We start from the raw sequence: 72,089 nt of genomic DNA, 5'->3' as shown, positions 1-72,089 counted from the left end.
ACATTAGCATGGATTTCATAGTTGGGTTACCCCTTACAACTCAACGGTATGATTCTATTTGGGTTATAGTGGATCGTCTGACCAAGACAGCGCACTTCTTGCCTGTTCGTACCACCTACAGAGTCAAGCAATATGCAGAGTTATACCTCGACCGTATCGTTTCCCTGCACGATGTACCCAAGACCATAGTTTCAGACAGAGGAGTTCAGTTTGTGGCACGATTTTGGGAGCAACTACAAGCATCTATGGACACCAATCTCATTCGAAGCTCAACATACCATCCCCAAACCGATGGCCAAACCGAGAGAGTCAACCAAATCCTTGAAGACATGTTAAGAGCTTGTGTCATTCACTATGACAAGAACTGGGACAAGTGCCTGCCCTTAGCAGAGTTCTCCTACAATAACAGCTACCAGGCCAGTTTGAAGATGGCACCGTTTGAGGCCCTGTACGGCCGAAGATGCCGAACACCCTTGAACTGGTCCCAACCAGGAGAAAGACAAGTTTATGGCCCTGACTTAGTGGCAGAAGCCGAAGACAAAGTAAGAGTAATTCAGGCAAATCTCAAGGCTGCCCAATCTCGACAGAAGAGTTACTCTGACCAACGGAGAAGACCCCTGCAGTTCAACCTTGGTGACCGTGTGTACCTTAGAGTCTCCCCAACCAAAGGAGTGCAACGGTTTGGAATAAAGGGCAAGTTAGCTCCCCGTTACATCGGCCCTTATCAGATTGTGGAGATCTGTGGACCCGTCGCTTACAGGATCCAACTCCCAGAGCAGCTGTCAGCCATACATAATGTTTTCCATGTGTCTCAGTTGAAGAAATGTGTCCGAGTTCCAGCAGAAATCCTAGAACAAGAACAGCTTCAAGTAGAACCTGACCTGACCTACACCGAGTACCCAGATCGAGTTCTTGACCAGAAGGAAAGGCACACCCGACGCCACATGGTAAAGATGTACAATATTCTCTGGAGAAATCACACCGAAGACGAAGCAACATGGGAGACGGAAGAATATCTGAACAAGCGTTTTCCAGGTTTTCTATCCCATCAAGGAGGTAAGAACAGCACACCCTTGATCTTGAATCTCGGGACGAGATTCTTTTTAAGGGGGGTAGGCTGTAACGACCGACCCCTAATCTTTCCCAGTTAGGTTTGATCTCAGCCCTTAACCTCCGTCAGTTGTTCTGTTGACCGCACTTAAGTGCTCAGTTTCCGCCAGTTCCAACCCCTGCGATCCGACCCCTGCTGCTTCGTTCCTTTTTCCCGACCCTGGCGAGTTAAGCCATCCGTCGGATCCTGTCAAATCTTCCTCACCCGTCCGATCTTTTCCCCGGTGGACCCGCGAGATCTTTGTCCAGATCCCCCGCATCAGCCGCACTCGAGTTGCATGGCCGCCTTAGAGCCTTCCTGCCGCGTGGCTCGCCTTCTTCGACGCCACCGCTCAGTTTTGTCTCCAGCAAGCGACCGAGTGGGTTCCCGCGCCCTCTTCCCCCAATAGAAGCGGAAGCCCTCTGCACCCCTTTCTGCAGAGCCTCGCTCCCCGCGCCCATCATCACGATACCAGATCTCGGCCCCGAAGACCGATGTCGCCCATCTTTTCCGTCCTTTCCAGCAACAGTTGCGCCGCCCGGTCGTCGCTACACGACGATTCCCCCACCGCCAACCCCGACCGCGGCCGCGACAGTTCCTTTCCCCGCCCTGTCAGACGCCGCCCGACAATCTGTTGTTCCGCGCTCTCCCCCGCGCCGCGTCCGCTTGTTCTCCCACCTGTGCGCCCTTGATCCTAGCGCCGTTTAACCGGTCGCTTCTATCACCTCTTCCACACGGCGACGCCCGCTTTCCGCCAAATCTCAACCACCGGTCTACCCGCGCCTACGCCGCCCTGACGGAGTAGCGCAATGATCGCTGGCGTCACCCCCGGAGTTCTGCTGCACCGCCCGGTTTGCTCAATCGCCGCCACGGCAGAGCACTCCATTGCTTCTCCCCGGCCTTCACGCCGCTTCCCTTCTCTCTCTCTCCGCGACGCTTCCGTTCCTCTGCTCCCGCAGCTATAAAAGGAATGCCCCGTCGCCGGAGTTCCCTCCGCTTTGTTGCCCTTAGTTCCCACTAGCTCCCTGCTCAAGCTCCTAGCGCCATCCGCCCAATCGTGAGAAGTTCTTCTCCCAGTTCCTTCTCAGTTCATCCAAGTCACCCCGCAGCTTGCTCTCTTGTGCTGCGCAAGAGCTCTCTTGCAATCTGCAAGAAGCCCCGCCGCCGGAGCACCGCCAGCCTTAGTTCCTGCTCAAAGCTTTAGTTCCGTGCCCAAGTCTGCCTCTTCCCAACCCCAAGCTTTCCTTTCAGGAAGAAGGTGAGTGCCGACCCTAAGTCCACCTCGACCGACCCCTCCTACCCGCCCGACCCCAGTTCCGTCTCGTCCGACCCTGTCTGTTCGCCGACCTTTGTTCGCCTCGCCCGAGGGTCTGGCTGTGATCTTTTCTTCAACTTAAGGGTGTAAGTGTAAAACGTGGGAACCCTTCAGCGCTTACGTCTGAGGATCCCAGTTATCGCACCCTCTAGTTCAAGGATCAGACCACTCGTTTCTTCCTTACCCTTACCTGTTGATCATCATCCGCTCTCTCCAACCGCCTCCAACTCCTGCTCCTTGTCGCAAGTTTCTGGGCTCAGGAGAGCCAGTGTTGCTGTCAAATCAAAACGTTTAAGCTAACCTTTGCATTGCATCCGTGTAGAGCTGCACCTCGCTGACGGCTTCTACGAGCTGCACCCGGCGCCCGAAGAAGAAGCTGTAGCCGAGTTCCCGCCCATTGAAGTTGAAGCCGCCCCCGAAGTCGAGCAGTTTCCGCCCTCCTTGTTTGCAGGCAAGCCCCGGTTGCATGAAAATCCTACGTGTTTTGCCAGACTTGCACATGCCTTCCGAATAGCATCTTGTGCATTTACGTATAGGAGTTGTGTGAAACCCTAGATGCATGACTTAGTAACCCTTGATATGAACACTAGCTGTTGGACCGAGTAGCTGCATTGCTTAAATAGGAGACGGTAAAAGCCGAGTGAATCTCCTGTCACTCGCGAGTTGTAGGAGTTGCATGTTTACTCTCCTGTTACAACTATAAGGACGATGGACGGGCAGGGTTTGGTAACTCTTTGGTGGTTGGATGGTTGCCCGTCTGTCTATGAAAACTTGCTAAGGCCCGACAGTGGTGGTGTTCGTGATCAAGTGTTTGAAAGTACTAGCCTCATACTTAGTATGGGATGAGGAAGCCTAGTACCTGATTGAACCTAGACGTGAGCGGTCGCCCCATTGTTCTTGGAACGGAGTTTCCCCTGCTGGTTGTCGCACGTGGTGGCAGAGCGTGGTCACAGAACGGCAGAGACCGGGTCTGTGGAACCTTGCACCAAAGGAAATGGGCTCGACACGGGTTAGGGGATCGATGGGGAAGGCCGACACAGGAAGCAACCTCCGGGTGCGCGGATGTCGTGGGGCTAGGTTCACCATGCATGGTTAAAGAACTCGAATCGATTCGTCTGCCTCTCACAGTTTGAGATTACTTGATCGCTATGTCACCCTGAGTAAATGAGGAATCTAATGATGGCAATGTTGTTGTTTCTATCTATACACTTGTTTGGCTCGATGTTTGCTTAGAGTAGGTTGCACAACCTAGACTGGTAGGTAAATATAGAACCGGAGCTAAAACTTGAGAATAGGTTACTTAGCGCTTTTGGCAAATCAAACCCTCAGCCAAGAAGCCTTGCATGTCTAGTTGGACGAGTAGCTGGCTCCTCCCCGGTTAAGTCTTGTTGAGCTTAGTAGCTCAGCCTTGTTGTGGCTCTTGTTTTTCAGGTGAAGTTGCAGTTCCCGACCCCTCCTCTGTTGGTGCTTGGCCGCCCCAGCTCCCGCCGGGCTGGACGGTCGAGTGGGACCCCTCCTCGGACGGCGAGGAGAGGATTCAGTGATGTTCTAGCTGGCCTCGCCCGGACGTCCGACCCCGACGAAGTCTTCCGCTAGTGTTTTCTCTGTTGTTCTTTGTTATGAAACTCTGATGTTAAAATTTTATGGCCGAACTAATTGAGTAAGAATGCTTAAACTCAGTGGACTCATTGTATTCTCTGTAACCGCTCACCTCCGTGTGGGTCTGCCGAACTCGATCCTGTTTTAAGTGGTTAAATCGGACGAAATCCGACGGCACTTCGTGTTAACTCGGTTTAGGCAGTGGCGTCGCATGTTAGGCGGCTTAACCCTGCTTAATCAAGCTAATCTGAGGTGGTTCCGCCACACCTAGTATCTTCGTATGTGAGACGAAAAAGGATTTAATTGGGAGGACTCTAGAATCGGCCACTGTATCAGACTCTCTTTGGCCAAAATGGATAAAAATGAGCCCCTTTTAGTTGCTGCTCATACTTCTGATCCGATGCTTTGAATGCATTTTTGTTTGGTCATGGACCAATGTCCCTATGCCTACTAGATGTCTCTATGCTAACGGGCCTGGACATCACCACTTCAATCGACCCCTTCACTCTGAAGGCCAAACCTTCTTATAAGGTAAAACAGCTGGTATAATCATTGATGAAGAGCATGCTCTTTTCTTGAATATGTGGCTGGAGCGATTTGTATTCTACGGATCCACTGCAAGCCCTATAGCAAATATGTTCGTCATTGCGGAACAGTTATCCCAGAGCCATAAACTTCCTCTTAGAAAAATTCTACTTGGATATGTATATTGTTTGATGCATCACACATCAATCAAACTGTGAGCTGGTGAAACTATCGACACCGAAGGCCCATGGTGGTTTGTCCAACTCTTTCACCGTCCATATCGCCAAGGGCCAGGGAATAAATCTTCTTATATGAACCTTCCCCAATGACTACGCTGAAGGAGAAGAAGAATCCAGACGCTGATGTAAATCTTATGGAGAAGCATCATCCAGTGTAGCCGACTGCTCTCTATCGGCACCAAAAACATCCTAATTTTTCAAACTTTTTTATTGCGGCTTTGGAGAGAACGCCATAACTTGGTGTGCTTACGTATATGTGGATCGGTTTGAATTCCCAAAGGATTCCATCTTTTCAAAGGTTGACACAAAGGAGCCAAGCAAATCAGTCTTTGAATCATCTGCGGTTCCCTATATCCTCCCAGATGGTTTTGCCAATGGCCGATCTCATAAGCCTTCTTATGAGTTTTACCACCCTTCGGCCTTTGCCTACCAGTTTGGATTTGGCCAAGTCCCAATCAACTTATTCTTTGTCGATAAAGTGAAGGCAAGGGACACAGTAACCACCAGTTCGAAATATGATTGCTTGACTGCTTTAACTTTATAACTGCCTCCTTTTGAGTTGAAAAATTGGACTGGCGCCGAAGTGTCATCTGAATCTTATGATCGATGATGGAATGAATGGAAAATTCACTTGATGAACCAGGCAGTAGCATACTACTGCAAAAGGTTTTTTCCCGACTATGCACCATCCGATGGAGAGGTAATCACTTCACACACAATTTTTATCCCCACTTTTTAGTCTGTTATAACACTTCATATCCTTCCAAGAAGGTGATGCTGAAGCTCCTCTCATGATTTTGAGTGGCGATCCGATTGCCTATGCTCCTCCTACACCACGCCCAGTCCTGGGATCTGATACACCCCAAGTCTCTGATTTGCCCAAAGGTTCTTCAATGGGTAAGCATAAGCTACCATCTAAGCATTGAGCAAGAAGAAAAGGAAGACCTTGGCCTCATCAAGCACACCCCCACGGACTGGATCTCCATTGGCTACAATAATACATTGATAATTCATATCTTTTCCTTGTTTTTTCATCCAATTGTTGTTTTCTGCAACTTTTTTTATTTTTTTAAACTAATTTTTTATATTTTTATGCAAACAGGATCACATGAGATGGAACCATAAAAAGTTTCAGCTCAAATAGAGTTAGGATGTGGTCCATAGAAATTCAGACATGCTCTCTGAAAAGCGTGTTGCAACTTTGGAGCTTGAGTACTGTCGGTGTTTTAGATCGGCAACCCGCCTAGGGGGTATCTGTAACACCCGCCATTTTAGTCATCAAAATGACTTTGAAGAGTTGGAAGCAATTCGAGAAGAAAGGAAAAAGAAATTGACCGAAAATCAAATTCGGGTCAAATTTGGCCGAAAATTGAATTTTGAATATGAAATTTAGAAAAATTCGGCAAAAATATAGAATAGAAGTGTAAAGATGATTAGAACTCAAGGGTCAAAAATTTGGAATAATATTTGATCCTAAACACTCAAAAGAAATCAGAGAAGGAAATGAAAAACTACGTTTACTGTTCACCGTACGAAAACGGGAAATCAGAAAAACGGCCTCCGAGTCCATTTTGGAAACTGAATTCTGATAAATTTCTCAAATAAGTAAATCAGGAAAACTATACCATGTTGAAGTATGAACTTTGGACTCCAAAATTATGGTGTTGTTGATCAGGAATAGCAGAGGGAACCATTTCAAATAGAGGCCTAAAGTTGGCACTTTGCCACAATAGGCGGCTTTGCTGGAATTTGGTATTGAGTACATGACTTTAGAATCAATTTCTGGAGAAATTTCCTTAAAAGTAAGCAGATGTTTTTGGACATTAGTGTAATATGGACTATGGAGAAGGTAAATGAATTGTTGTTGTCCAGAGAAAGTGGAAGATTTGACTTCAAATTGGAGCCAAAAGTCAGCAAATGAGCAGATTTCGAGCTCCTTGCTGAAAGTCTGGAAAACATGATGAGTATCTATTTTTGAAACCGAATTCTGCCCAATTTTTCAAGTAAGTGAGCAAAGGCAACTAGACAGAGGTGAAGTATGATCCTTGGACATGTTTAATAAGGTGTTGTTGCTCAGACATAGCTAAAGAATCAAATTTAAATCAAAGCTCAAAGTCAGCACTCTAACTATTTCGGCCAACTCTTGAGCTGCATAAATTCTAAGTCTGAAAACAGTGTTAACTAGCAATGTTTGGAGCAAATTTCAGGAAAATCTAGTGCAAAGGTTATATAGTTTCTTGTGCAAAATGGAATCCTTGCTGGTTATAGAGCACGAATGGGTAGTGGTTGGCCTATATGGAATAAATTTGGGCTACTGAAATTGGTGGCAAAGAAGGGTAAATGACCACATTTTGTGAACTGTCGACACTGAATCATGGAGGTTCAGTTAACAGGAACTGTCGACAGGGACTTGGAGCTCCAAAATCTCGACCTTAGGGTGCTTAATTCGGTTGGAGGCCAATCTATCAAATGGAGTACTTGGATTACTCTACAAGTTTGCTTAAAGGAGTTCTACGAGTTGAGATGGAATATCTTGAGAAATGGAGGGATGAACAGATCGTTTTGAAAAGGAAGAAATAAGAAACACTAAGAACAGAGGCGACAGGCAGAGCCGTGCCGCCGCCGGCTCTCGCGCATGCCGGCCAGCGCGACAGCCACGTTCGCACCCCGCCGCCTACCACGAGTTAAGCTGGGTGTCATGCACGGTGAATTGCGTCGCTATCGCCTCACCCTCATCCAGTTAACCGCCGCCCTGGGTTTTACTGCCGTGCGAGCCGAGCTTGAGCAGCCGTACCGCCGCCGGCCAAATTCACCCACGCCGCCGCCCCTCTTTACAATTCCACCCGCCCAAGGTTCCGTCAACTCCTCCTCAACGCCCACGCTGCTCCGTTTCCCAGCTCCCCGCTGTCAAGCTCCGGTGTGCCACTGTTTTCATCCGCCGACCGCCGTCACCCAATCCACAAGGTGAGCTCCTGAACCGACTGTTTCTTCTCAATTAACGGGCCTAGGGGCGTCCTGCAAGAGTGTGGAAGCCGTAGGGGGAGTTGTGGAAGCCGCTTGCGCTGCCAACATGCGCCGCCATGGCCAACGGTTGGCCAAGCCGCAGCCGCCCGTGGAGGGGCCGACTCGGGCCGCCTCCCGGCGAGCTGGCGGTGGGCGCGGGTGCGCCTGGCCTGGGGCGCCGCCACCCCGTCCCTCTCGGCCGCCGGCGAGCCGCCGTTGGCCGGGGCCGCCCCATTTTCCTCCCGCCGGCGTGCGCCCGGCCTTGGCCAGGGGAAGAAGAAACCCCCTGACCGAGGGGGCCCGCCCATCAGCCGCACAGGAGGGAAGGAAAAGAGGGCCAGCCATAAATTCGAGCCAAGGAAAAGCACCGGCCCAGCTGGCCCGCTAGATGGGAGTAGAAGAGAAAGAAAAGAGAGCCAGCCGTCCGTTTTGGGTCGGGGAAAGGTGCCGGCCCAGCTAGCCCGCGCGGTGTAAAGAAGAAGGGAGAGCCGGTGGGCTGTCCGTTGGGCTGAAAGGAAAATGGGCCGTGCGGCACAGGTGGAAGTGAAGAAAGGGAAAGTGGGCTGGTGGGTAAAAAGAAAGCCGTGGGCCGGATTGAGCAGGCCGATTGTCGGAGAAAGAAAAAGAAAGAGAAGAGATGGGCCGGCCGGGATTGAGAAAGAGGAGAGAAGGGGGAACCGGTCCAAAAAGGAGCTGCCGCAAGAAGGCCCACGCGTGGAAGGTTAAGTTGACGGGCCACTTTTCGGCCCGAGGAAAAGTGCCGGCCGTGGGCCCCACTCGTGAGTGAAGGAGAGAGGGAGGAAGTAGGAGGCCGGATGGGCCCTAGGTGAAAGTGATGGTGGGTAGAAGCAAGCTGAGTGAGAAAAGTTTGGGCCGGGGTTTTGAATAAACCTTAGGTTTTCTTTTATTTGGATAAATAGATTAAATACGGTTTTCACCATTTAATTCACAGGAAATTCTAGAAGTACCCGAAATTAGTGAAACCAATTTTATTAGGATTGTTTTATTTTCCTTTATGCATTAAAATTATTAAACCCTAGGAAAAATAATAAAAATTTAGGTATTTATTTAATTCCTTTTTATTTAAGGTATTTAAATAAATGCTTAAATATTATTAAATGTATAAAACTTGAAAAATGCTTTATTATCCACAAATCATTATTAATTCATAGGAAATAAGTTTTTGAGGTTAGAAAATTATTATAATGCTTTTAAAAATAAAGAAAAAGGTCTAAGATAGGATTAGTAAAGAAAATAAAAATGGTGGGTTAATCTTTTCGAGTTTTTGTGTGTTGGCTTGCAACTTTATCATGATAAATTGTATAGTCCTTGTTGGCTTGCAACTTTATCATGAAGGAAAGCTGTATAGTCTTGTATTTCAAAAGTTTGCATCTCTAATTCTTGCATATACTGAATCGTAGACGTCACGACTCCTGAAGTGGGAATTCATGGGATTCAGCTGGAGATGGACAGCATTCGCGAAATGTGGAGTGCCTCTTTTGATAAAGAAGTTTTCCGAAGAACTAACCTTTGTTGATCCCAGGCAAGCCCCGGTGCATTTATACCTATCTATTTTGGGAGTTATTATTTCATGTGTCCAATTATTGGTTATTTGCTTTATGTATGCACTAAGTCTAGGAGTTGCTTGAAACCTATTCTCGTGTATAATCATACCTTGTTTTAAGGACATCTTTGCCACTTGTTCAAACCTTAGAAGATAACCCAAGTCTAGAAATGCTTAGTTGCTTAAATGCTTGGTTTACCAACCTTAAGGAAAAACTTTGAGTCATACATGTGATATATGGAAGGTTAACTTGGAATTGGGTAGCGGAAAGAAGCTAGAGATGTACTTCTGTCTGCTAGATTAATTTGATTAAGGCCCGATTCGTTGTCTTAACCTTTGATCAAGTGATAAGCATCTGATCACTTACTAGGTATGGGACCAGTAAAGCCCAGTAGGTTAGTAAACTCTCTGATCGGGAATACTTCGTACCTGCACTTGACGTGCTGGAGATTGGTAGGGGCGTAGCCTAAAACTCACATGGTGATCAGGCCAGACGTGGGGTCCCATGTGGGGGTGCGTCCCTGGGTCCGGGTAGTCTTATTCCCAATCATTGGATTTGCTGATCGAAAAGTCGTTACGTACGACCTGTACAGTCGTATATAGCTGGTGATCAGGGTACTCTCCTGCAGGATGTAAATGGATCCGGATCGCCGCAATTCTCAGTTATGAATGCACTTGATCACTGTTGAGCATCGTAGTATAAATTCATGAATGATATACCTTTCTGATAAATGAGTGATGTATGGCTTAAAACACCTTGTGGTTGTATTTACTCTTTTCTCATCATCTAGAATAGTTAGGTAATAACTTAACCCAAATAAAAGATAAAACTAAGGCATCACTGGTAGTAAGCTTTTTGGCAAAAATTGCATTAGCCAAGTACACCAAAAAGCTAGCATACACTTCCAAAGAAAGCTATTATATTGGTTAGTCGGGTAAGACTTGCTGAGTACTTCGTACTCAGGGGATCCCTTGTTGTTATTTTCAGAAAGCCAGCAAGGACCCACCGAAGAGGAAGCTCCGAAGATCTAGGGTATCTTATGAGTCTCATAATACTCTAGAATAAAACTTAGATGTTTATTTTTATTCCGGACTGGTCTATGTTTTAAATTCTTAGAACCACGCTAACCTGCACTATTAAGTTTGTTTCAAACTATGGTTGTAATATATCGTACCTTTGTTATGTCTTTAAAAATGTAATATTTGTTGATATTATCCCATCGCTGATACTATTCTGATGTATGGTGATGAGACACGTCGTGGATCGTTCGAGGAGTCCTAGGGACACTCGACGGACTACCGGACTTATGCTGTTTTAGGTGCGTTTCGGATAATTGCTGTTCCAACAGCAATTAGGCGCACTTAAACCTGCTTAAGTTGGGCGGTTCCGCCACAGTATCCTAGGTGGTCTTTTGTGCGGTGAGTGTCGTTGAGAATCAAGGAGTCAATGGTGATGCAAGGGACACGATTTAGAAGGTTCGGGCCACTAGATCGCGTAATACCCTACGTCCTGTGAGTTGATTCTATTGAACTTAGATGTGTTGAGAGAGTTGTCTTTGAGGGGGTCCCTGCCCGCCCTTATATACTCGGGAGGGTAGGGTTACAAGTTTGAATCCTAGTTGGGTACGATTATAGAGTTCTACTCGGTGTAGACTGAGTAGTTTCCATATGCACACTTAACTAGTCCGAGTGGGATACGCTTTTTGATGCGTAGCCCCCTAGTCTTGATTATGTTCGAGTACGCCCCTTAGTGGGCCGCACAGGGCCTACTCGTGGGCCTGGGATGTATGCCCGACAAGCCCCCGAGTACTTTGTAGTCGAGCGTCACAGTTCTGAGTACTTTGAGACCACCATCCAAGTAGTTCTCAGCAGTGGTTGTAGTGTCTTTAAGTACTTGAGTACTGTCACATGGCTGGAAAGTACTCTTCTTTTCCTTCGAGTTGCTTCTGTCTTGAGAAATTATATGGTAGTGCGATGACAATCGCACTCCATATGGAGTAGCCCCCGAGCCTTAGTTTGAGTCGAAGAGTTAGGCTTAGGATCAATCCTGCATTCTGGCTGTTTCTCTTTCAGTAGTTTGAAAAAGAAAACTTTGTCCAGCGGGTACGGTATCCGCAGCCCCTGAGCACTTAGGCGATTTCTTCGTTGTCAATGAAGTGGTCAAACCCTTTGATTTGAGTAGTTGTTGGATATTATGGCAATAAATCTAGTTTATATCTGACCGTTGCATAAATGACGCTTGGAATTCAAAGGTGATGGAGATATAACAGGAGAGCCCCCTTATGGTTGGGGTTACATTTCTTTTTTAGCAGATCTGTTTTGTCCCTTCCCCCCTTTTTCCTGTTCCTCGTTGCGCCGTCGCAGTTTCCAATGCCGCCAACACCATTTTTGCTTTTTGAGAGAGATCAGAGGTTGACTCCTCTCTTCTTTGTTGTCTCCGAGATTGTATGATGCGCACCAAGAAGATGGGGAAGAAACCCGAGAAGACTCAAGGCCAGGCTACGGCGGCGGGTAAGTTGAGGTCTAAATCCAAGAAGGGGAAGGAGCTAGTGCTGCTGGCGCCGAAGTGCGGTCTGACTAACTAGACTGCACTGCTGCCGCCTGGGATCACCTGGCAGAATTCTATGATGAGGGAGGTGGCTGTTCAAGCTTTGGTTGATGCTAAACTTTTGCAGCCGAGGCTTCAACTCGAGTGGAGGCCTGCCTTTGGCAATGCATGGCAGTTTGAGGAGCATCCAAACGAGATTGTCATGCTTGCGCACTTTGTCGAGAGAGGATTGGCAGTGCCTGCTTCCGACTTCTTCAGAGGTATCCTCTAGTACTATAAGCTTCAGTTGGTTCACTTGAACCCCAATGGTGTGCTTCATATGTCCATCTTTGTACACCTGTGTGAAGTATACCTGGGTGTTCCTCCTAGTCTTGAGCTCTTTAGGAAACTGTTTCGTTGTAAGCCTCAGCCTAGTGCGATTAGGACAGAAGTTTTTGGAGGTGCTGGGTTCCAACTTAGGAACTTGGGTGCTTATCTTGACTACAACTTGACTGACTCGCACGGTGACTGGAAGAGGTGGTGGTTTTATATTGGGAATCATGACCCTCGTTTGCCGGTAGTCACCGGTCATGCCCTGAAGCATGCGGAGAACTGGGCGAGCGAGCCTAAGGATACTCCTGAGATTTCCAACCTACTGAGCCAGATTGCTGAATTGAAGTCATTGGGTTTGACTGGCATTAATGTGGCTGCTAGTTTTCTCAAGAGGAGAGTTCAGCCTTTGCAGTAGCGGGCTCACTTGGGTTCAGAGTACTCGGGCTTTGATGACCCGCGTGTATGTCTCCTGATGATATATCTGATGATGATGTGGAGGCACTGCTAACAAAGTTTTTTAGGAATTATCAGGGAGTGCCGGTTATTCCTGGAGTCCTTCGCCAATTTGACAGTTGGTATGGGCCAGAAGAGGTATGTTCTTTTGCTTGACTTGTATTTTTTGAGATGTTGGGACATCTTTGAGTAACAACTCGTTTGCAGTCCTGAGTTCTCTTCGGCTATCTGGCGCATTCTGAGCAGGAGTTAGTCGTTGATGACTCAGAAGATGAGCCTTCTCCTCCTGCGAAAAAATGGCGAGTAGTTCGGAAGAGGCCTGCTGCGAAGTCTATTTCAACCTCGAGTCTGACCCCTAAGAGGTTGCAGAGTACCAAGGTACGTAGTCATGCATTCATTGGTAACTTTTGGTAGAGTTGTCCTGTAATCCTTTGATGATTTTAGTTGACTGAGAAGGTTGTCGACGTGACCCTTGGTGGTGATGAGGCTACTTCTGATGAGGTAGTCGCTACCGCCAAGGATGATGTAAGTGTTGCGTCTGTTGAAGAATTGCCGGTGGGGGTGCTGCTTGCAGACTCTGGAGCAGCCCCCGAGCCAGCAGTCCCGACCCCATCGGCTACCGAGTTGCCGGTCCCTGACTAGGTAGTTTTAGGTTTGCCTGTTGGGGTGGCGGATGCTGTGAAGGCAGAATCGCCGGTGATCGCCACTAGCTCCTTGTTGTCCAATGTTATCGCTAGTGGTGAGTTTTTTCTAGCTATTTTTGTTAGTCCGAAATTATTGTAGTCTTATCTCTGATTTTTCCAAGACTTGGCAAAAATGTTGTACCCTCGGTTGACCCTGGGGTGCCGAGTACTTGATCGCCCATTGCTGAGAAGAAGCGCGTGCGATTACCGCCACGGCCATCTCGGTAAGTTTTTGAATATTTCTTTGTAACGTATCTTCGAATTCTCTGAAAGGCATGTGATGACTTTGTATTTTGATGCAGGGATGCGGAGGACACTATCCCTGTGGACACAGGAGTGGAGTCTTGTCCTTCGACTACTCTTTCTGCTCCCTTGGTTGATTTGTCCGTTGATGATGTATCCGAGGTTGGCACTAGTCATCTTGGTGCCACCATGTCCATGCTTCAAGAAGTACTCCGCTCGGTGGAGAACCCTGCGGTTCCTTTAGGTTCTGGTGGTGTACCCTCCTCGACGACTATTGGTGGTATTCTGGCTTTAGGTGATGTGGCTAAGGCCAATGAGGCAGGTGCACCAGGTATGTAGTCAAGATACAGGTGTTGTAGTCGTTGTATTGTGTCCTGAAATGACTAATGTGTGTCGTTTCAGGTACAACCTTGGGTGCAGCTCCAGAGCCTGATGTTGTAAAGAATGATGAAGGTCTAGTACTCAAGCTTCCGTCGGAGTCGGAGTTTCGGAGAGCTATCCAGAGCTTTCATGTGTGTTGTCTCTTTTGTCTGACTGTTTTTTACTAAAAGCTTGACGATTTGCTTTTATTTGCAGGATCTATATGACAGAGCTCAAAGGAATGCCCGGGCCCTCCAGGAGCGAAATGATTCTGTGCAGCGGCTAGCGCAATTGGAGCAAGAGTGCATCCGTCTCCCTGAGTCCTTGAAGGTTCATGAGGAGGCTGCGAAGTCTTTTGCCGTTGAGCAGAGGGATCATGAGGTATTGCAAGAGAAGTTGGAGAGCCGCTATAAGTCTTTGAATAAGAAGTATCAAGGTGAGTACTCGTGATTTTTGAGTATTTTCGACTATAGTCGAGGGTTTTTTTTGAACTATTGCCTTGTTGCAGATCTCAAGAGGAAAGAGGCTGTTGCGAGTAGTCAGCTTCTTGATTGGAGGAATGCCCATGACCGAGTAGTTGACGAAGCTGATCATCTCCGCACATCACTAGCTGAAGCTCAGGCTGCATGTGAGCATCAGAGGGACAGGAAGAATCAGAATGGAGCTATACTCGCTATGGCCATGGTGGCTTGTACATATCATGGCCAGACCATAGGAAGACTTCGAGGTGAGCTCCAAGAGTTAACTGATGCTGCGCGGGATGTGGTAAATGTCATTGCTCCTCTTGAGGATGATGCGAAGCCCCGTTCACTAGTCGAGCGGTTGAAGACTGCTCCGTGTAAGGTTGCTGGCCTCTGTAAGGCTATTTGTAAACAAGTCCTTGTGGTGGTCAAGTCTTATTACCCGAGGGCAGATTTAATGACGGCTGGTGATGGTGTGGCTCGGAACCGTACGGAGGATGCTTATGCGCAGTATCTAGAGGAGGCTGAGCCAATTGCTTCGAAGATGTCTGAGTTTGTTTCTTTGGAGGAGCCATAGGCTTGTGTAGCCTTGTAATCTGCTGAGTACTTGAGACAATGTTTTGAATTTTGTTTGAAATGAATGATTGTCAATCCTTGTCATTGGGAGCAAATCCGAGTACTTAGTCGAGTAGTCACGCGATTGTCAAGTACTCTGTCCCTTTATTCTTGGAGGGGGGAGGGGTGCACGGGTGTACTGTACTCTTTTGTCTTTTGTGGCGTGAATGCTTTCACGTGAATGGAGTTAGAGAGCATCTTGACTCATTAGTACTTTGTTGTCACGAGCAAATAGTAACTCCCGAGTGGTTGGTAGTTGTGGCGTTCGGCTATAAATAGACTGCCATGGAGGTCGATCAGGATCAGGCTTGAGTAGTGATGGATTGCTTTCAGTTGCTGTTATTTGATTGTAGAGAGCCTTCAAAGAGTACTCCGGTGCTAGATGATTCCTCGTAGATTAGAGCCACCTTCCCTCCACAGATTCTAGTGCTCGTAGGGATAGCCGCGATGCTAGAAGAATCCTCATAGGAGGGTTTGTCGCATGCCTCATCTTGCAGCTCGTGATCCAGCTAAGTCCGTGCTGGAACTTGCGAGTGATGGGTGATGAGTGCCGCGGTCTTTATCTGGCTCTCTTAGACGTGGAGGTGTGGTATGCAGTGTGGGACGGCTCGCCAAGGCTAGCAAGAGAGTAGCCTTTTTTTTCTCCGTTATGCAGCACTCGGGATTCATCGTTGCCGCTATCAAGGTAGCGGCGGTGTAGGAGTTCCTAGTGTTGTATGGGAGGAGAACCTGGATATGGCTGAGTTTTGCGCAGCTTCGTTGCATGTGGGCCCTTCCCTTTGTAGTAGTCGATAGGCCTGTGTGGCCTTGTGATATTGTAAAAGCCTGAGCCTTAAATGCAGACCGCCAGTAGACAATTGCTTGTAGTCTTTGTTGTGCTGTTATGTTGTATTTTGAGTACCCTTACTCTATTATGAGTAATCGCATATAACTTCAAAATTTTCTGCTTGAATCAGTCTCGAGTAAAAAATTGCTTTGCCCTTTGAAGTTTTGGAACTCGTACTGAGGCTGGGGTGCCTGCTGACCTTTGATAAAGTCTTGTGTTAAGAGTAGAGCATTTGTAGTCGGTAGTCGGGCTGTCGGCTCCCAGTAGTTGAAATTAGTTTGTTTTGAGATGCTTGGGGCGAAGGCTCGAGTACATTTGTCTACTATGGGTAGTAGCGACAGAGATGTTCTATATTCTAGGAATTTGGTACTTGTTCTCCTGAAAGTTCTTGTAGTCTGTAAGATCCGGGCCCTGTGACCTTGGATACGATGTAGGGACCTTCTCATGGTGAATTGAGTTTATGTAGCCCTGACGTGTCCTGGATTCTTTTGAGGACCATGTCGCCTAGGTTGAAGGATCGCTCCTTAGCATTGCAGTCGTGGTATCGTGTTAACCCGTCGAGGTATTTGACTGATTGAACTAATGTTGCGCATCTCGTTTCTTCTAGACTATTCAGATCCGTGCGTCTTGTTTCTTCTACCATTCCTTCGTCGTATTGTTCGACTGGAGGAGACTGACACATGACGTCCGCGGGTAAGATAGCTTCTGAGCCATATACCAGAAAATAGGGGGAGAACCCGATAGTATTGCATGGTTGGGTTCGTAGTCGCCACAGAGCATTAGTTAGCTCTTTGAGCCATTTGCCTCCTTTTGTATTGCCGATATTGTGTAGCCTTTTCTTGAGAGCTTCGAGTATCATGCTGTTGGCACGCTCGACTTGTCCGTTGGCTCGTGGGTGAGCAACTGAGACGTAGCGAACATCAATTCCGCTATTCTCGCAGTATTCCCAGAAGTCGTGGTTGTTGAAGTTGGATCCCAGGTGTGTGATGATTCTATTTGGAAAACCGTAACGGTGTACGATTTCGTCCAAGAAGTCGAGGACTCGATCTGCCTTGGGGCAAGTGACTGGTTTGACCTCGATTCATTTGGTGAATTTGTCGATGGCCACGAGTACTCGGTTGAAACCTCCTAGCGCAGTTGGCAGTGGTCCTATCATGTCTAGCCCCCAGCAAGCGAAAGGCCATGTTGGAGGGATTGTGACTAGTTTGTAGGCAGGGACGTGTTGCTGCTTAGTGAAGAATTGATAGCTTGCCATTTTTGGACTATTTGTTCTGCATCGGCCAACGCATGGGCCAGTAGAAGCCTGCTTGGAAAGCTTTGCCTACGATTGTTCGTGAAGATGCGTGGTTGCCACAGATCCCTTTGTGAATTTCTTCCAGGATTTCTTGGCCGTCTTCTCGGGTGACACATTTCATGAGTACCCCTGATGATGCGCTTTTTCTGTAGAGTTTGTCTCCAACTAGAACGTAATTTTTTCTCGTCGGGAGATTTGCTCAGCTTGACTTCTGTCAGATGTAGTCGATGAAGGGTGTCCTCCAGTTGACTTCTATCATCATGATTTCCAGATTAGTTTCTGTAGTTTTAACCACTGATGGTGTAACTTGTTCTGGTATGGACGGTTTATGGAGTTTGTTTACAAAAATTCCTGCTGGAACTTCTGCACGAGTCGAGCCCATTTTTGATAATACGTCAGTGGTTATGTTGTTGTCACGGATGATATGATGAAATTCCAAGCTTGAGAACTTGTTTTCCAGTTTACGGACTTCTTTGCAGTAGGCGTCCATGTTGTCCTTGTTTCAATCCCATTCGTCATTGACTTGGTTTATAACGACTAGTGAGTCGCCGTATACGAGTAGTCTTTTGATTCCGAGGGAGATTTCAAGACGAAGGTCGTGTAGCAGTGCTTCATACTCAGCTTCGTTGTTTGAGACTTCCCAAAAGATTTGTAGTACGCATTTGAGTTGGTCTCCTTTTGGGGAAATGAGAGTATGCCTGCGCCAGCTCCTTCGAGTTTGAGGGAACTGTCGAAGTACATTACCCAGTGCTCTGGCCTCTCGACTGGTGTTGGCACTTGGTTCTCTATCCATTCAGCCATGAAATTGACCAAAGTCTGAGATTTGATTGCTTTCCTTGGTTTGAAGTCCAAGGATAGGGCTCCGAGCTCTACTGCACATTTGGAAATTCTACCCGTGGCATCTCTACTGTGGAGGATTTCGCCGAGCGGGAAGTCGGTGATGACTGTCGCAGTTTCCGTGAAGTGAGCAGGATTGCGTAGAGCAGCTTCTGTATTGGCGCGTACCAAATTTTGGAGTCGGAGAGTACTTCTCTGACGAAGTACACGGGTCTTTGGACTTTATAAACGTGGCCTGGTTTAGACCGTTCGACTACTACTGTGGTGCTGATGACGTGAGTAGTAGCTGCTATGTATAGGAGCAAGTCCTCGTTTGGAGATGGAGCAATGAGGATTGGTGGTTTTGACAGAAAGTCTTTGAGTTGCGTCAATGCTTTGTCTGCCTCTTCTGTCCATTTAAACTTGTCCTGTCGTTTGAGAAGCTTTAAGAAGGGTAGTACTCGTTCTCCAAGTCTTGAGATGAATCAATTAAGGGCTGCCATGCAGCCCGTGAGTTTCTGCAACATCCTTGATGCTAGCTGGTGCGTGCATATTTGTGATGGCAGATATTTTCTATGGGTTGGCCTCAATGCCGTGATGGCTAATGATGAACCCGAGTAGTTTGCCGGAAGGTACTCCAAAAATGCATTTGGTAGGGTTAAGCTTCCATCGGAAAAGCTCGTAGGCCTGAAAAGATTTCCTCTAAATCGACGATTAGATCCTCCTGATTTCTTTTTTTGACGATTACGTCATCCACGTAAGCTTCTATGTTGCGATGCAATTGCTTTTCGAAGCACATCTATATATCGCGTTGGTAAGTTGCTCACGCATTTTTTAATCCAAATGACACTGTTTTGTAGCAAAAGGCTCCAAATGGAGTGATGAAGGCTGTCTTAGCTTGATCTTCTTCTTTGAGGCTAATGGTAACCCGAGTAATAGTCGAGAAAGCATAGCAAATCGCACCCAGCAGTAGAGTCGACTACTTGGTCGATCCTGGGTAGTCCAAAAGGGTCCTTTGGACAATGTTTGTTGAGGTCCGTGTAATAGACGCACATTCTCCATTCGCTGTTTTTCTTGCGAACGAGTACAGGATTGGCTAGCCAGTCAGAGTGAAAGACTTCTTTGATGAACCCTGCTGCGAGTAGTTTGGCTAGCTCTTTTTCTATTGCTTCTCGTCTATCTTGGGCGAACCTGCAGAGGCGCTGTCGCTTTGGGGTAGCTTTGGGGTCAACATTTAGAGAGTACTCAATCAGTTCCTTGGGCACACCAGGCATGTCAGCTGGTTTCCAGTTGAAGATATCATGGTTAGCCCGAAAAAAACTGATGAGCGCAGTTTCCTATTTAGGGCTAGCCCTATTCCAATCAGAGGTGTCTTAGAAGAGTCGCTGGTCTGGAGATCAACTATTTTGAAGTCTTTCTCATTTGTTGGCTTCACCTTTGCTGAACCCGACTTGTTTTCTGGTATTTCGAGTTCTGTTGGGTGAAGTTTCTTTGAAGCTGAGAAAACTTGTTGCATAGGGTTGGGTGCTTGAGAGGTTGCGGCAATCTCCATGGCTTCGGTGTCACACTCGTAGGATCGCCGTAAATCTCCTCGTACCGTTAGTTCCCCCTTGGGCCTTGGCATTTTGAGTACCAAGTAAACATAGTGTGGTATCGCCATGAACTTAGCCAGAGCTGGTCTCCCGAGTATGGTGTGGTAAGAGGTCTCGAAGTTGGCGACTTCAAATATAATGTACTCGGTTCGGTAGTGTTCCTTGGTTCCGAAAGTAACTGGCAGGACGACTTTTCTTAGTGGTATGGCTGCATTTCCTGGTACGATTCTGTAGAAGGGTGAGTCTGTTGGAGGGAGCATGTCCGTGATGTCAAGACACATTTTCCTTAGTGTTTTGGCGAAAATGACGTTGAGTCCGCTTCCGCCATCGATGAGTACTTTTGTCAGTTTTGAGCCTGCAACGACAGGATCGAGTACTAGGGGAAATTGGCCTGGTTCTGAAAAGTTTGTCCATTGGTCCCTTCTGCTAAAGGTTATGGGTACCTCTGACCAGTGTTGGATCTGTTGGTTCGATGGCCATGATTTCCCTGAGTACCAGTTTACTAGATCGCTTGGATGTGGTACCCGGGATTCCGCCAAAGATGACGTTGACTGTTTTGGAGGCGGTCTGCAAGTCGCCTTCTCTTTCTTCATCTTTATGGACTTTGTTTTTGCCTTTATATTTTTTCTTGTTGTACTCCTCGGGAGGTGGTGGTGCGGACAAATCTTGCATTACTCGGCGCATGCTGTAGCAGTCTATTGCTGAGTGTTTGCTAGTTGGGTGCCATGGGCACTGTTTTTTGAGTAGTTCGGTGAAGCTTGGTCCGTCATCAATTTTGTGGGATCCCTTCTTCCGTGAGTTATTCATGAAAGCAATGGTGTTGTCAGGTTTCCGTTTGCGATTTTGGTTACTCGAAAAGTTGTTTCGAGTATCACTGTGTCGGTTCCTATCCTGGTCATGGTTGTTATTGTCGCGGCCGCGGTTGTGATGAGAGTTTAATCGTTCTCGCTCTTTGTCTTCTTCATCTGCCCATTGTTGCACCATGACTTTGAGATCTTTGATAGTGGTTGGTCGTCGTCTGCCAAAGTCTTGGTATGTTCATCGATCATAGAGGCCATTTTGGAAGCACTCGATGACGTCTGTTTCTGAAATGTCGACTATAGTGGCCTTCTTTTCGAAGAATCTTCGTAAGTAGTCATGTAGTGTTTCGCCTTCTTTCTGTTTTACTTGACTTAGGTCGATCTTGTTGCCTGGTCTAGTCATGGAGCCGGCACAGTTGTTGGTGAAAGCTTTTGTCAAGTCTTCCCAAGAGTCAATTGTTCTGGGCTTGAGTGACTCAAGCCATGTTAGAGGCGCGGGTTCCATGCATATGGGAAAATGGATGACTTTGGTGTCGTTATTGCCTCCGGCTACCTGGACTGCCAACGAGTAACATCAGAGCCATTGAATTGGGTCTTGCTTGCCATCATACTTAGTGATTCCTGTTGGCTTGAATTTTTTGGCTAGTCTTGTCCTCATTACTCGAGTTGTGAAGGCAGGAAAGTGGTTGTAATTGTCGACTTCTCGCTCGCATCGACTATTGATTATTTCCCGTAGGTCACTGAAATTTGATACTTCATGATTTTTCTTGATATGGTGAGGACTTTTTGCGGAATTGGTGCAACTGACCTCTCCAACATCCTTGTGTCATACTAGGGCTTTGCGTTTGCTCAGTCCTTTTCTATGTTGCCTTGGTTGGTTGACTACCTCGTTGTTATTTCATTGTGCTTCGTGGAAACCATTGTTGACTGCAGCACCCCTACTGCCCTCTCGATGAGCTGAATTGCGAGGAACAGATGGGATTGGTGATTCTTTATCGAGTAACTTGTAAGCTTGTTCCGCAAGTTGTGCAATTAGTCCATTGCCTCGCTGCGCAAGTTGAGGTGTCATTTCATTGTCTCTATCTCGAGGTATGAGAGTTGATATAAGGTTGATTGAGGCAATTGCTACGAGTGGAGTGTTGTGCTCTTGAGCTTGTACTGCGTCAAATGCTAATTTCCACGTTTGTGATGGGAATGTTTGTAGCCAGCATCTGTCGGCGTTCAGCCCGAGTACTATTTTGCATCCTTCTTTGGTTTCTTTGATCGGAAGTTTCCTCTTGTGGGGCGTCAGCTGATGACTTGTCCTCTGAGACGTTGTCGAGTTGTGCTATCCGTCGAAGGGTTCTCTGTTGGCTAGTACCCATGTTGTTATTTTGAGTAATGACGAAGACTTCTCTATCTAGGTAGTAGCTTCCAGAGCTTGATGTTGCGATTTCTGTGGAACTTTCCTCGCGGCTTGAAGTGAGTGGGACGCCTTCCTGGTACCGAAGGTTGTCTATGTGAGCGATGAGGTGTGACTCGTAGTCGTGGGTAAGGAGAGATGGTCTCATTTCTGGCCAGTGAATGAATCTGCCTTGTGGTGTTGAAGTTATTACCAGACCTTGGGCTGGTCCTGATAGCGGGATCTCTTGGGCATAGTCCGAGTTGTAGTCACAGTCCTTGTCTTCCCCGTGTTCGAGTTGAGTTCGAGTGAGAAGACCTTGGTAGACTTCGGTTGTATAGCAGAGTCCGTATGGGAACCGTTTTGGAGTCAAAGTCAACTTGTACTAGGATCGACTAGTCCGAAGTGGGGTCAAGTCCGAAGCGTAGTCGAACTCGGTGTTGCTGATTTTGATGTTATGGTTTTTCCTGACCAAATCCTCTGTTTTCGGCTGAGAAAAGCATTCATCGAGAGGTTTCTTCTCCTGGATGTCGATGATTTGGCGCTGAAACGATCCAGCGCCGTCGGTGATGCAGAGCCAGGATCCAAAAATGAAAGTTGTGCCTGCGTCGAAGGTGAAAGCAGGCTTGATAATGATAGGTGCCATTGAACTCGCGCGGAAAAACTCAGCGACCACCCTTACCTGGCGCGCCAGCTGTCGGTGTTTTAGACCGGCAAACTGCCTAGGGGGTACCCTAGGTGGTCTTTTGTGCGGTGGGTGTCGTCGAGAATCAAGGAGTCAATGGTAACGCAAGGGACATGATTTAGATAGGTTCAGACCGCTAGATCGCGTAATACCCTACGTCCTGTGAGTTGATTGTATTGAACTTAGATGTGTTGAGAGAGTTGTCTTTGAGGGGGTCCCTGCCCGCCCTTATATACTCGGGAGGGCAGGGTTACAAGTTTGAATTCTAGTCGTGTACGATTACAGAGTTCTACTCGGTGTAGACCGAGTAGTTTCCATATGCACACTTAACTAGTCCGAGTGGGATAAGCTTCTTGCCGCGTAGCCCCCTAGTATTGATTATGTCCGAGTACACCCCTTAGTGGGCCGCACAGGGCCTACTCGTGGGCCTGGGATGTATGCCCGACAAGTACTCCCACTTCCAAGAAGAATTTGGCAAACCTGAGAATGGCAAATCCTGATGCAAAATTTAATTTCAGCTGCTTTAAAAAAATTGCCTCAATCTGAGTTACCAGCAAGAAGTAATGCCTATTTTAAGAAAGGGGCTCCGAATCAGAGTTTTTGGAAGGCACAACAAGGCACACACATCGGCGGCGGCTAGGGCAAAGCTTCCCTATCCTTCCAACACCAATCACGGTTGAGCAAAGCTTCTCAGCAAGTATCCACGGGCAAAGTGTGGCGGAACCGCCCTAATTAACTTAGCTAAAGCAAAATTGAGTCGCCTGACACGCGATCTTATGCTTTAATCAAGTTAACTAGGCAGTCCGTCGGATTTCCTCCGATAAACCACTACACAGGACTGAGAAAGCGGAGCTCACATGAAGGTAAGTGGTTCTAGAGAATACAACAGATCATCCAACATTAAACCAGTACATTAGTTCTTACAACTCAGGTTTGAAATTCAAACAAGCTTGCGGAGTTCTTGAGCAGCGGAAAAAGAATAAATCAAAGCTAACGCGAGGGTCGGATGTCACAATGAGGCCGACCCTGACATCACCAGTCCCTGTCCTCGCCGTCCGAGGAGGGATCCCACTCGACCATCCACCCAGGAGGGAGCTGGGGAGGCCAAGTGCCACAAGCAGCAAACTCAGGGGCTTCAACATCACCTAAAAAGATTGCCACAACAAGGCTGAGTGACTACGCTCAACAAGACTTAACTGACCGGTGGTACTGATCCACCAACTTCTAGACATGCAAGCTTTCTGGCTGAGGGGTTTGTTTTGCCAAAAGCGACTATAGTAGGTCCTTACTTTTAATATTTTAGCCACAAGTTCTATGTTCAGTTACCAACCTAAGTTAGCAGCTATACTAAACAAGCAAAAGTTCCAAGCAATTTATGACAAGCATTCATATGATCATCACCATCAAGTTCCCTTCTTACTCAGTGTAGCATAGTGATCAAGCAGTCCCAAACTGTGAGAGGCAGACGAATCGATTCAAATTTCTTAACCATGCATGGTGAACCTAATCTCACGACATCCGCGCACCACAAAGGGTCGCTTCCCTTGTCGGCCGTCCCCATCAATCCCTTGACCCGTGTCGGGCCCACTTCTCTTGGTATAAGGCTCCACAGACCCAGCCTCTGCCATTCTATGACTACACTTGTCACCACATGCGGCCGCAAGGGAAACTCTATTCCAGAGACAGTGGATTGAACCGCTCACGTCCTGGTTCAATCAGGTACTAGGCTTCCCCATCCCATACTAGGTATGAGATTAGTACATTCAAACACTTGATCATGAACACTATCTCATCTTGACCTTAGTCCAATTTCAAGTAGACAGACGGGGCAATCCACCGACCACCAAAATAGTTCACAGAGCCCTACCCCGTCCATCATCCTTATAGTTGTAGCAAAAAGGAGAACAAACAACTCCTATAACTCGCGAGTGATAGGAAATCACTCGACTTTTACCGAGTCCTGTTTAAGCATTGCAGCTACTCGGCCTATCACACTAGTGTTTAGATCAAAGGGAACTAAGTCATACATCTATGGTTTCAAATAACTCCTGTAACATAAATGCACAGTCATACAACAGAAGGCATGCGCAAGTTTAGAAAAACTGGTTATGCTCCGGGGCTTGCCTTCGAGCGAGGCAGAAGCAAACTGATCTTCGATGTACTCAGCTTCAGCTCCTGCAGGCGGCGGCTCAGCTACAACTCCATCCTTAGGCACCGGATGCAGCTCGTATGTTCCGTTGGCAAGGTTTAGCTCTACACGAAATGCAAATGCAAGGAGTCAGACACTCAAACGGTTATTTCAACAACACTTGCAAGATTTAGCCCAAAAACTATAGCAAACCTACAGGAAAAGTGTGAAGTCCACTTTATTGGATTCTACTCAGAAAGAGGATTCCATCCCAAGTGATTTCACATTTTTCTAATTTTTCCTCAATTTAAGATGAATTTCTCAAGCTTTCGTTGATTTGGAACAAGATAAAAGAGTCGGGTCGGGAAAAACTTGCGATCTGACCCTTAGACCTAAGGAATAACTATGCCGGGGTCCTCAGATTTAACACAGAGAAGTTCTCGAAATTTTACACAGATACCCTTGGTCAAAAGAAAAAGGCACAACCAAACCCTCAGGCGAGGCGGACAGGGGTTGGGCGAAACAGACAGGGTCGGGCGAGACGGACAGGGGTTGGGCGAGCTGGAAAGGGTTGGCAACTCACCTTTGGTCCTACTGATGAAGTCTTGGGGTCAGGAAAAAGCAAGCTCAGGCGGAACGGCGAAAGGCGTTAAAGTTTCGGGCGGCGGCGAGATCCGGCGGTGCTCCGGCGGCGGTGGTGCTTCTTGTGGACAACAAACAAGCTCTAGCGCTGCGCGGAAGAAGGCGAAGCGGCAGGCGGGGTTGGCAAGGCGCGGTGTTAGGTAGAAGGGGGAGCTCCTCCTAGAGCTCAGGCGGCGGCACTGGCGCGCGAAGCAGAGGAGTGTACAACGGCGAGTGCCATGGAGAAGAACAAGCAAGCAAAGCGGCAAGGGCTGTAGTGGTGGAGGGAACTCCAGTAAGAGGTTGCGGTACCCTTTTTATAGCTGCGTGGAAGAAAACGAGCTTGAGCGGTGTGAGGATAAGATCGAGGGAGAAGAGGAGTGCTCTGTATCAGCGGTGATTGGCCGACGTCTCCATTGGACGAAGAAGCGGAGCTTCGGGGATAGGATTCTTCTGTCATTGGGCAAGGAAGACAGTGCTAGGCAAGCGTGGTTTTGCCGGGCGGAAGGATTGGCGGGGTTGAGCACGTGCCTGGTCACGTTAAACGCAAGATTGGGTGCGGCAGCTCGGCCGGTGTGTGGCATTGGCGTCGCTTGCGAGGGAAAGGAAGACGCGGGCGCCGGTTGGGCGAGCGGGCGAAGGCGCTGCAGGTGAGGTGACAGGGCGAGCGGTGTGATGCGAGCATATGCAGAACTAGCGGCTCTGCTAGGGCACACTACTAGCGAGGCGGGGAAAAGGAGTTGTCATTGCCTGTGCGGCTATTGGTGAAGACGGCAGCGTCGCGGGGCGCGCGCGCGGGCAGCGCGACTGAGGTGAGATGGATGCGCGCGGGAGGTGAGGCGATACCGGCGTGGCAGCGGCCAATCTTCGGTCGCGGCGGCGGGCAGTGCGCCTGGCACGGCCGGCGAGGTCTCGGGCGAGACGAGACGGGGCGGAAAAGTCTGCAGGGCGCTTCTGCACACGATTGGGAAAGAGGCGCACTGATCCATCTTGCCGCGGCCGGCAACTGGGCGAGGCGACACTCGCTGGTGAGGTCACGTCATGTGGTGGCGGCGCTCTAAGCACGGCGCACGCGTGCTCTGGTGCGGATCTAGCTGACGGATCCGCGAGATCCTCTACCGGGTCCATCTTCCAGCCTCTGGTTCTCCCGATTGTCAAACTGCGCCATTTTGACTCCCTTAACAAGAGTTGTAGCACACAAACTAAAGTCCAATTTTTGTAATTGGACCAAGTCCAAAATCGCGGTGGACTTAAAAGATCCAAATCTCCAAAGTTTGGAGGAACACTGGTTTTTGGGACTTAGAGAAAAACGGCGAATTGGCTGGTGTTCAGGGGTCGGGGCTGATTTGAGTTGCAGATTTGGAAAGCTTCGGAGGTGAATTGGTCCAAGGTCCAATTAACAAATTTGTTGTAGGGACTTTGTTCTCCAAATTCTATAAGGGATTTCTTGATGTTCAGCACAACTTTCCAAAGATAAACCTTCCCTAAGGCGCTAGGTTGGGCTGATTTTCCAGACTTAGTCAAAAATGGCTGAAGGAGTCTGAGTCGATCAGATTAGGGAACTTGTCTTAAGATTAAAACTCGGCTGATTTAATCTAGGTCGTTACACAAAGCTTCCCTGGTATGTGCAGCAATAGGTGTCGCCAAATGAATCCAGAAGGATTGCGATGCAAGGTGAAAGGCACAAGGCGGCTTGCAACCTATCTAGGGCTTGCGCGGTGAGAATTCACACAAGGTGGGTAGCGGGGCAAGTCAAGTAATGCAATGGATCGACTTGTTGTATGGATAAAGGTGGATGGGATAGCGGCGGTAACAAAACAACAGCGGGCGATTGAACTACGACAACAAACACACTAAACCAGCAAGAAGACTCAACCACGAACACAAACTCAACAAAGCAAATCTGACACGAAATTATAAATGCTAAAAAAGGAGAGAGGATAGAAGAAAGTGTATGTGTTTTAGGGCTTTTTTTGGACTATAGGTGATGAAAACAAGATGAATCTAAAAGACACATGATAATATACCTCACAGACAACCTGAAATTTTGATACCACTTGATGTAGCACTGGTCCGATCTTCCGATAGGTATGGGTAATTCGATTGGTGGAGAACTTGATGTTGACGATCCAGGTTTCAATCAAATACGATTTGAACCCCTGCAACCACTATAGCGCTACTCCGTTGGTTATCAACCAAGCACAACTCGATTGACCTCACCAAGAAGGCTTTTCCCTGCAAGCAAATCGAAAAACACAAGCAAGAAAGTATAAACACACAATCTGAAATTGCAAATGTATATGAAAAAAATCTAAGTAAGAGGTTTGAGCTCTCAATTTGAAAGGACTAATCGACACGGTCGAGGAGAACAAGAACAGGGGCCTTGGATCATAGTAAAAGGACTTGTCGCACAGTTACAATGAATAAATCTCAGTTTCTCAATAAAAAACTAGAATTAAAAAAACCCGAGTTTCTAAAGCGGCAGCTACTGAGTTTATATCAAAAAGAGCGAGCTAGGGTTGGGGGCAACCAGGGGGGCGCCCACAACATGGGCTTAAGGCCCGACACGATACAAAGCCAACGTGGTCCAAAATTGGTGACACAACACCTTATCGTAGTCACACAGAATGATCCACAATATTTCTGGAGCTAGGTCCAGAACCAAATGAAAGCCTTCATCATCTTCTTTCCAACCATCAAAGAACTCTTCAGTTCGATGTTGTATGAAGGAGATATCGCTGTTTCCGTCTAGGGTGGTCAGCTGAATCCGAACTGAACGCAAAGACTAAGTTGGTGACGACTTGTAACTTGGAGAAGACGAAAGCTTGTGCGTATCCATCATGGTGATATCCTTATAAGTCAGTGTGCATGAAGCTATTATAGGGTGCATCCTTGAGACAAATGGCAACTAACAAAAGTGTTAGTAGACGTATTGGCAAATCATTACAAAAGAAATTTAAAAAATACTGACTATCTGTTAGTTACATATAACAGACTTTTGATACAATGGTGATATGCATTTAGACATTTGTGTGATGTCTGACTCATTGTATTCGTAAGTTTTAATCTTGAAATAAATGTAGTATGGAAATACGTGATTTGTCTAACATTGTATTTGGCTCAGTGCCCGCCTCATAGCACTTGCTCTTGCATGCCTGCAATAGAATGGACATGGATAATAATTATTTGATCAAGTTTTTGCTCTTGCATGCTTGCAGAATTAATGGCTAGAGAAACCATGTATCTACCTTGTGTCAGACTCGTTTGTTTATGTACCACCATAGGAGCTTTTTAGTCACGTTAGTTATTACTTATCGTAACTACTTGATTGGTGAAACAAACTTCATTACAAATTATAAAAAATCATTAGTATGGATAATTAGTAATAATTTCAGTATTAGAATACAAAGGGTGTAAGTACCACATTCTGATATAAGTGCGGTTGTGTAATGGGATCGGGGATGTGACCGTCGGGGAAGGAAGCGCAGGCAGGCCGCGCTTGGGGATTCAGGGGAAACATAATACGTTCATGGTGACGTACCGGCATTTTGTCCTTCAAAATTTTATCAAATACATAATAAAGTTATTGGAGCATAACATACAGTGTATTTAGGAGACATATATGGATAAGGATATGGATATGGATAATTTCATTTAAATTTCAATGCTAAGATGAATGCATCAGAATAATGCCTTCTCCTGCAAGATGACACAACTCAATTGGGAGAGCAGATGCAATGATTATTTCAGTGCTTTACTACCTTCCCAATCAAGCTGTGTCATCATGCAATAGGAATAGTAGGCCAATTCATCATCATCTGCACATTTTTGAAATTTATACAAGTACGTTTTGCTTAAAAATTAGTTCATGCATCAGATTAACGCCTATTTCTGCAAGATTACACAACTCTACTGGAAGAGCAGATGCAATGATTAATTCATTGTTTTACTACCTTTCCAATATAGTTGTGTAATCCTACATTAAAGTTAATATAGGCGCACTTCATCATCATATGCACGTATATCAAATTTATATAAAATATTGCAAAAATTATTTTGTATTAAAACAACTCCAAAGTAAAGCAACAAATACATCCTTTATACTCCAAAATTTAATCCTGCACTATTTTTTCTTATCATAAGGTAACAAATACATCATTTGTCAAAATTTGTACCTTGCTACTTGCTACGTGCGCTCGCTCAGCCGAGGGTGAGAGGTCCTGCCGCTGCCTGGCGTTGCCTTGTGAGCAGCCGTGGCCAGCCATGGCCAAGTGTAGCCGCACCATACATTGCAGTGGCCGGCTTGCAACTCAAGGCCTGCCTGCCGCGCGTGCGCGGCCAGTTAGCTAGCTAGAAAGCTGCTAGCGGCCGCATGCCGGCCGGCCGGAGCTAGCTAGCTAGCTGTCCCGCGCACGCATGTGTCTGCGGCCGTGGGCGGCCACTGCGGCCTAGTGTTGCTATCCCTTTTGCGGCCGCGGGTGGCCAGCCACGGGGAGGATAAGATTTTTATCTTATCCCCTGTGACCCGTCCCTGCACATACTTCTCCAGGGACATACCAGATGCTACAGTAACCCCTCTCATTTCAGGAGCGAGTGACCTTTTCAGTCGCTCATAGAAAAAAATTGGAGCATCCCTACAAATCTTTTTTTAAGTAGTGACTTAGTCTTTGATGACTTCTTGCTTTGTGTTTGAGATATGAAACAAAAGGGTGGAGCCAACCGTACCAGCGTTTATTTGAAAGTTATTAGTCTTAATAGAACCACATATGAACATATATGTATGGATAGGAGGGTCTTATCTTTCTTTTATGGATCCAAGATTTTCTTAGGTAAACTGTTCTCCATATGTACTTAAATGTAAGTGCATATATGAAACTAAAGAACACGTGAATCTGAATATGGTCATTAAAGTTGTCACTACTAGGAGTCTCATCACAGCTGGCCCAAAACCCCCCGTCACCGCCGGTTAGGGGGGTTTGTCGGATAAAGATCGGTGGTCAATGCAAAATTAGCACATGTAGAACCGGTTCAAATGAAATCAAATCTGACCGATGATTATCTAAATCAGTTCTTGAGGAAAATTTCGGAGATGAGATTCACACGTGAATAAAAAAAAACCACCAACTGTAGCAGCTAGCACTGGCGTTTGGAGGGGCTCACTGAAACGATACATACCTGCCTTGAGGGCAGATATAGCACTGGCGTTTGTAGGGGCTCGGAGATGGCGGCAGGGGCGTAGCCGCGTAGGACATAGGTGGGCAGGTGATGGAACAACCTCTCCTTCGCTTAGTGGCCAAGATAAAAGATAAGGCAGCCGTATGGGTGGCGGTAGGTGCTAAGCACCTAGAGTGGTTTCTTGATACCACGTGGTGTAATTGAGTTTACATATGGGCACCTTTTTTCTTTTCCGGGTGCTAGCCGAGTTCCGAGTGTTTTGACCTGTCATTGTTTCTGCCCGTCGGGCATTCCTCTTTATTAATATAGCAGCAGCTCTCCTGCTGACTCGTTTCAAAAAAAATATCAATATGTTGTTTAGCCTATTTTACGAGGTGGCCTTCCGTCCTAATCATGAAATGTATGTATAAGTATGATACAAATTACACAAACTACTCTCAACCTTTGAGTGTACGTACTAGTGTGTATTTTTGTTCTGCTATATCAACATAGCACAAGTGGACTTGTTACTAGGGTCGTCGCAAAGCTGCTTGCCACAGGCAGTGCCCCCACGATTTCATCGGCCTAGGGTTGAAGATCACCGCCTGGCTCTGCGCACCTGCCTGCTATGCTCTACCCAAATATATATATATATATATATATATATTTCGAATCACAATATCTATAGACGCAGATATCCACATACACATATACATACTCACTCCATGAATACACGCCCGTAACCTTGCCGGAATAAGCACTTCCGAGAAACTGGGCCGGCAAATCTTGAGATTCCCCAAGTCATCACAAACACCTCATTGTCCATGGGTACATCACCTATCATTGAAAGAACAACGCCAATTAAATTTTGAAATAAATTCAGAAAAATATGAGTACATCTGCTGAGTTGAGAACTCAAATCCTGGTGGACAGGTTCCACCGTATGTTGTCTTAGTGATGAAGAGAGGCTGCATCCTTATGCTTTATACAGGTCAATTGCAATAGCATCGAACAAAAGGGGAGTTCCCAGACATGAAAATGCTGGCACTCTTTGGACTTGGCTCGGTTTTCTTGAGGTGTGCTGCTTGCGCAGCGAATGATCTTCTCGATAGGGACATTGATAAGAAGGTGATTTTTCTTTCCTTTTCATTTCATTTTAGAGTGATGTTTTTAGTTGGTGTCACTTAAAAGTTTCCTTACTTTACCTACGAGTCAAAAGAGCCTAAAAGATTGTTTGCAACCATCAAACTGAAATAAGATTTAAGAGGTACTCTAGAAATTGTTATATTTGCATATATATACCTTCTGTCATATAAATCTAAGGTATGCAAATAATGATCTTAGGTTAATTGTTGTTTTTGCCCCTGTCAAGTAACACCAACATTTAGATCAAGCTTATGCATGAAGTTAATTTAAGCCAAAAAAAAAAGCTAATGCACAAAGTTATTGTTACTCAATGAATTTTCCTAGGAAGCTGCATGGCATCTAACGAGCATGTTTCTCTTGTAGGTTGAGCGGACAAAAAGCAGGCCTCTTGCATCACGTGCTCTAATCCCTGCTCAAGGATTTTACTTCCTTGTATTTCAGGTTCTACTGTGGCTCGGTTTTCTTCTTCAACTGAATAACCGTAGGTATGTTAGACATAACCTTCATTCCAAGAGTGTCCCTGAACTGCAATTTTTTTTACTATGTTTGGGTGCCATTGGGACTATAAGGCTATACCTTAAAAAAGGACTAGCAGGATACCAATATGTAAACTACATAAACAATATGAATAGAATAAACTTCATAAAACTACATATCGATTTCATGTGTTAATGTATCATAAAACTACATATCTGAAATTTATATCCTAAATCTACAAGTTTAGTGTACAAGTGATATGATCTCAAAATTGCATTCATCCAACTAATTTTTGTAGTTTTGTAATTCATGGACAAACTAAAATATATTTTGTCATAACTGAAAACCGTAAATATTTAGTGTTTGTGTATGAAGAAGGAAAAAAGTATACAAGGAAAGAAATAAAAGAGAGAAAAAACTGAACACTAAAATAGAATATACACAGTAGTAGATGATACATTAAGCATGATGGATGAGGCGAAACAACAAACGGTATGCTTAGTACTATGGGAGAATGTAGTGAAAGAAGGAGGTGAAGTAGGAAAAACCCTATGGATACAACAGGTGGCTAGTTACCGGCCTTTTAAATGAAACTGGACGTATGACAAAATAATTTGCAAAACTTGACCATAACATAACAAAATATCAAATTTGACTAAAAATTATCCAGATTCGAACATTACAAACTGGCAGGAATCCCTACATGGAGTTGCATGATTCACAGTACGAAAATCCATTTGGTGGACAGGGTGGAACACTGAAAAGAATATTTACAGTCCAGATGTGTGTTAATCTATATTTTAGTTGCTACATCATTTCCCTTAATAATCTCTCTATGGTGGTTGTATCATATATTTATTATTTTTAATAATATACGTATACTAATATATTCACCTGTAATTATTTGTTGTGTTCTTGTTATAGCATTATTATGGGAGCTTCTTGGCTTATTCTGGCTTTCTCTTATCCCCTGATGAAGAGGCTCACAAACTGGGTACGCATGGAACACAATGAGGGTTGAATTAAATGCATTATTGTTTATGCAGAGTTCACATACTTGCCCATTAATCCACTTATAACAGCCTCAAGCCTATCTTGGCTTCACCGTCAGCTACGGCGTTCTCCTAGGATCATCTGCTGTTAAAGAAAGCTTCGATCATGCTGTCCTCCTTCCAATGTATTTTGCTGTCGTATGTTGGGCACTGGTATATGACACAATATACGCGCATCAGGTATTTATTGATCGTTCTATTTTTATATTTGTAGTTTTCCCATTGGAAACCGTCTTGTTAGGTTCTTTTACAATGTACATGCATGCATTTCAGGACCAAAAGGATGACTTCAAAGCAGGAGTTAAGAGCACAGCCATAACGTTTGGAGACAATACCAAGTACTGGCTCAGTGGTTTTGGAGCTGCATGCATTAGCAGCTTAGTATTAACTGGCTACAATGCTCACCTTGGTTGGTGCTAAGCATCACAATTGCTATATCATATTTAGTAAAATCCTTATAATTTCACATTAGATTATTGAATACTTACCTTAATCATGTGGAACAGCATCGCCCTACTATCCTTTTCTGGCAGCTGCAGCTGGACATTTAGCATGGCAGGTTTCAACTGTCGACTTATCTGACGAATCAGATTGCAACAGGAAGTATATGTCCTTACACTGAATATTGTTTAGTTATATTCAGATTGCAGCGGGGTGCTTAAACCTTATTCTCTGAATTCCTACTTTGTAGGTTCATGTCGAATAAGTGGTTTGGGGCATTTGTATTTGGTTGAATTTTATGTGGGATTCTTACATCATGATAAATGAGGCATGTCTCTGCAATCTAATAGTACCTCTGTTGAAACTAAAAACAAGCTTGTAGTTATATTTTGAAGCATACATACAAACTTCACTCATAGTAAATGCATTATTCTGAGAAAGAACTCTTTTCTTCTAACCTGTGTTTTGATCCTCTGTTTTTCCAGATCTAAACTGCTCATTGAACGTGGAAGGTAGAGAGATCAGCTTGCAAACGAATATACTTGGACCCACAACCTAGAAATGTTGAAAACCTTTATTGCAGAGAATGCCAAAAACCATAAATATATTTGAAACGTTCAGTTGAAATACAGCACAGTGATAGTCAGCTTTGTATATTGTACTGTGTGATTTTGTGTATTCCAGTAAGAACAATCAATATTTTGCATTTTTTGTACAACAGTCAAACATAAATTTAGAAGTTCCACGGAAGTCATCATATGCATTTTATGTTACGTTGTGCTCGTAATAAACCAAATTCAATTTGAAATCGAGGTGTACAATTCAAATTAATTAAACAGTAACCTTGAATTAATGATTTGTCAACCTGCCTGCGTATTTAGTGGTCATCAAACTGATCAGAAACTACTGCCAGTTTACCCAAATTGGAGTTGCACAAATCACATAAAACTGCTGAGCCAAAGTGAAGTTCACCCAGCCTTTGATGACTTCTTGCTTTGTGTTAGAGAGATGCAACAAGGTGGAGCCAACCGCACCTAGCCTCTATTTGAAAATTATCAGTCTTAACAGAACCACATATGAACATATATGTATGGATAGGAGGGTCTTAATTTTCTTTTAAGGATCCAAAATTTTCTTAGGTAAATTGTTGTCCATATGTACTTTAAATGTAAATCCATATATGAAACTAAAGAACATGTGAATCTGAATATTGGTCGTTGAAGTTGTAACAGTCACCCGAGCAACTAAGTCCTTGGGTTCAAGCAAGGAACATGAGAGAGCATTGCATGATTAACGCTATATATACAGAAAGTTCTACAAAAACTCTAATTACATGCTGTTGTTGCCCACATGCCACATCTACATGTAAGTGGAGTTTCTTAAGAATTTATTTGCAGGTGTAGCATTACTCACAATGCATTGTATGTGCTAACAAAGGGATCTAGTAGGTTAGGGTGAGAAACGCTAACGAAAATGTAAAACTTGTGTATTCAACGAGAATGTATGGGACCTGTTGATACAAAGTTGTAAGACAAATATGCAGCTACATCCAACTGCATGAAGAATGTTGGGGCTGTGAAGTGCGTCCATAAAAGATGTCTTCAAAGAAAAGTGTTCACAATTAACTTGAACACATTGTGGAATTTGATGGAAGAAGGAAATGTTTAGAACTTAGAAGCTTCATAACATGTCTTATTGAGGAAGAATATTTTAATAATGTATTTTCTAAGGATTTTCATCACCCAACAGATAATGTTTGCCTTTCTAACTTCTCATCTGTTTGACATGTAGGGATGCCAAGATATCTGAATGGATAACAGGATATGCACCAATATCACATAAAATAATTAACTGTTCATAAAAAAACCTTGGCCAATTCATAACAAACAAAATCACAATTTTGTAGAAATTAATCTTTAACACCAAAGAGTTTCTCAAAAGCACAAAGCTTCATATTAATTAGTTGCTCAACACTGTGTTTGGTGAAGAGAGTGGTATCATTTGCAAATTGTATATATAATTGACAATGCATCATCTAATGAGGCACTATCAGTGAAATTTATGCACAGTTGTTTTTCAAATGTTATAATGTTGAGAAAATTAGTTATAATATTGAACATGATTGGTGATAACGAGTTGCCTTGTATTAGACCTCTTATGAGTAGGTTTGGAGGTAACGAGTAGTATCATTGGCCTTGATTCCAACCTTCCCACATATGTTACAAAACTGACCTACACCATTTCTCAGAGAAACCATTCATCCTCAGGTTTATTGTAAAAATAACCATTTAATTTGACATTGTCATATATTTTCAAAACCAAATTTCAAAATAACCCCATCAAGTTTCTTCATATCCAGTTCATATATGGTCTCGTGAGTGGGCCTTCCATTGTATTTTAATCTAACTTAAATGCTAATTATATTGGTTACAACTTTTGTGAATATCAAGCTAACGTTCAATTTATTTTTTAGTCATTGTGCATGCATCTTTGGCAGGAGAGTGATTATCCAAAGTTAAAAGGCTATGCCACATTAATTGTTGAGCTTCATTGTGGATCTTGAAATGCAATCATTAAATCTATCTTAAAAACATATTTGAATACTTGACAGATTTTATGCCGAAAACCATCAAGATCTAGGGCTTTATTATCTCTCAATAACTAGGGACATGTCATCCCTCAAGGGTTCTTCATATAAACAACTTATCAATAATAATGCCTAGAACCATGGCTTCATTTTAGACCCATACACCTGTGATTCATGGTTGGACTTCCCCGTAGGCTGTGTGAAGTCTCGACGTGCAATAAAATCTCCATGATGGTGAAGAAACTTCTACAAAACTGGCGCGAGACTGATCCCATGTCATTTATAATGTTATTCCCATGTGAATCACATTAAGAAATATTTGAGTTCTAGGGACTATAAGAAGTCAATTGTATACACATAGTTGCGTACAGTGCACATGGTGATAATTTCTTGTTCTTTACATTGGGGTTTGCACCAGAGAGAGTAAGAGTACCCCCTTTTTCTACCGGTGACTACCGAGTCCCAGCATACACAGCCTCCCACTAAGGTTTGCACCTGAGAGAGCGATAGCTATCATGGATTCTTGCATATGTGCATTTGGCATGTGATCCCAAATCTTTGAAATTTTCTTTAAAGCACATATTACGTGGGAGCTCATGATATGCATATTAAAGGGAAGCTCATGATATATCTAAGAAATTCAAAAGCTATTTATTAATTTATTTGTAAACATTAAGAAATATTCTTATAATATTATTCCCATCTGAATCACATTAAGAAATAGATTAATTTGTTTGCTAAATAGATTCACATTAATATTATTCACATGGGAATAACATTATAAATGACAAGGAATAACTTGTTTGCTAAAAGCTTTGAGTAGGAATTTATTCTTATGACTATATTGTGACTTCATAAAAAATTTTATTAAATCAGTAGATTGTGTTGATATATGCATGAGTTGGCCTTTAAACAATATGAAGGCTTGTTGGCAAAATGGGATGCAAAAATTGATCGAAATGACTTATGTAAAAGAAATGGCAAGCTAGTATGCAGAGCAACAAACATGGTTTTATGTGCTAGCTTTGATCTCTAAGTCAAAGGTTTTGACTTGTAGAAGTTAAAATGAAGATGAAAAGACAAGATAGTATCAACGATCAAGAAGACAAGGTTGTATGTGGTATCTTTGGACTCATTAACTGAAAGCTTGTGAACAAGTTAATTGATTATTCAAATGTGAATCAAAGATCAAGTATTTAATTTGAAGATATGGATTTCAAGTGGGTATTCATTGTTGATGTAAAAGAAAATATAAACTTAAAATTGGCAAGATCGGGTGAAGAAGTCAAGCAAGGGATTGGCACCAAGGTACAAAGCGAAGATAGGACAAGTGATTGCTTGGTCCATGGAATCTTTACTAGGGTGAAGGGGTTAGTACTTGGCGTATTTCAAGGTATGAAATCAAGTCTTCAAGGATGAAGCAATGCAATTAATCAAGTATTTGTTGGATCATATGATGGACCGACTTATGGATAAGAGAATATAACTTTGATCATATATAATGGAAAATCCTAAGTCACTAGCTTAAGATAGATTTTCTTGGCTATTATGCAATGTTAAAACCTCTCAAGTTGACAATTATCAAGTATGTCATGGATGAAGACAAACAAGCTCAAGTGGATGAAATGATGCTCATATTTAAATCTTGAGTATATGTATACCATACTATCAAGAGGGACGCAACGTTAAAGAATGACAACACCAAAAGTGTTCAAAGTTGTCCTATATGAGATAGCCTTGAGTAAAAACCCAAAAGTGCACTAAATCTACCTAATTTGGTTTAATCGGTTTAGGAAACTGATGAGGACATCATAGCCATGCACGTAACCCAGGTGCCTTGATGAGGACATCACCTGCTCGGATACAACCACATTTGACAAATTTTGATTCAAAGGTGAAATAATTCTTTATGAAGATTGTATTTGATACATTTGATGAATTGATGCAGCACCATGATGTGTGTTCATTGTCATTTTCAGAAATACATACATGGATAAAAAAAGTGTTAAACATACATGAAAGGCATGGAGGACCAAAGAATTTGATTGGGGGCCAAGTATTACCAATGTCCTTTACCAGGCCATCACGTCACTTTTGGCCCAAGGAAAGAAAGAGATCAAATCCAACACGTTTTGGGGCTGAATTTGGACTGCAGCACTGTGCCAACTTGCGACGACCGCCACAACCTCATCCGGACTCCTTTTTGGACGTTCAATTACTCTTTGGAATCCTTATGAAGTCTATTTTCATATGGATTTCGATTGATGTCCATATCTTTCCTGAGGCGGATGTAATGATCAAATTACTACCAAGAGATTTTTCTGTCAAAGGTGCTAGATCACCTTATTTTGGCCCGATGGGCCTTGTATCAAGTCGGGTCCAATAAAGACATGTCCTAGGGTTGGAGCACGACACTAGGACCCCCCCGGTCATCCTCCTAAGTATTAATAAGGATTACAGCCACCACAAACACCTTGGTTTTTGTTTTGTTAAAAGTTTAGCCATTGCTACTTCCTTGTAGAAGCGTGTGTCGACTAGACCATCCATTCCATTCGATTCAGAACCCCAACTTGGTGATTTCAGATTGATTTTCATCTCCATATTTGCAATTGAGTTACTTGTTCTTGCTTGTTACTCGATTGCTTGCAGGAATTACCCTAGTGGTTTGGTTGATCGTGCACCACAAGACTGTGAAGACCATTGGAGGTGGTGTATCGATTGCTAAGACGCAACATCCTTGGATGGTTGTAGTCGGGCCGTGAACGTCGTCTCTATCCCCAAATTGAGTTATCCACCTTCTCTCATCGAAAGTTCGGGAATCAACCTAGTGGGTTCCTATCAGTTGGTAATGAGAGCAAGGTTCATTGGTGAAAGACTTTCGGTTTTTTGCTGTTTTAATTTTCCTATAGTCTAGAAAAGCCAAAAAAAATTACTAGATTAGTTTCCCTTATTCCTAAAGACCCTTTGAGCCTTTTACTAATACTGCTTAGGTAGAGCTTGTTGAGTTTTTGGTTGCATCGGTTGTGTCGAGTTGCTGGTCTTAGTGTCTATTCCTTTAGAGTTTTGAGTTCTATCACGTTTTGATCACCACGAGATCCACCATCACAATATACATCTTTGCTGCATTTTTGCCACCACAGATCCATATGATGTCCGATTTTAGAGTTTAAATACAATCTAGAAAGATGAAGTTGTCTTGTTTCTAGCGGATCTAACCTTGCAGAAAAATTCATTTCGAGCGCTCCACAATATTCCAAGAGATTTTCGCATCTACTGTATTAACAAGAGTTGTTAAATCTGAATTCGATGGGGCTATGTGCAATAGCCTTATTGTTTGGGTTGTCATAGTACCAAACAAAAGATTTAGGCTCCTACAAAAAAACAAAAAGAAAGAAGAAGAAAAAAAGACAAGATAAGGAGAAGAAAGAAGGGGCTGAATCTGTGAATCTGTTGTTTTTCTTTGTGCTGTGCTAGTTGCTCTTTTTTATGACTACCTTTGTGCCTAGGCTCACGTCTCTAGCATGGTTTATCCTAGGGCCAGCACAATACCGCCGTTGAACAGATTACTTAGCTTGCTTTTGTGATTAACGTGGTGCTAGTATTTTCCCTTGCTTAAACCCACCTACAGCTCCACATATTCATATTTGGAAGTATCTGTATATTAGGATGTATATATCCTTTCCTTGTACACTTGATGTATTCCTTGTACTCCAAGCCATATTGGCCATATATATAGTGGTCAACCCCCTCATTTGGGTGTATGGTGTTTCCCATCTACTTCTCTACAATTCGACTACAGCTTGATAGGTTTTTGTTGCTACGGCATCGATACACTTCACTCCACGGTTGTAGACTTGTTGGTTACCGCCACCTCTTGTTTGGCTTGGTAAGAACTTGTAAGGGCTTGTTTTAAACAAGTTGAGTTTGAGAGAATTACAACCGATACATCCTAGTAGTTGATAGGGGGATACATATTATTTTTGTGTTTCTTATTTTCTACTAATCATGGCAGGTTATACGGAAATTTTTGAGCTGTTGAGACTAGACCCTCATATTCAAAATGTCATTCAACACTTGTTGTTATATGATAGTAAGTTTAATCCTAAATATTACATTGATTGGACGCTAAAAGTAGATAATGAATTTGATGAGCATGACCTATCCGAGAAATAAAAGATTTATATTGCCTCTAATGTTTTAACTGAATATGCTTTGCTAGAATGAGCTTTGCTAGAATGATAACACATTTGTAGACACAACAAAGTTTCAGAATCTTGGGAAGGCTTCAAATTTTTTTTAGAGATGCATTCATTCCTGCATATTATGCTAATTATGTGCTTGTAAAATTAGACAACTTGAAGCAAGGTAGTAGGACTGTGAAAGAATACTTCCACGATTTTAAAATTGTATCATGTATGGTGAATTAGATGAATACATGAAAGATGTTATGAGTAGGTTTATGAGAAGGCTCAATTCTGAAATTTGAACCTTGTTAATTAAAAATTCTTATAGCCATATTGGTCAATTATTTTATCTTGCTCTTAATGTTGGAAAGGAGATTATTTTATCTGTGAATACCTGCAAGAATGATGTGACCCATTATATCCAAAATTTGTACACTCTGCATGCTTATGAAGAGCAACAAATAGGGGAACCCATTGCTGATTTTCCTTTATCACAAAATGAATTACTTGTTGTTCCTTGTGATAAAGAGAATTTGTATGCTGATGATTCTTTTACTCCTATGTCACAAGTAGCGAATAAGTGCGATACTTTTGGTCTAGAACCATGCAAATGTACTGAACATAAGCTTTTTCATCAATTTGTTGTCCTCTTTAAATACTCTGGGTTACATTAAATTTGATATTCTGTGTAATCTAAATTGTCTGCAAGAGAAACTTAAATTTGATTCTAGCTTGCCAAGTTTTAATTATTGTTCGCTTCATGCAATTGATAAATATGAAAGCAAAGGAGAATATTTGGTGCATAAAGTTTATATTTGCTCTAATCTAAAATATCCTTTTGGGTTAGAATACCATGATGAAATAGGGAGCTGCACTAACACTAATAATGTCTTGCAAAGTTTTCCTAGCTTTTCCCATATGCAACAAGGTGAGCCTGAAGAAGGGGAGTATTTCTGGTTGTGGCAATGCAGCATAGTCATCGCTCCATGTTCCATCATCAACGCAAGTACCTTTGAATGCCATTGGAGCAAGTCGAGGACGACTTGCAGCCAAGAAAGGGAGAATGATGAGGACATCACCTACTCGGATACAACCATATTGGTAGATTTTGATTCAAAGGTGAAACAATTCTTTATCAAGATTGTAATTGATACATTTGATGAATTGATGCTTCACCATGATGTGTGCTCATTGTCATTTTCAGAAATATATATGTGGATCAACAAGAGTGTTAAATATACATGGAAGGCATGTAGGACCAAAGAAGTTGATTGGAGGCTAAGTCCAAGTATTCCCAACGTCCTCCACCAGGCCACCATATCACTTTTGGCCCAAGGAAAGAAAGAAATCAAATCCAACATGTTTTGGGGCTGGATTCAAACTGTAGCACTTTGCCAACTTGCGACGGCCGCCACAAACTCATCCGGACTCTGTTTTGGGTGTTCAAGTACTCTTTGGAATCCTTATGAAGTCTATTTTCATATGGATCTAGACTCATATCTATATCTTTCCTGAGACGGCTGAAATGATCAAATTACTACTGAAAGGTTTTTCTATCAATGGTGTTGCATCGCCTTATTTTGGCTCGATGGGCCTTGTATCAAGTCGGGTCCAATAAGGAGTGTCCTAGGGTTGGAGCATGACACAAGGACCCCCCAGTCATCCTCCTAGGTATTAATAAGAATTAGAACCACCACAAACAGATTGATTTTTGTTTTGTTAAAAGTTTAGCCATTGCTACTTCCTTATAGAAGCGTGTGTCGACTAGACCATCCATTCTACTCGATTTAGAACCCCAACTTGGTTATTTCAGATTGGTTTTCAGTTCCATATTTGCAATTGAGTTTCTTGTTCTTGCTTGTTACTCGATTGCTTGCAGGAATTACCCTAGTGGTTTGGTTGATTGTGCACCACAAGATTGCGACGACCATTGGAGGTGGTGTATCATTTGCTAAGGCGTAGCATCCTTGGATGGTTGTAGTCGGGCCGTGAATGTCGTCTCCATCCCCAAATTGAGTTATCCACCTTCTCTCATCGAAATATCAAGAACAAACCCTAGCGGGTTCATATCATGCATAGGTTACATTGATTATGCCTGCAGCAACGTTATGTCACCAATTACATCTCAAGAAATAAGTGCAATATTGGTTACACAAAAAGAAGTATCGGATATGCACACCCAAGATTGTGAAGGGCCAATTATGCCTAGTCGTGCTAAGAAATTCTAACAAGAGATGCATGCTTTCCTCTCTAGCTTACATTTCAACATTGATGAGAATCGTATACTACCTAAGTTGTGTACGTTGACGGTTGTTAAGTACCAAAAATGACCATCAACTATGCTAGAAAATAAAGGAGAACTAGCATTTCTTAACATGCATATTTATTTTAAATAATGTAGTTCCACTTGTACTTGGAGATTATTTGATTGCGGGTAAGTTATACACAAAAGGAGGAGAAAACACACCCTAGGTGGCAAAGAAACACAACTCCAACCAATCAGAGGAAAGCACATGGATTGAGGGACCCACAACTAGGGCCAAACTGCCTCAACTTCATGGGGAACACCAGGCACCACCTTAGGGACCCACCTAGCAGCCATCCTTCCAAAGGCAGTTACGAGGGCGGGCACAGGGGGTCAGCCAAACCGCTCTCTAGTCACCATGTGTCACCCTCAACCACCTTCCAGATGTTGGTGGTGACTAATTCCCTATAGATGTCGCCTCAGAACCGCCTCCTAGCACCTATAAATAGAGGGGTGTGACCTCCATTCCAACACACACCATAAAGAATCACTCTCTCCCTCATTTAGTTTCTAAGCTAGTAGAGTTAGCTAGAGTAGCTCTACTTTGATTCCCAAGTCCTCTTGGAAGCTAAGGGTATGGCTTTTGTATCTCCTAACTTATTTGACTTTATGCTTATCAATGAAATTATTTTTCTTATATAGTGTTATGCTTGGCTCTTATACTATGTTTATAGTCATAGGTCATTGCCATAGTTTGTATTCATTTCGTATGCAAAAGCATGTTTAGTCTAGTCGATCTATGCCACAACATCGGTTCCAATGATCTTTATGGTTGCTCCAACCTTAACTCATCCATCCGAAGGGTGGGAGTCCATGGGGGGCTGGTTTGTAGTATTCTTTGAATGTAAGCACGGGGTTAAATGGGTATCTTTGGATGCGTGTGTGCCCCATGGAATGCAGAGGAAGGCAGCAGGTGGTGACAACCCATGTTCATCCTTCATAATCCTCCACGTGTAAGAGTTCTTAAATTTCCATAACTACTGGCAGACCAGCAGGGGACGGCCCCTCGGTAGTGCCTGGGTGCTTAGAACTAAGTACTAGATGTGTATCTTGTATATGTATGTGTATGATCTGTGTAGTATATAGGAAGTACATATGAACCTAGAGTTTCCTCATGTGTCTTTCTCCCTAGTCTTATTTATTTGAGTTTGATTCTCTTGTGTGTCACACAACCTCCATATTATCTCTTACCCCTGTTTGTACCTTGGTTGCTCAATTATGATACATTTATGAATATAATAACTCTTTTGACTATCGCCTTCCTCTAGGATAAAATAAATAACGATACCCAAATACCAACGGGTCAAATGCTACAAGGTATATCTGATTCAGTTTGCCTCACTTGTTCAATTCTAGCATATATTTGTGGTTCCACTTCATTCTACTTGGGTGTGCTTATTCTATGTTTAGGGACTCATTAAACCTGCTAGAAATCATGTGTAGAAGAATATCTTCAAGTTTGTTTGTCCTAGAACTTTGTAGAGAGGCTTGTGCACAAGTTGTTGAGCTTTCCTGTAGAAAACCAGCCTAACCAATTTTGAACTGGTAGTGGGTTCAAGTTTTTGTTAATCGTAGGATTCACTTATTCACAAACCACCCCGCCCCCCTCTAGGTGACACCTCAATTTTTTAGGGTTTCTTGTGGTGTGGCTTTGAGGCAGCTTCCGCTGGCGCTACACCATGCTTGGGTCAATGCAACTTGATCTTGGGGGCCTTGGTATATCCAACCTCAACATTTTGGGGTTGGTGTTGAGAATGCGGTGCTGCTGACAGATCACAAACAACTTGGTTGGGTTCCACTTCAACATCAATTGCAAAGACCATCTTTGACACCTCAATATTGATTCAGGTGGGCAGCGTTAATGATTCCCCCCTTTTGGTTACATAACTGGATTGATAGTTTCTCTATTATTCACCGGTTGTTAACGAAAGGAGTATATAATATGATTCATGCATATTTTACCTAAAATAATAAAGTTCCATGAGTTTTGGTGGCTATTCGATGCAAGTAACAAATGGACCAAATCTGGGGAGAAATGGGATCGGCCCAGGTTCAACCGACACCCCAAGCTTAAGGTCCCGCCAAACCTAGCTGACCCTGTTCAAACCCAACTTCACACACACACACACAAAGAAACACACATAAGTACCTTCTGGAGCATTGGCTCAAAGCCGGTTTGATCAAGGCACCCCGTGTCCCTTGGATCCATGGTCTCACTAAACAAGCACAAAGCTTTATCTCATCCCTTTTTATTAACCGTTGTGTTCTAGCCACATGTAGCTCCTCTCGTCAGGCCGTGAATTTGACCTAGACCAATATTTTAGGAGGTGGAAAGGCGTAGAATCTCCTTTTCCAATGCCATGAATTGCCAAATAAGTTTAGCGGAATGTGTTTCTAATTCCATCCATTTAAACTCCATCCATTTCCGATGAGACAAACAGGCCGAGAAATCTAAATAATTGAGCTACACTCAGTTCTTGTGACTGTTCCGTTTGCTATGCTAGCTAATATATAACTTTAAATTAAAAACATCAGGCATTTGCCTAGTTGCGCACTTGCATGAGAAACCCACACGTTAAGGTCACCATCTTCAAAACATTGCCCCATTTTCATTAATCGACACCCTATTAAAAAGAACGGCAATGTTCCGGTACGTAATCGTCGATGCCTTATTTCTGCAATATGTTTTATTATAAGCATCTGGCACTCCTCGCGCTCGAACCTTGGGAAGATGGCACTAGCGGTTTAGAAGGTGGCCCTCCCGCTCGGGATCTGGTGAGGAAGGACGGGTAGGGTAGGGAGGTGACGGGCGCTAGCTAGTACAAGATGCGGAGGCATCAGTCCAAGTGGTGGCGCATGCTGCCATGCCGTGGAGGGGAAAACGGCCACAAATGTAAAATAAGGGTCTCCTTAGTCACCCGTAGAAGGGGCTGGTAGGGTGAATTTGGATGCCTCTCTACTCTGGGTTTGAGTAGCTACACTCTCAGTCCACCCAGGCACCGAGCATCTATCAACTTGATTATTGCAAAAGACCGTTGAAATAGAAATAAAAGCAAAATGTCTTGAAGAATGGCTTGCAAGTTTATGCATAGGGCGCCAACACCACAAATCAATTGCAGCGCATGAGCGCTGTTTAATTACGAACGGATGCTGCCGCAAATCAGAAACAGCATTTGAGCTCCAGAGATGTTGCTATTCTCAGGCATAAGCGGTCAACGGCTTGTCTACAGTTTACTGGAGTACTTTGCACAACCAGTGCAGTATAGTGATCATGTGTTCATTTGTTATTCTCATACATTTTAAGAAGTATGTCCAAATAACCTCAATTGACCTGTCGCAAGGCACTTCCAGCTGGGAAGTACGAGTCACCTTCGAGCCTGCTGCAGGACAACGACCATTCTGTGTTTCGTTTGCTCTTTTTCCCCCTTGTATAATAAGTATTACAACCAAATGACCTCAGTTGACTAGTTGGTGCAGGACATTTAACAAGATAAGAGCACCAAGGTAGAACGAAGTATTTTACAAACCTGCCCTGTTACTGGACGGCCAGGAAATGTTCTACTGAATCATTGGTAGCCCAGAAGACCAGCAATCAACACATGAGCCGCATACAGTGAATTTTATAAATTATTTTACTTCAACATTCCAGCACAATTCTTATGGGACTTTTTTCCCCATTGCCCTTAGGTCAACTGTGCTTCTTTCAAGAAGTCATCCAGGTGTCTAGCCGGACCAGGAGAACTTCAAAATTTCTGCATTAAAGTGAGTGTTCAAAACTTCAATATCAGGCACGTGGCTAACATAAAAGATTAAGAAAGTGAATTTATGCATGGCCTTGAAAAGATAAAGGAACAGCAAATCTTTAGTGCGCAAGGATTGCCTTTGTTCAACTGGCGACAAAGCAACCACCACTAAATGGAGAGAAAGCTGTGGTTTCCGAAGATGCCTCAAGTTAAACTGCTCTTCAAATATTGCAAATAATTGGTGGATAATGATATCCCAGAATGCCTGGTTCGCAAATGTTTCAGTTCACTTGGTCAAATAATGAAGAAAATGATTTTTGCAAGAATAAAACACTGAAATAAAAGAATGAAAAACCGAGACAAAAAGGAAAATAAGTGCAAGACGATTCATATATTGATGAATAGAGAAAAGAAAATGATTGCAGAAGTCCCCTTGTACACCTATATCCAATTCGAATTGTTCAATGGTGACACATAACTACTGCAAAATTTCTACATCAGAAGATAAAATGGCATTTCTAGGCATGTATTGCATAATGGATTATTTGTCTAGAACTAGAATATTAATGTGAACTGGGTACTAAACACAGATTTTGCATATTCTTACATTAGATATATATACAGCTGGTGGTCCCTAAAGATGCATCCGACTGAGGAAGTCCGACAACCTGGAAGACAAACATGAAGGTGAGAGAGGCTAAGATGAGGGCAAAAAATACAAGTGTGCATAGAAACTTGATAGAGAACATATACCTGATATTTTTTGCAATTACTGTACTTCCGTCATCAGCATCAAGATGCCGCAGTACAACCTCTTCCAAGCGTCCATCTCTGTAGGCATGCTGCAAAACATGGAGGCTACAAGAGTTAGTTCAACGTTGAATGAAAATGATGGGTTTTACTGAGCAGGTAACATCACAGTTTAACATAAATCAAGGTGAGTCACACAGGGAAATAATCATAAAAAATTCAAGTTCCCTGCACCTTAAAACAGCTGCCCAGAAAATCTATCAGGGAGCACAATACACGCTATTCACACCAAAAAGAATTAAGAATTGTCTCATACAAATGAATCTTTTATCTGCGAACTATTTAAGTTTCACCACTCCATGTATGAGAATTTTTTATATTGCCAGTAAACTTGGACCATTTTTAAGACTACAATTGTTGAGAACATGATGCATGAGTCATAACTCAAAATATCTCACAGAAATGATGATGATGAACAGATAACTTAAGCCAAAATTTGGCTCACTGTTGTCAGAATCCATCCAAGGGTCACTGATATAATATATTGAAAAAAAAAACCTTCAGTAAGCTGTAATGTAGATAACGCATTACATTTTGGACAAGCCAGTGTGATTTCAGCCACCCATATAAGTCAGAGGTGTATGAATTCATTTGATCCAATACCTTGTCTGCCCATCACTATTCTAGGGTGCTCAGGTAGCTTAATGAAGGAAATCAATAAAAAGGAGTAACCAAGGTTCCAGACACCCCAAGTCAGGTGCCTCCTACCAGGAAAAAAATGCAAAACCCAGCTGGTTTAAGGACTCGAGGATAATAGATCATACAATTACTTATATCACAATGTTAAAACTGTTCAGAAGATCATAGCAAACATGAAAGTTGGGCACCAGCTTTAGCTAGAGTTCTGTACATTACTAAGTTACTGCACATAGGTAGCAAGGAATCTTTCTGGTAGACTGGTACTGAGCTCTACAACTCTCTGGATAGCCACAAAGAAATTTGATTACATATCAGCTGCATTCAGTTCAAACATTCATAGCACGTAAAAGATACTATTCCTTACCCTGTAGAAACAACTTGTACCAAAGGGGCATGAGCCAGTCCCAAAATCGAAGTACTTGCAATCAATAGACCTGCAACATTATATTCTACATTAGATACTAAGAAATAAGTTAAGTAATAAGGTGAACTAGTATTCACATAAATTGCTTCTCACGAAACATATGTTGGACACTATCTTGTAGTATCTTACAGCTACAGCTCAATCAACTGAGTTAAGGTATGAATACTTGAAATATTTGACACATTTTTCTAGTTTTGATTAATATGACAGATAAAATTAGGGGCATGCCACAAGAGTGACTAAAGATGGGGAACATAAATCTTACTTGAGCTTGGATTTGTAGCTTTCAGTGATTTCCTCTTTCTCTTCCTTCGAGAAGTACCAAAGAACACTTGGAATGACATAGTACGAAAGTTTGCGACATATTGGACAAGCCCTCAGTGCTGAGTTCACATCCATACCAGAGGCAGGAGAATTGCTACGCCAATTTCTAATGCATGCGATACAGAAAGGATGATCACATTCAGATAGCAGTCCAAACTTTCTTTCAGCAGCAGTAGGCTTTGATAGCACACGATCCAAACAGACACTGCATTCTATCTCTTGGCTGCGTTTCAGAGCTTCAAGGCGTTTGTGATTTTTCGCACATAACTTGATATGCTCCTCCCTCTCATCAGAACGATAAGGATGCAAGCACATCTTTCCACAGGTTGTGCAAAGATCTCCATGCATTTGAGGGCACCCTTCCCCATAAGGACAATTACCAGCAGCAGCAAACGAACAAATAGGCAGATCAGAAGGTTTCAATTTTGTCTGGTTTTGCAAAGTTTGGTTAGAGGACCAGTCAATTTCATCCTCTGAAACAACATGTTGAAAATCATTACTCCATGCAGGCTTACTGGTAGGATGTGCCAGCATATCCACAGATATCTGATTTCTTTGGTTGCTTGAATCTGTTTGGTGTCCTGTGTGAGGAAGATGACTGGAACTTAAAAGTTGACGAGATGTAGATGCAAGTCTTGCAGTACTTGACGATGGTGGTGGCGGCAGCACTGTAGGGTTACGAGAAACTTTGACATGGTCATATCTGCAACGGCTACCATATGAGCATGCACCTTTCTGGTAGAATGTGCAAACCTGAGTACGAAACTATCACAGTAAGAAACCCCAAAGGATATGAACTGTAACTCCAGATATAAGACTAAAAATGCATGTAACAGCTGTCAATGCATTACGTTATTCGCTTGGTCTTTCCAGTCGTGGGAGAACTCACAGTACTCTCCTTTCAAGCAAGCTCCATGCATGAAGAACTTGCAAAGAACCCTGGAACAATGAGCAAAAAATTGTTGGTTTCATCTATGACAGAAATAATTTCACTGATATCAGTGCAAAATACCGTTTACCAAGTAAACAAGATGAAAAATGCAAGTCTCTAAAGGATTCATACTTAGACAATTTGAGCAAACAATCTGAAGGAATTGTACAGATGTGTTTGGTTCACATCCTGGCTAGCCTTGCTAACTTTTTCTGTTAATGCATTTGAAATTTGGCTATTGTTTGGAATACTACAAAGTTTGGCACCTCCATTCCTTTCTTGCCAACACGTGTACATATTTGAGGGTGCAAAAAAATTTCGATCAAAATTATGTTACTTTTGCTAGTGGAGTAGAAATAATGTAAATTCAAAAACAAGATAATTGATAAATTACCTAGGACCTCAAAAAAAATACTACTTAACTCTTGTACCAAACCAGTAACAAACCGAACACCTTCATTCTCAGGATGCTTATAAAAATTTCTACACACCTCTCTCTGCCATAGCATCAGTACAGCTTCAGGAACTTAGCCTTAGGGTTCTGGAAATCAATGTCCACCAAGGTGGTTTGGATGCATGGACATATATTTGAGGGAATGATACATTCTCTTCTAAGATGGCCTATGCTGCGCTCAAGGGAAATTTCCCTGTCTCACCGTTTTTCAAATGGATGTGGAGACTGTGTTCAAGGCAAGCACAGATTCTTTTTTTGGCTGCTTCTTAGAGACCGTCTGAATACTCGCAACCTTTTGTGCCGTAAACATATGGTCCTGGATGATTGCTCCTCTGTCTTGTGCTCGATGGGATTGGAAGAGACCTTATTTCACATCTTCTTCACCTGTCCCTTCTGTGTGCAATGCTGGCGCTGGATTGGAATAACCTGGGACTTGTCACTACTTACATCTGATATGATCATCAATGCTCGATAGATGGAAGATGGTGTTCCAAGTCTGGATTGGGTCTAAAGTCTTTAGAGAAATCACTATTGTTGCCTGCTGGTGTACTTGGCTGCATAGAAATAGGATTGTTTTTGATGGGGGATCCCTCTCTTGATAGATGGAAGATGGTGTTCAAAGAAGAATTTGCTCTGATTATATATATATATATATATAATCCAGTAGGGGCCTCCCCTGCTGTTCAGTAAAAAAAACACCTTCATTCTCCCTGATTCCAGTCATGCCCCAGTTTTGGTCATGACGAATGCTGGCAAGGTGAAACATTCTATATTTACTTAGCGCCTCACATATTTATGATTATTTTCTATGGATAACAGCAATAAGCTCTCGCTATACCAGGACAACAGACTCGGTTTTGGGAGAATACTCTTACAAACTAGATACAGAGTATGAATGCATGGTAGAGGATTAAATTATCATCACAGTATGTTCTACTTATACAAACATAATACTGGTTCCAACAGAATTTCGTTTTAATGCTATTTCTCTTGCTAACCACTTTAAAAATATTCACAAAATGAGAAGTTCATTGTTTCATCAGATACATAAACAATTAAACACCCTTACTTTCCATTTGTTTTGTTTAGAATGCAGCCATGCTAACCAAATTTTCACTTATCATTGGGAGATCCACATAACTCGCCCCACATGTTGCTAGCCAAATAAACAACACATGTGCCATAATTAATCTAAAACAATCTATGGAACCACCCATAACGTCTCGGACCACCCATACCATATGTATTTAGTACAAAGAATAGGCAACAGGGCACAAATGAACACCAACACTCGATTCACAAACAAAAAATGATCGCAGAACATATGCAGACCACCTTGAGTCTTTCCCTATAAGGCAATTGTCAGCGCAGAAAGCCCAAACCAATCCACGCACAACCAAATGTCCATGACGATTCAACCTAGATCGAACTCCCATCTGATTCACAAAGCACAGGACTCTCCAACAGCTAAAATCTGGCATTGCAACAAGACTACATCACTCAGGTACCTACATATGAGCATACTACCATAGACAAGCAGTGGGTCAGCTTGAGCTGGCCTCCAACTCAATCCCAAATCCAAATTCCTAACTAGACAGTAGACACGAATTTTTCTCAGCTCCGACATCCAACCCTCCTACGTCCAGACGAAGCCCAATCCGCCTCAATCTAGCTCTCACCACCGCCCTCATTGAAACACCCGACGCGACTTCACGCACGCAAACATGGATCGAGCCTGGACCCGCGCGCAGCTGAGAAAGGGAATCGAATTCAACCAAAGCGAAAGAGCAAATTACCTATTCGTCGACATGGCGGGGCCGAGCCGGGCCGAGTCGATCGGATCAACCCGGGTCCGCGCGGCACAGCCCGCCGAGGAGAGCAACAGGGGAAGCACCTCGGGCTTCACCACCGATCGAATCCTTCACCGAGGGGTCGCCTAGGGCTAGGACTTGCTTGAAACCGGTGGCGCCTTCCTCCGCTCCCTCCCTCGCCCTCGTGCCTCGTCGCGTCGCCTGTTGTGGGGGGGCCTTGGCTTTGCCGGTATCGTATTCGGGGAATGATTCCGGGAAACAGGAGGACAGGAAATGACTGGTTTGCCCCTAACGTGGAATCTAGAGGAGGATAGGAGGAATGGGCACGAGAGTAATTTGGATGAGCGGTTTTGGGAAACGGGTCGACCTGCGTAGACTGTTTGACCAAGTTTAGCTAGGCTTTTTGCTATGCTTCACGCGTATATTATGTAGGTGCTTTTAAATAGGACGAGTAACTTGGACGATTAGTTTGGAAACCATTTATTCATGGTTGGTAATAAGAATATTAATACCAAGATTGTATCAAAGAAAAAAACTATAGTAACATTTTGTATGGTTTGATATTTCGATTCCTTTGGAAACTTTTTTTCTTCATTGACCTTTAGAACAAAAGAAAAGTATCATGGAAGAATTTTTATTTTATTCTTTTACAGATCAGGGCCCGTGTCGCCCGATCTGAGCGACTCGTGTGGACCCACCGTCGTCTCTCCCAGCCTCTGCCGCTACTGGAGCTGTACGCCGGAAGTTCGACGAGTAGCGAGGAGGGCGGTGGCGGGGCCATCTTTCTCTATTCCTATCTTTTTTACCCATCTGCCAACCTCTTCCTTCTTACCCTCTTCTCTTTTTGCTCCAATGTGGTGGCCATGGCCGGCGAGCTGAGGTTCGGCTAGATCCACGGTGGGGGCGACTGGATCCAGGTGTGGGCTGACCGAATCTGCGGGCTACTGACCCCGGCGGGTGGCCACGCGCCGCGGCGGCGGCACGGCTCCCCAGCACCTCATGCCGTTGCTGTCGGACTCCGACGCACGCTGCGTGCGGGCGGTGTGTCGCCCCTACACCAGCTAGGTGGCAACGAACGGCGGGCGTTGATGCTGCTGCTCTGTGCTGCGGGGTTGGGCACAGCGACGGTGGCGTCTCGGGCCCGCGCGCAGCGGCGGGCACAGCGTCAATCGCGTGTGGGACGGCCTGCGGTAGTGACGGTCCTGGGGCCTCAGCGTTAGGGTACAGGGCCTTGGGCGACTACGGTGGCATACTCTCGCGACGGGCGCGCGCAGGCAGGCGGCCGGCAGCGGCGGCGTGGTCTGCGGCTACCGCACGCCAAAGCGCTGTCAGCGACGATGAGCCACGAGGATGACACCGAGCCGGCGAAGCTACAACAATGACACTATCGGTGTTTAAACCTGGCAACTTACCGAGGGGTACCCGAGGTAGTGTTTTGGCTAGTGAGGCTTGTCGAGATCAAGAACTCGAAGATAAACAGAGACACATGATTTAGACAGATTCGGACCACTAGATTGCGTAATACCTGACGTCTTGTGTGTTGGTTGGATTGAATTGCTTTGAAGGGATCCTTGCCTCGCCTTATATTATTGGGGATAGGGTTACAGGTCGGTTGGTTACAAGAATACAAGTGCATACGACTAGAGGAGTTCTACTCTTATTACAACAAGTACTTTTCTAATCCTCGATCAGTTCCTGTTGTTTCATGTAGACTATACCGTTATGCGCCATGGTCTCCATGTCAGATGTGTCTCAGTGTCCAGCCCCATATTTAGGACTGTCCAAACCTTCTTGTGGGCCCATATATGTATGTACGACAAGCCTCCGAGTAGTTTTTAGTCAAATGCAGCAGTTCCGAGTACTTTTGCAGACTTCACCGACTAGTTTTGGTGCTCTTCAAGTACTTCATCTGGTCAAATCTTCAAAGGTACCAAAAAACTGCCACACGGCTAGAATGTGCTCAAGCCTCATTTAACTTAGTCTCATATCCTTCAATATTGAAATTTATATGGAAGTCCAAAGAAAGTCGCACTACATATGGAGTAGCCCCCGAGCCTTAGGTTGAATTGAAGAATCAGGCTGAGGGTCAATCTGTAATTTGAATCACTTTCCCCTTGAAACGTAGAGAATTTTTTTTTATCGATGGACATGTGGCACACAGCCCCCGAGTGTTTAGCTAACTAGTTTGGTGGGTATAAGGGTCAACCTTTGATCAATGTGACCATCTCTGGAAGGAGATCTTAGCTCCTCCTAAAATAAAGGTAACCGCCAATTAGGTATCCGAAATTTCGGGATCCTTTAAATCAAAATTCATTCATTTGTGTCCTTGTTACCGTGCCACTGTATAAATAACGGAGTAATTAATCCCATCAGTTTTACCCTTGCCATTTGCCTTTCCAACTTCCACACTTTAGCCCTAGCATCGCCGCCACTGTTCGATCTCCGAACACAAGCGCCGTCATCCCCCACTGTCGGGGATAGATCCCCAATACCCGCAAGGAAGGAAGAAGACGGACTCCTACTAGGATTCCCTATAATCCTACTAGGACTCATAACTTGTAATCCTAATAGGACTCCTCCTTATAATCGACTAGTAATCCCGCCCCCTAGAGTATATAAAGGAGGGCAGGGGTCCCTAGATCAGTAGACAAAAACATCATAGAACTACAACAGATGACCAAATCCTCAACACCAAACAACACTCAAGCGTAGGGTGCAATATACAACACCCCAAACAGGACGTAGGGTATTACACTACTCTGGCACCCGAACCTGTATAAATCTGTGTCTTGTGTCCTCGCTTTTACCTTCGAGTTCCAGGTCTGGCGATCCCCCACCAACCAATCTACTATCTCAAGATACCCCTCGGCAGGTTGCCGGGTATAAAACACCGACATCTGGCATGCTAGGTAGGGGTGATCGTAGAGATCATTGGGCAAGCTTGAAGGACCTCATCATCAAGATAAATGTACTCGACAAGAAGCAAGTCACTGAGTTGGAGTTCCGAGCAAACAAATCTACGTCGAGACAGAATTGGTGCGCTCCACGTTCCAATTCAAGATTGAGTCGGTTTCTGCCGTAGGCTGCTGCATAGGGCTTGTCGACCAAGTCACGTGCAGATTAAGGCAAATAATCAGGTCGCCGACGATTACTTTGACTACTCATCTCGACTAGAAAACTAATTGAGGACGGTCTATTTCGACTACTCGTCTCGACTAGAAAACTAGTCGAGGGCGGGTTCCACGTGATCAACAACTAGTCGGAATCGACTCCGACTAGTTGGCTTCGTCAACAATCGACATAGCTTCGTTGACAATTGTCCACGAATCCAGCTAAGTCACTTTTTTAATTATTTTATATAAATTTTTCAACTTGTTTTTTGCATGTAGGGCAATGCGCCGACTACTCATTTGTATACGCCTCTCAACGGGAATTGCCCTCCAAAACTACACTTTGCCAATTATTCCTAGGGCATGTTGACCAACAGCCATGGGCTTAGTACACCAAATTACGGAGGTTATCACCACGGGTTTGGTGCACTGAGTTCTGGAAGTTTTGCCACGGGCTTAGTAAACCGAATTAGGAGGCTATGCCACGAGTTTGGTGCACTGAGTGCTGGAGGCTCGCAGCGGCTACACCCTAAGGAGGCACAAATTCTATGCGCGGCAACACGCACTCTTCTCGCCAAAAGGTAGAAAAGTCTCAATGACTACTTTAAGTGCAATTGCGCTCTCTTTTTATCGCAATGCCGACTACTTATTTTAAATGTCTTCTCATAGCACTCACGAATATCCTTGAGTAGAACACGCCTTAATTCATGATGGCCTCGGATCTTCTGTCATGCCTAAACGCTAAGATGCAAGACAAAGATCTCTGTAGCAGCAGTGCTAGTACGCGTACACGAGATAAAGATCTCACACGCAGTGGCAATGGCTAAACAGGGACTGAGAGTCTAAACATAACAGGCTAACTACTCAGGAAAAATATGGCCGCAACAAGAGCACGACACACAACATTTACATTCATCACTGAATAAATTTTGGTAGTATCTTCAAAATTCTACAAATATGCTACATAATGTATGCATCTCTTTTTGCATGTCAAGCTTCGGTGATGACACTCCAGGACGCTCAGCGTACCTCGAATGGCTCCACTAGCTCCCAGCTCCAGGGTTAAGTGCCAATTACTACTCGGAATACCTCCGGTAGCTCCCGCTAGCTCTCAAGCTCGGGGGCTAAGCGCAAAATAACTACTCGACGTGGCTCCTACAGCTCACCTGGCGCATAAGCTCGGGGGTTGGACGCCAAATGACTACTTGAAAGATGACTTGCGTGAAGACTAAAGACACTCGGATTGATTATTTAAGAAGAAAGAAGAAGTTGATTTTTTCAAGATGAAAGAAGAAGATTCAAGATTTTATTGACCCTCAGCCTGATTCTTCAATTCAACCTAAGGCTCAAGGGCTACTCCATATGGAGTGCGACTTCCACCGCCCTCCATATCACATTCCAAAGATGAAGATTACAAAATCAAGATGATCAAGGGCTTGAGCACACCATAGCCTCATGGCAGCTTTGAGGAACTTTGAAGATTTAGCTAGACGAAGTACTCGAGAAGGTCTAAAATTACTCGTGAGGATCTAAAAAGTACTCAAACACTACTTCATTCGACTATGAAGTGCTCGGGGGCTTGTCGGGGATAGATCCCCAGTACCCGCAAGGAAGGAAGAAGACAAACTCCTACTAGGATTTCCTGTAATCCTACTAGGACTCATACCTTGTAATCCTACTAGGATTCCTTGTAACCAACTAGTAATCCCACCCCCTGGAGTATATAAAGGAGCGTAGTGGTCCCTAGATCAATAGACAAAGACCTCATAGAACTACAACATAGGAGCAAATCCTCAACACTAAACAACACTAAGCGCAGGGCACAATATACAACACCCCAAACAGGACGTAGGGTATTACGCTACTCTGGTGGCCCAAACCTGTATAAATCCGTGGCTTGTGCCCTCACTTTTCTCTTTGAGTTCTGGGTCCGACGATCCCCCACCAACCAATCTACTACCTCAGAATACCCCTCGGTAGGTTGCTGGGTGTAAAACACCGACACCCACCAAGCAACCCCCGAGTGTATGCGATAGAAGAAGATCGTGACATCAAGGATGAGTAGAAAAGCTATTACATCCAAATCAGGTGAAGGCGAGAAGAAAAAATGATCTGACAAGAAGAAAGAGACGTAGATGCTGGCGTCCAAGTACGGGAAAACCGATCAGACTGCACCGCCAAATCCCGTCTGTGCTTGGAAGCAGTCAACTCTAAAGGAGGAGGATATCAAGGTGCTCGTAATCGCCAATTTACTTCAAGATCAGGACTTCATCAATTGGCGATCTGCATATGGCAACGCCTACCCTTTGGAGTCCTATCCCGAGGAGACGGTAATTTTTGCCCACTTCATCGAGCAAGGCCTTGCATTGCCCTCTTTAGATTTCTTCTGGGGTTTACTACATTATTATAAATTGGAGTTGGTGTATCTGAACCACAATGGGATCCTCCATAGTACAATCTCCGTTCATTTTTGTGAAGCCTTTCTGGGGATCAGGCCGCACTTTCAATTATTCCGAAAGTTTTTCCGTGTGAAGCCACAACCCTCAAAAGATCATACACTCTTGGTTGGAGGCGCTGAGATCTAGATGCGAGAGACAACAAGCGGCCATTATCTGGATTACGAGTTGATAGACTCCAATGCCGGTAGGAAGGAAAAGTGGTGCTACATTGGCAACCATGATCCAAAACTACTTAAGCTAATAGGGCATCGCCCCTCATGTAAGAACCGCTGGCTTGATGAACCAAAACATGGAGATTGCCTTCAACTACCCGAGATGATGAGTAGAATAGCATAGTTGAAACAAGAGGGCCTTATTCGAATCGAAGTGGCGTTCAGCTTTATGAAGCGACGCATCCAGCCCCTGCAGCAGAGGTGCCACTATGGCTATTAATACACCGGCCTAGACGATCCCTCCAGATTCTCTCCAAAAGAGATTAGCACTGATGAAGTTAGGGTGAGGCTCAAACGAATGTTCAAAAATGTGGGCGAGATCCCCACTATTGTGCAGGAAATCAGTGCCCCCAACCCGCCAAAGTCTATAAATACCCATGGCCGTAGCCCCTGAGTACTTATTTGAAGTTGTTGGGTTTGCTTACTTGTCTTTCTTTGCAGGAAGATGTTGTTGGAGGTATGCCCTAGAGGCAATCATAGAGATGATGATATTCCATTTGTATCCATGATTTGTATGTTGTGTTCATTGAATATCCATTGAAGGCTACTTGAATTGATTTGCAATTATGTGAATTGTATGTGAAACTCTTTACTTGTATGGTTATTCTAAAGTTGTCCCTAGTCGGAGTTCATGTGAGGACACACATGAATATTAGACTAGCACATGTATTAGTTGATGACTATGTTTCACAAGTCATGGACATGGAGATGTTGAACTAATAATGTGGACACATGTGGAGACATGTGCTAGGACTGACCCAACACAAGAAGTAGTTCTCTCTTTAAACAACATATACTCTTTGTCCTTAGACCTGAGATTGTCGCATGTGTTCTAGATGTGGATCGACCTACTTAGGGGCTATCAAACGCTACGCCGTAACAAGGTAGTTATAAAGGTAGCTTTCGGGTTTGTCAAGAAGCATGCTATGAGACATGGTCAATCAAGATGGGATTTGCCCCTCTCTGATTGAGAGTGATATCTCTGGGCCCCTCGAGTGATCGGATCCGAAAATGCATGGCCATGCTACGTATGGTTAAGAGTTAACCTACAAAGGGATTCCGAATCACAGGATCGAGAAAGAGCGGTCGGCTTGAAGCTAGACCAAATATCGTGAGGCAAAGGGAATAGCATGTATATTATGTTGTGATGGTTCGTCTGATATGATCTTCGTGTGCGTATAGGAGTTGGCACGTCTTGCTAGAGGCCGCTACCGACTATTGGGCCGAGTAGAAGTACTCGGGCCTGTAGGGATACGAGGTAGGCTACGCTAGCGCAAAACAAAATTTTCTACCGCGTATAAACAGGAAGAACTGCCGTATAAGGATCACGGGATTACCACTCGACGCACTACTGATGCGGAAGATGTAGATATGCGTCGATGCAGTGAAGACGATCACGTAGTCGTACGTAGTCGATCACGTCCAGCAGCTCCTCAGCAGCTCGTCCACGTGCACATCAAGATCGCCTCCGGTACCGCGGCTCGTCGTCGCCTCATCGTGGCTCGTCGATGGCTCGTCGGCGGCTCGTCCAAGTGCTGCAGGCGCAACACCTCCAAGGTATCCACACGTGCAGGGAGGAAGCGTCACAAGCCGGACTGCTAGATCAGCGAGTTGCAACAGGCAAGGGCGTGGGAGGCACGGCAGGTGTGTTTCGCCAAAAAGGTGTGTACCCTAGGGCGCTCCCACCCCTCTATTTATAGAGGTTCCTGATGGGCCTCTGGATTCGAGGCCCATTAGTACTCCTAAACCTAATCCAACTCGGATCAGATCCGAATTGGGCTTCCAGCCCCTTAAGTGTGTGACCCTATGGGTTCGGATACGTATAGACATGGCCCGAGTACTCCTACTCGACCCAATAGTCGGTAGCGGCCTCTAGCAAGACGTGCCAACTCCTATACGCACACGAAGATCATATCAGACGAACCATCACAACATAATATACATGCTATTCCCTTTGCCTCACGATATTTGGTCTAGCTTCAAGCCGACCGCTCTTTCTCGATCCTGTGATTCGGAATCTCTTTGTTGGTTAACTCTTAACCGTACGTAGCATGGCCATGCATTTTCGGATCCGACCACTCGAGGGGCCCAGAGATATCACTCTCAATCAGAGAGGGGCAAATCCCATCTTGACTGACCATGTCTCATAGCATGCTTCTTGACAAACCCGAAAGCTACCTTTATAACTACCCTGTTACGGCGTAGCGTTTGATAGCCCCTAAGTAGGTCGATCCACATCTAGAATACATGCGACAGTCTCAGGTCTAAGGACAAAGCGTATATGTTGTTTAAAGAGAGAACTACTTCTCGTGTTGGGTCAGTCCTAGCACATGTCTCCACATGTGTCCACATTATTAGTTCAACATCTCCATGTCCATGACTTGTGAAACATAGCCATCAACTAATACATGTGCTAGTCTAATATTCATGTGTGTCCTCACATGAACTCCGACTAGGGACAACTTTAGAATAACCATACAAGTAAAGAGTTTCACATACAATTCACATAATTGCAAATCAATTCAAGTAGCCTTTAATGGATATTCAATGAACACAATATACAAATCATGGATACAAATGGAATATCATCATCTCTATGATTGCCTCTAGGGCATACCTCCAACAGTCTCCCACTTGCACTAGAGTCAATCTAGAAGGTACCTAATACCCATAGCTCTTACATGCGCATCATGCTTAGCCTGCGGGAGTGGTTTTGTCAACGGATCAGAAATGTTCAGATCCGTGTGTATTTTGCATATCTTGATCTCACCCCGGTTAACGAAGTCTCGAATGAGATGAAATCGCCGCATAACGTGTTTGTTCTTCTGGTGGTTCCTTGGCTCCTTTGCTTGCGCAATTGCCCCATTGTTATCACAGTAGAGATTCAATGGGCTGGACGCATTCGGGAACACACCAAGCTCAATGAGGAAATTCCTTATCCAAACACCTTCCTTCGCGGCTTCCGAAGCCGCGATGTACTCAGCTTCTGTCGTAGAATCGGCCACCGTCTCCTGCTTGGAACTCTTCCAACTAATAGCACCACCATTTAGCGTGAACACAAATCCTGATTGTGACTTTGAATCATCTCTGTCGGTTTGGAAACTAGCATCGGTGTAACCTGTTACAACGAGCTCCTCCTGACCTCCATAGATGAGGAACATATCTTTAGTCCTTCTCAAGTACTTAAGAATGTTTTTCACCGCTGTCCAGTGACTCTCACCTGGATCAGATTGGTGTCTGCTTGTCATACTTAGCGCATATGAAACATCTGGGCGAGTACTTATCATTGCATACATGATAGATCCAATAGCCGAGGCATATGGCACTCTACTCATGCGATCCCGCTCATCAGCAGTCGAAGGACACTGAGTCTTGCTGAGATGTATGCCATGTGACATAGGCAAGAACCCTTTCTTTGCCTCTTCCAAGCTGAACTGCTTCAACACTTTGTCAATATAAGTATCTTGGCTCAAACCTATAAGCCTTCTCGATCTATCTCTATAGATCTTAATGCCCAGAATATATGCCGCTTCCCCTAAGTCCTTCATCGAAAAACTATTTTTCAGTGAAGTCTTTACGGACTCAAGCATAGGAATGTTATTTCCAATCAGTAATATGTCATCCACATATAAGATTAGAAATACTACAGAGCTCCCACTAACCTTCTTGTAAACACAAGACTCTTCTTCGTTCTTGGTGAAGTCAAACCCTTTGACCACTTCATCAAAACGAATGTTCCAACTCCTAGATGCTTGCTTCAATCCATAAATGGATCTTTGAAGCTTGCATACCTTTCCAGCATTTTTCGGATCGACAAAACCCTCGGGCTGTATCATATACACGTCCTCAGCTAGGTTTCCATTCAGGAAAGCTATCTTGACATCCATCTGCCATATCTCATAATCGAAATATGCAGCTATAGCTAGAATAATTCGAATGGACTTAAGCATCACTATGGGCGAGAAGGTCTCGTCGTAGTCAACTCCTTGAACTTGTCGAAAACCTTTTGCGACAAGTCGTGCTTTATAGATGTGAACATTTCCATCCATGTCCTTTTTCTTCTTATAGATCCACTTGCACTCTATGGCTTTAACACCATCAGGCGGGTCAACCAAGTTCCAAACTTGATTGTCTCCCATGGACTCTATTTCGGATTGCATGGCACTCTGCCATTTTTCGGAGTCTGGGTCCATCATTGCTTCTGCATATGTCGCAGGCTCATCATTGTCCAACAATAATATTTCCCGCATTTCGCGGAGCCTTGCCGACCTTCGTGGTTGTGGCGGTGCTTCTCTCGCCATGGGTATCTCAACTTGTTCTGCTACGTTAGCATCACTCATTGATTCTTGCCCGATTGGCTCATCTTGAACTTCTTCAAGATGCACTATCTTTCCACTCTTTTCTCCTTTGAGAAACTCTTTCTCTAGGAAAACCCCGTTCCGAGCGACAAACACTTTGCCTTCTGATCGGTTGTAGAAATAATATCCCAAAGTTTCCTTTGGATATCCCACGAAAATGCACTTATCCGACTTGGGTGTGATCTTGTCCGACTGAAGTCGCTTGACAAACACTTCACATCCCCAAATCTTTAGAAAAGACAAACTAGGAACCTTTCCAGTCCATATCTCATATGGTGTCTTAACTACAGATTTAGATGGTACCCTATTAAGTGTGAAAGCTGCTGTTTCTAGAGCGTATCCCCAAAATGACAACGGTAGGTCTGACTGGCTCATCATTGATCGAACCATGTCTAACAAAGTTCGATTATGTCGCTCGGACACACCGTTTCTCTGAGGTGTTCCAGGCGGCGTAAGTTGTGGAACAATTCCGCAACTCTTTAGATGATTGCTAAACTCGTGGCTCAAATACTCGCCTCCACGATCAGATCGTAAGGCCTTAATTTTCTTGCCACGCTGATTTTCAACTTCATTTTGAAATTCCTTGAACTTTTCAAAGGTTTCAGACTTGTGCCTCATGAAGTAGACATAGCCATATCTACTAAAATCATCAGTGAAAGTTATGAAGTATTGGAATCCTCCTCTAGCCGTCGTGCTCATTGGTCCGCATACATCACTATGTACGAGTTCCAACAAGTCTACTGCTCTCTCAGGAAATCCTGTGAAAGGCGTCTTGGTCATCTTGCCTAGCAAGCAAGCCTCGCATGTCTCGTATGATTCAAAATCAAACGAAGTTAGAAGTCCATCAGAATGGAGCTTCTTCATGCGCTTTTCACTTATATGACCCAAACGACAATGCCACAAGTAGGTAGGACTCAAATCATTAGGCCGAGGCCTTTTAGCACTTACATTACAGACAGGTGAACCATCAAGATTTAAAACAAATAATCCATTCACAATGGGCGCAAAAGCCATAAACATATTATTCTTAGAGATCACACAACCATTGTTTTCACTCGCAAATGAATAACCATCCTTCATCAAGCATGAAGGAGATAAAATGTTTCGACTTAAACTAGGAACAAAATAACAATTATTCAACTCCATAATAAATCCTGACGGGAGGTGGAGTTGCATCGTCCCGACGGTCAAAGCAGCAACTCTTGCATTATTTCCCACGCGGAAATCAACTTCTCCTCTTTCCACGCTTCTACTTCTTATCATTCCCTGCATCGAATTGCAAATATGAGCAACCGATCCGGTATCAAATACCCAAGAATTAATAATTGTATCAGCAAGAAATATGTTGTCTATAACATTTACAACAAGCGTACCTGAGGTAGAAGTACTCTTACTTCCGCCGTTCTTCAAGGAAGCTAGGTACTGCTTGCAGTTTCTCTTCCAGTGACCAAGTTCATGACAGTAAAAGCACTCTTTGTCTGGAGCAGGTCCAGGTCCAGCTTTAACCTTGGGCGGTGGGTTTGGCTTGGACGTTCCAGCCTTGTCCTTCTTCTTCCAAGAATTGCCCTTCTTCTTAAAGCTGGGCTTGTTCTGTATCGCCATCACATGGCTGGTACTAGCGCTTTTCTTGATGTCAGCCTCTGCTGTCTTGAGCATACCACACAGCTCATTCAGACCTTCTCCGTCCCATGCATATGGTAGTTCGAGATGAAGTTCCCATAGCTAGGCGGAAGAGACGAAAGAATGAAATCAGTGGCCAACTCTTGGCCCAGTGGGAAGCCTAGCTTCTCCAACCGTTGAGTGTAACCAACCATCTTGATTACGTGTGGTCCTACTGCTGCGCCTTCTGCTAGCTTGCTCTCAACAAAGGCCTTAGACACATTGAACCTTTCAGTCCTGGCCTGTGTTTGGAACATGTCTCTAAGCGCCACGATCATATCGTGCGCCTCATGGTTTGTTTCGAACTGCATCTGCAGCTCGGGTTCCATGCAAGCAAGCATAAGGCAGCTTACTTCAAGGTTAGCATCACATGCTTTCTTGTAAGCATTCTTAGCAGCAGCGGGTGCATCATCAGCAGGTTCTTCTGGTAGTGGGTTGTCTAGAACATCTTCCTTTTTCTCAGCCATGAGAACAATTCTCAGGTTACAGATCCAATCCGAGTAGTTTGTTCCATTTAACTTGTCCTTCTCAAGGACCGAACGCAAAGCAAACGATGTGGTGGTGTTGCTAGGTGCCATTTAATCTACAACAAAAGTAATGCAAAATACACTAAGACAAACGTATCCATGATAGAGCAAATTACATTAAACTATTTTAATAGAATCTACTCCCACTAAAATCAATATCCCTCTATTGAAACTTAGTGATTCAGGATCCACAACTAACAAGTCCACTAGTGAGCTTTAGCATCACCGCTAGCAAACGAGGTAGATCGGTAAGCAACTTTTGCTAATCATATCACATATGACTCCTGTTGTTGGGTGACATCTCCATGTCTCGGCGCCCAACCTTTATGCCCCAAGGTCCTTAACCGTTAAGATAACCTTGTTAAGCAAACCAACCCTTATGCGTGTAAGTGTCCGACACAAACCCGTCTAGTCAAGGAAAACTAGTGGCACCCTAATTTCATAGACCCACCACTAATTGTACAAGACATGGGACGGTGCAAGTTTTAGTTGGGAGGGCATACTAACTTAAACTTTGTGAGGGATCGTTCTACTTCTAACATCACAACATGCAGAAAGTAAAACATAAACAGAATAGCATTCACATACTTGTGACACAGTATGGCCCGTTTTCATATGGTGATCTCCATCTCCATAGAACCTGTTCACCATGGTGATCTCCATCTCCATGTTCCATGTGCGCCATTCTCCTGGTGATGAGTCCTCCAAGAACTAGAGCATGCTATTACGCTTAATAGCTAGTAAAGAATCTAGTAATGAAGATTACATAGTTGCTTGGATCATCACAGATTGGTACGCAGACCATTAAATACAATAAAGTGACAACACATATGGCTCCTGCCGTGTTGCTGTACGCGTGACACGCAGGTCACGAATGAGTTACACACATGCATCACATACACAAGGGGGTCATACTGATCACAAGATACATGCATACATCCTGCAAAACAGAGTTAGGCGTCCTAACGTTCCAAACTTCGGAGGCCCGAAACTCCATCTTCCAAGCCGAATTTGGCAAATCTAATTTCGCCGAAAACGGCAAAGCGGTTGAATTTCATGTGTAATTTTTTCTGTAGATCAATTTTCGTATAGAAATCGCCCCGATCCGAGATCGTACCGAAAAGTTACGGCTGATTTACCGAAGCATGCGCATACGGCAAAATCCCGACCCCGGCAGTAGATCCCATCTACTATTGCACATCTAATGCGCCTGGCGTATGACCCTGGATTCCGATTTGACCAATCATATTGATCTTCCCTCACTGCAACTGGATTTATGTGTATCACTTAACTCCGATGGCGGAAACCGACCGGTAGGAGTATGTCGTTACACTACCATTGCAGCAAGGGCACGAAACCAGGACATAGATGAAATAGAAAACTCGCATATCTCCATATGCACACATCCCGAATCCAAAACTAAGCAGCTACGGCTCTTGATACCACTGTAGGGATACGAGGTACGCTACGCTAGCGCAAAACAAAATTTTCTACCGCGTATAACCAGGAAGAACTGCCGTATAAGGATCACGGGATTACCACTCGACGCACTACTGGTGCGGAAGATGTAGATATGCGTCGATGCAGTGAAGACGATCACGTAGTCGTACGTAGTCGATCACGTCCAGCAGCTCCTCAGCAGCTCGTCCACGTGCACAGCAAGATCGCCTCCGGTACCGCGGCTCGTCGTCGGCTCGTCGTGGCTCGTCGATGGCTCGTCGGCGGCTCATCCAAGTGCTGCAGGCGCAACACCTCCAAGGTATCCACACGTGCAGGGAGGAAGCGTCACAAGCCGGACTGCTAGATCCACGAGTTGCAACAGGCGAGGGCGTGGGAGGCGCGGCAGGTGTGTTTCGCCAAAAAGGTGTGTACCCTAGGGCGCCCCCACCCCTCTATTTATAGAGGTTCCTGATGGGCCTCTGGATTTGAGGCCCATTAGTACTCCTAAACCTAATCCAACTCGGATCAGATCCGAATTGGGCTTCCAGCCCCTTAAGTGTGTGACTCTATGGGTTCGGATACGTATAGACATGGCCCGAGTACTCCTACTCGGCCCAATAGTCGGTAGCGGCCTCTAGCAAGATGTGCCAACTCCTATACGCACACGAAGATCATATCAGACGAACCATCACAACATAATATACATGCTATTCCCTTTGCCTCACGATATTTGGTCTAGCTTCAAGCCGACCGCTCTTTCTCGATCCTGTGATTCGGAATCCCTTTGTAGGTTAACTCTTAACCGTACGTAGCATGGCCATGCATTTTCGGATCCGACCACTCGAGGGGCCCAGAGATATCACTCTTAATCAGAGAGGGGCAAATCCAATCTTGACTGACCATGTCTCATAGCATGCTTCTTGACAAACCCGAAAGCTACCTTTATAACTACCCTGTTACGGCGTAGCGTTTGATAGCCCCTAAGTAGGTCGATCCACATCTAGAATACATGCGACAGTCTCAGGTCTAAGGACAAAGCGTATATGTTGTTTAAAGAGAGAACTACTTCTCGTGTTGGGTCAGTCCTAGCACATGTCTCCACATGTGTCCACATTATTAGTTCAACATCTCCATGTCCATGACTTGTGAAACATAGTCATCAACTAATACATGTGCTAGTCTAATATTCATGTGTGTCCTCACATGAACTCCGACTAGGGACAACTTTAGAATAACCATACAAGTAAAGAGTTTCACATACAATTCACATAATTGCAAATCAATTCAAGTAGCCTTTAATGGATATTCAATGAACACAATATACAAATCATGGATACAAATGGAATATCATCATCTCTATGATTGCCTCCAACAGGGCCATGTCTATACGTATCCGAACCCATAGGGTCACACACTTAAGGGGCTGGAAGCCCAATTCGGATTTGATCCGAGTTGGATTAGGTTTAGAAGTACTAATGGGCCTCGGACCCAAAGGCCCGTTAGGAACCTCTATAAATAGAGGGGTGGGGGCGCCCTAGGGTTTACACCTTTTGGCGAAACACACCTGCCGCGCCTCCCACGCCCTTGCCTGTTGCAACTCGCGGATCTAGCAGTCCGGCTTGCGACGCTTCCTCCCTGCACATGTGGATACCTTGGAGGTGTTGCGCCTGCAGCACTTGGACGAGCCGCCGACGAGCCACGACGAGCCAACGACGAGCCGCGGCACCGGGGACGATCTTGCTGCACGTGGACGAGCTGCTGGATGTTGACGTGATCGACTACGTACGACTACGTTGATCGACTACGTACGACTACGTGATCGTCTTCACTGCATCGACGCATATCTACATCTTCCGCACCAGTAGTGCGTCGAGTGGTAATCCCGTGATCCTTATACGGCAGTTATTCCTGGTTTTACGCGGTAGAAATTTTGAGTTGCGCTAGCGTAGCCTACCCAGTATCCCAACAGATGTTGATTTGTATTTCTATGCTCCTCCTCCTCCCGGATTCGAAGAATCCTGTAAAGCTACTCCTCGCGTGTTTACACAGGAAGGCATGATAGGCGATGACCAGGAGGAGGAGGTAGTCGAGTCCTCTAGTGGCACTAGTTCTGACGTCGCAGATGAAGTCAAGGCTCAGCCATCTGCTAAGGCTGGGTCTTCCTCCGGAGCAAGGAAACGCTCGACTGCTAATGAGCTTGAGGTTGCAATTCCTCTAGCACCAAATAAGAAGCTATCCGTTATTGTGAAATGGGTTGTGAATAAGTTTGTACTCGTGGAAGATGTGCCTCCAACGGTAATTACTTATGAGGAAGAACAAGCTCGTAAGTATCGTGTACTCCTGAAAGGTGTTTCCAGTATCACCACCGTATCTACTGAGGATGACACTAGTGTTTGCAAGTACTCGAAGAGGTGACTGAAGCAGAGAAGGCGGCTGCTGTGGCTGCTCAAAGCAAGGCACCAATCACCGAGGAGCTGATTGAGATTGAGGATGATCTAGAGCCTCAAGATGTAGTTCAGGATGATCCACAGGTGATAAAACTCAATGTCGTAGAGACAACTCAAGTAGTAGAGGTGAAGCTCAAGGCTGGCCAAGATCCTCTTGTGGATGTGCAAGCTCCGCTGAAAGCGCCATCTCCATCCGTCAAGCCACCGCGATTGTTTGGCAAACTCAGGCTGAAGTTGAGGAGATCGTCAAACTAATCTTTCCTGTCCTTTCGAGTACTTATTGTAACTTTTTGTTGCTCCTAACTTCATCCCTACGGGTACCTCAGTACTCGCAGGGTTCACTTCAGCAGCGGGTTGCTCGCGATCATCACCAGCATTAATATCCTCCCCAACACCTATAACTTCAGTTGGAATGGTATCGGCTGCCGTCTCCGTTGTCTCGACTACATCATCGGCCACCTGCAGGAAAAAGAAGTCATGATCAATGTACGTGGTATTACTATACAAGCTTAATCGTACCCGCACCTTAGGGTCTTGCCCTTCCTCAAAGGTTATTACCGGTGGAGGAGCATCCTTGATGATGTGAAGACTACACGAAACATGCCTTTTGACAACCGCCGTCCGTCTCCTCCTTGACGGCGGGGCTAAACTGGCACCAAGCTCATCTTCAGTAGGATGCTTCGACGTGCCAGAGGATGCTCCGGCCTACTCTGAAGTACGATGGTGCACAACAAAATCTTCAGCAGCATCAGTGTCCGAGCTGCTGAGGGACTTGGTCTCTTCGTCCTCCTCCTCCTCTTCCTCCTGGGTGGCCCCAATTACAGAGCAACCCAGTCCAAAAGTACGCCGCACGTTTTTGCTATCATCAGCACTGGGTGGAGGAGGGGGTGAAAAGAACAGAAGTACGTCTTCCTGCATAAAGGGAAATAAGTCGGCAAAGAAGATCAACAACGAATAGGTATTCGGGAGCTACGGCCATGGGTACTTACTTCTCTTGGCGGGTCAGAAGCATTGAAGGCCCCGACTACCTTGGGGATATCCTTAGCATTCTTGAACATACACCCTAGTCTCTCCATCACTTCATCAGTGGCGATCTCTTCAGGCGACATCCAGGATGAGTCATTAAGACCTGAGTACTCGTAACCCCACATGTGGTGGAGTTGCAGGGGCTGTACTCATCTCTTCAAGAAACTGAAGGCTACCCCAATGCCTGTTAGTCCCTTCGCCTTCAGATTGGCGATCCTGGCTAGAAGCTCAGGTACTTGCACACTTTCACCGGTTGTCGGTTCGTCGATCCACCTACTATTCCACACCAGGTGGTGACCAGTGACCTTAGGCAACTTTGGCACATGGTCTTCAACATAAAACCACTTTTTTTCCACCCGGGGTGCGATTTGATGGTCTTGTAATCTAGGTACAGACTACTGCTTTTCTCCTGGATCTGGATCGCTACACCAGCGACTACCTCGGTGTGCTCCTTCCTGGGCTGCGGCTTCACGCGGAATATTTTCCGGAACAAGTTGAAGTGGGGCTAAATCCCTAGAAAAGCTTTGCACAAATGTACAAATATGGCAATATGGAGGATGCTATTGGGGTTGAGATGAACCAATTGCAGATGGTAGTATTCCAAGAGACCCCATAAGAAATCAGAAGTGGGCAGAGCAAAACCCCACTCAACAAAAAGCCCGAATGTTAACATCTCATTTGGGTGTGTCTCCAATGGCCATGGATTCCCGTGGGTGCACCTCCAGCCTACAGTGGCCTTGTCCTTCAATAGCTTCGCTGTCACGAGCTCTTGGATCTCCTCCTCCTTCATGCTCGACCTCTTCCAGACCATGGCCTAGTTCGGCGGCGCAGTCTGGTTGGTCTTTCTGTACTTTGGTGGTGGCAGTTGGGGTTCCTTCCCCTTCCTAGATCCCTTCTTGGAACCCTCAACGTCCTTGGAACCAGCAACTTTTTTCCCCATCCTGATGCTCACATGTCTCTTTACTCGCATAAGTTCAGGGGCTCGGCGGGGGAGGCGGCGCTGGCGATCTAAGATTGGATTGTAGTGGAGCTCGAGGGTAGGTTTTTTAGCAAGGGCAGATAGCAGATGGCAAATGACAAAGTAAATGGGAGGGGTAACTTCTCCCGTCCCTTTATAACAGTGGTGGAGTTAACAGAGGTAATGGCCCGATGTTTTCGCACCTGGCCAAAAATTTTGCAGTTGGCCAAAAATTTCGCACTTGTCCGACGGTGACCAGATTTATCGCAAGAGATAGAGTTGATCGTTGGCAAATGGTCACGATGACCAGTGGTTGACCCTTATACCTCCAGGAGCTAGTCGTGTAACGGCTCGAGGGCTCCGTACACCGTGCTCATTGGTTAAAAAATTCTTTTTCTTCAAGATCAAGATGAAGACAATACAGATGCAGATTGATCCTCAGCCTGATTATTCGATTTAACCTAAGACTCGAGGGACACTCCATATGGAGTGCGATTTTCATTGTACTTCCATATAAAGATTCAAGGATAGATGTTCAAAGGCAACATCAGATGAGGCTTGAGCACTTTCCAGCCGCATGACAGTACTCAAGTTACTTGAAGACTCAACCCTGACAAAGTACTCAAAGAGCACCAGAAACTAGTCGAGCGAAGTCTGTAAAGGTACTCGAGACTGTTACATTTGGCTAAAACGTACTCGGGGGCTCATCATACATACATCCATGGGTCCATCAGAAGGTTTGGATAGATCCGCATGTGGGGCTGTACACCGAGATGTATCAGACATGGAGACTACGGTGCAGGATGGCGTAGTCCACATGGAGTACAAGGAAACTAGTCATAGCAATTAGAGTAGGACTCTCTTGTCGAAACCGACTAGTACTCTTGTAAGACAACCGACTTATAACCCTGCTCCCCCAGTATATAAGGGCAGGCAAGGACCCTCCTCCAAACAAGTTCAATCCAATACAAGCAAACAACACACAGGACGTAGGGTATTACACGATCTAGCAGCCCTTGTCCAAATCGCATGCCTACGTACACCATCGAGTTCCAGATTTTAGCGACAAACACCAACCAAAACTCTACCTTGGGTACTCCCTTAGTAGGTTGCCAGGTTTAAACACTGACAGTTCCCCCTCCGGTAATCACATTCGAAGAAGGATAAGATCTTGAGGATCTAGTACCCGTAAATTGTTTTCCTTTCTACCATGCCTAACTTGATTTTGACATTGATGAATTGCAGGTAGTTGAGGAGGAGACAGAGGTGGGGAAGACGACTATGGAAGTCGTGCATCAGGTGCTGCTGGCGATCAAGGAGTTTATTGACCTTGACGATGATGAAGAACCTCCTATCGCTAGGGCCAATCCCACCGGCGCACAGACTACTCAAGTAGTGGAGACGATAGCTAAGGCTGGCAAGGATCAAGCTGCGATCTAGCAAGCCGTGTCGAAGAAGCCATCAGCCATAGTCAAGGACACGCGCTTGGCGGGGGAGCCTTCTATAAAGATAAAGAGGTCCACCAAGTAAGTATCCAAGTACTAATTGTGACTTGATGTTGCTCTGTAGTGTGTTTTGAAGCTTGTCTTATTTCAGGAAATCCGCTGGTGTGGATATAGGAGGCCCAAGACCAAGTTCTGCAGCTAATGGCAGTAGCCGCTCAACTCAAGACCCTATCCCGATGCCTTCGATTCCGCCGCTAGAGGGACAGCCTACGCCTGAAGTCTCTCCAGGTCTTGTATCACTTGTCGCTCCACTCATGCACAATGTTATTGTGTCACTTAATGTTGCTATAGTGCCAGCCCCTAAGCTACTAGTGGCCGAGCCCATTGCAGCGACTACTTCCGCAGTGGTGGCGACTTTGGCAGCCCCCAAGCTGGAGACGGAGACTGAGGCAGAGGTGGCAACTACTACTGGAGTCGAGGCTATGCTTGTAGCCCCCGAGCCAGAAGCTGAAGTTGAAGCTGTTGAGGCTCTACAAGTGCTGGCCGTCATCCCACCATTTGAGGCGGGGCCGTAGCGTGGCCTCCCTTTTGTCTTCAGGAGCTGGTCCATCAACTAGCTGGGTACTGGTTCCTTTTGGTGCGCCGAATGTCCAAGAGCACGAGGAAATGTGGATTGCTGAAGGGTTGGACTTGGAGTAGATCCAGCGTTTAGCTAACCCTCTGACCACCATAGAGATGGAGCCCATGGTTAGTGAAATGCATCATCATGTAGGTGAGTTTATAGAGGTAAGTTTTACTTCTGCCTTTGTCTTC

The 72,089-nt window shown here is 44.6% G+C and overlaps 1 protein-coding gene, 1 long non-coding RNA gene and 1 pseudogene across 7 annotated transcripts; 1 reads left to right on the top strand and 2 right to left on the bottom strand.

The window, feature by feature from the left end:
• Positions 1-24,598: 24,598 nt before the first annotated feature.
• On the bottom strand, positions 24,599-29,647 carry LOC101781877. Of its 5 annotated transcripts, XR_002677202.1 has the most exons (6): positions 29,329-29,646; positions 28,575-28,706; positions 28,402-28,494; positions 27,762-28,308; positions 27,181-27,388; positions 24,599-24,657 (listed from the first exon to the last, which is right to left on the bottom strand). It is a non-coding gene; the product is annotated as an uncharacterized LOC101781877 (long non-coding RNA). The 5 variants fall into 5 exon arrangements; XR_002677201.1 differs by having other exon boundaries at positions 27,762-28,494; positions 29,329-29,647; XR_002677199.1 differs by having other exon boundaries at positions 28,402-28,706.
• Positions 29,648-31,131: 1,484 nt separating this feature from the next.
• Positions 31,132-33,743, top strand: LOC101784040 (annotated as a pseudogene).
• An 11,961-nt stretch (positions 33,744-45,704) lies between these two features.
• Positions 45,705-51,862, bottom strand: LOC101781073 (E3 ubiquitin-protein ligase makorin). 2 transcript variants are annotated; one of them, XR_215042.3, is made up of 8 exons: positions 51,621-51,862; positions 49,291-49,378; positions 48,381-49,192; positions 48,056-48,125; positions 46,996-47,084; positions 46,850-46,910; positions 46,380-46,507; positions 45,705-46,251 (listed from the first exon to the last, which is right to left on the bottom strand). XR_215042.3 is itself a non-coding variant. In XM_004965281.3 (7 exons), the coding sequence occupies exons 1-6, from the start codon at positions 51,632-51,634 to the stop codon at positions 46,877-46,879; spliced, it is 1,107 nt and encodes a 368-aa protein (XP_004965338.1). In that variant the 5' UTR covers positions 51,635-51,862; the 3' UTR covers positions 45,705-46,251; positions 46,850-46,876. The 2 variants fall into 2 exon arrangements, 1 of the variants encoding a protein (XP_004965338.1); XM_004965281.3 differs by lacking the exon at positions 46,380-46,507.
• Positions 51,863-72,089: the final 20,227 nt, after the last annotated feature.

This window comes from Setaria italica, chromosome IV (genome assembly GCF_000263155.2).
Source record: "Setaria italica strain Yugu1 chromosome IV, Setaria_italica_v2.0, whole genome shotgun sequence".
Classification (NCBI taxonomy): domain Eukaryota; kingdom Viridiplantae; phylum Streptophyta; class Magnoliopsida; order Poales; family Poaceae; genus Setaria; species Setaria italica.
This window is presented reverse-complemented; position numbering and strand designations above follow the sequence as displayed.

Excerpts from the sequence above, each read along its gene's own strand:
- LOC101781073 (XM_004965281.3), bottom strand. Across the intron at positions 47,085-48,055 it reads GTACAAGTTGTTTCTACAGG|CATGCCTACAGAGATGGACG; the intron begins GTAAGGAATAGT and ends CATGTTTTGCAG. Across the intron at positions 46,911-46,995 it reads GTAATTGCAAAAAATATCAG|GTTGTCGGACTTCCTCAGTC; the intron begins GTATATGTTCTC and ends TTTGTCTTCCAG.